The sequence below is a fragment of the Symphalangus syndactylus genome, chromosome 2 (genome assembly GCF_028878055.3).
Source record: "Symphalangus syndactylus isolate Jambi chromosome 2, NHGRI_mSymSyn1-v2.1_pri, whole genome shotgun sequence".
Classification (NCBI taxonomy): Eukaryota; Metazoa; Chordata; class Mammalia; order Primates; family Hylobatidae; genus Symphalangus; species Symphalangus syndactylus.
In genome coordinates this window covers 134,282,380-134,354,468 of record NC_072424.2, presented here as the reverse complement: position 1 = coordinate 134,354,468, position 72,089 = coordinate 134,282,380, and the positions used below count along the sequence as shown (strand labels likewise).

The 72,089-nt window shown below is 39.9% G+C and overlaps 1 long non-coding RNA gene across 2 annotated transcripts; it reads left to right on the top strand.

The window, feature by feature from the left end:
• Window positions 1–17,835: 17,835 nt before the first annotated feature.
• Window positions 17,836–29,692, top strand: LOC134735771 (uncharacterized). 2 transcript variants are annotated; one of them, XR_010119228.1, is made up of 6 exons: window positions 17,836–17,875; window positions 20,645–20,710; window positions 21,793–21,893; window positions 23,131–23,232; window positions 23,907–24,098; window positions 29,392–29,692. It is a non-coding gene; the product is annotated as an uncharacterized lncRNA (long non-coding RNA). The 2 variants fall into 2 exon arrangements; XR_010119229.1 differs by lacking the exon at window positions 29,392–29,692 and adding an exon at window positions 24,922–25,198.
• Window positions 29,693–72,089: the final 42,397 nt, after the last annotated feature.

Here is a 72,089-nt window from a genome sequence, read left to right as displayed (position 1 = left end):
ATTTATAAAGAGGTTTAATTGACTCACAGTTCTGCAGGGCTGAGGAAGCCTCAGGAAACTTACAATCATGGCAGATGGTGAAGGGGAAGCAAGGCATGTCTTACATGGTGGCAGGAGAGAGAGAGAGAGAGAAGAGGGAAATGCCACTCACTTTTAAATCACCAGATCTTGTGAGAGCTCACTCACTATCATGAGAACAGCATGGGGGAAACTGCCTCCATGATCCAATCACCTCACATCAGGTCCCTCCCCTGACATGTGGGGATTACAATTCAAGATGAGATTTGGGTGGGGACACAGAGCCAAAGCATATCAGAGAAGATCAAGAAAAATAACTCATGGATACTAGGCTTAATACCTGGGTGGTAAAATAATCTGTACAACAAATCTCCATGACACAAGTTTACCTATATAACAAAACTACACGTGTACCTCTGAACTTAAAAGTAAAAAGAAAAAAATCCAGTGAGGATGAGCATTCATTTAAACAAGCAGCAATGTAAACATGAATAAATATCATTGCATGGGACATTTTGATACATATTTTGTTACCTGTATTCCCTATAAATTGCCAGCTCAATTCAGAGACTGGATTAGACTCGGGTTTGATCATGTTGGTAAGATTATAGATGGCCTTGTGTTTTTCATCTGGAGGAACATAATGCCTGCTTCTGCTCTGTTTCGATGTTAGCAAATGTTGATCCTCAATGTCTAAGTCCATTAATTTATATGGTTGCAAAATGGTGATGTTCTAATTCTGTCTTTTTATTTTTATTTACTAGCTGGAATAATTTTGTAAGGTAATATTTATCCTCATCTACTATTGGTTACCCAGTGATGACATTCATACAGGAAAGGCAGGATAAGTTCTTGATTCTCTACTTTTATTTACCTATTTTTTGAAGAATTTCATTGGTTCTCTGTCAGCTTCAGAAGGTGGCCACTTTAAAAAAAAGGCACTTAAATAAATGATTACAAGCATATAAAATAAATCATTAAAATTACCATGGATATACATGCATATGTTGAGTTTCAGTCCATGGCAATTGTCATCTTGATTGAAGTTCAATCAGTTCAATGCCTGATGGCTTTCTTGCTATCTGGTGTGTCCAGGTGTACTGGGCTCATCTTCTTATGTTTACATCTCTTACCCCACATATTCTCCAAGAAGTGAATGATGGCCAGGCGCAGTGGCTCAGGACTGTAATCCCATAACTTTGGGAGGCTGAGGCGGGTGGATCACCTGAGGTCAGGGGTTTGAGACCAGCCTGGCCAACATGGGAAACCCCGTCTCTACTAAAAATACAAAAATTACCCGGGCATGGTGGTGGGCACCTGTAATTCCAGCTACTCAGGAGGCTGAGGCAGGAGAATTGCTTGAACCTGGGAGGTGAAGGTTGCAGTGAGCTGAGATTGTGCTATTGCACTCTAGCCTGGGCGACAAGATTGAAATTCTTGAAAAAATACAAATTAAAAAAAAAATTGGAAAATAACATTTCAAGACCACAACCTAGGAACCAAAAACACTCATTGTTCCTGGATTGCTCATTCTTTTTAGGCTTTTCAAGTGAACAGAGCTAGGCAGTAAACCTGTGTGTGGGTGCTTGTATTTTGATTTAAAATACCTCTTATGTTCGGACTAATACCTCTAATTCAAATTCAGTACTACAGGATTTGTTATGTTTTACGTAAACTCTTCTACCTTATCTCTGTATCTTTTTTCTTCCACATCAAGAAGGACACAGGAGATGATGGTATTAGATTATCATTTGTTTAACTTCAAATTACACATTAAAAAAGACCAAGGAATAGCAATACTGATAGTAGCACCACAAATTTTGATTATTGAAAACAGTTTAATAGAATTACTAAAAATAGTTACATATGGTTTTCATTAAAAAAGAATGAAAACCTGACATCATGTTGGTTATTGATGAAAGAACATAAAGGCAATTATAATCTTTTTAAAGGAATAAAATCTGAGTCTGATTAAGTCTCTGAATCCAGAGACTTGTAAGTTTTTGCTAATTTACAGGAAATATGTTATACTCATTGTTCTCCCCCTAAAAAAAATGGCTGTTCTGTATCTACAGTTCTATATCTACTGTGTCAGATCATTGAGCTACTACATATTACAATCACTCTCTGTTGGTTCCCATTTACTCTTGGTTCTGCAAGTAATTACATATTTAATGTTCATCACAAGTCTTTTTGTGAAAGCCCCTCTAGTCATTTTATTTTTCTAAATCTTGTTTTCTAATAGATTCCTTAGGAAGGGCTCATGGACAGAATATTTCCTGAGTTTTGCATGTCAGTAAGAGTTTGAACCTTCTTTACTTGAAGGTCAGGTTTGCTGGGTATAAAATCTCTCACTCATATTTTCTTTCCTTGAGTATTTTAAATATGTTTTTCTATTTTCTCTTGGCACAAGAGTTGATATTTAATTATCTGATGAAAACCTAATTTCATCATTTTATAAATCATAATCTCATTTTGTTGAATGTCCAGATGATTTTTTTTCTTTAAAGTCCAGCAATTTTATTAGAATATGTCTTAATATTAATCATTCTGGGTTGATTTTTCTCAAGTATACACAGAGGTATTTCAACATGTGATCTCATACCATTTTTTCTTTTAATTTGAGGAAAGCTTTTGTGAATTATTATTATTTGTTCTGCTCTCTTGCTTTGATTTTCTTTTTTTCAGGGACTTTTATTATTCACATTTAGATTTCTTTGGTTATCTCCAGTATTTGTCATGTCTTGAAACTTAAAAAAAATTTTTTTTTGAAAATTTCTTTTTCTTTTTTTTTATGTATTTATGTATGTATGTATTTATTTACTTTTGAGACAGAGTCTCACTCTGTTGCCCAGGCTGGAGTGCAGTGGCATGATCTCGGCTTACTGCAAGCTCCGCCTCCTGGGTTCATACCATTCTCCTGCCTCAGCTTCCTGAGTAGCTGGGAGTACAGGTGCCCACCACCTTGCCCAGCTAATTTTTTGTATTTTTAGTAGAGGAGGGGTTTCACCATGTTAGCCAGGATGGTCTCGATCCCTTGACCTCGTGATCCGCCCATCTTGGCCTCCCAAAGTTTTGGGATTACAGGTGTGAGCCACCGTGCCCGGCCTCTTTTTTTTTTTTAAATCCCCTCCTTTATACCTTGAGAAGGCCTTATTTGTTGTGTTTATTTGCCTGTGTTCCTAATGCTTTTGTCTTATTTCTAAAATTATTTTTTCTTTTATGTGTAATTTTTTCTTAAGTTTTATCCCCTTGTTTGAGTTTTTCTAATTCTGATAGACATTGGTCTTTCACATCATATCATTTTCTTAATGTCTTTAGCTTATTTTGAAAAAGTATATTATAGTTTTGATCTTCTTTTGTTTTTTAGTGTGTCTTTCTGGCATGCTTTCACTGTCTTTAGGGATGTCATTCTGATACTAATTTTATTTTTTCTTACAGTCAATTTGTATTGGAATTGACCTGTATGTTTTTCTGTTGCTCACTTTTATGTGGATTTTGTTTTCCCAATTTTTTAGAAGAATAAGCTCTTAGAGTTGCTAACTTTGTGCCTCTCCCTCTTAGGTTGTTTTTGTATAGTGATAGGAAACAAGGGGCAACTGGCTTGCTATTTCCTGACCGTTTTCCTTCCACCATGCCCTGCCTTGATCTGTGCCTTCTCTTTCCTTTGCCTCTATTGTCCCTCTGCTGCAAGATTGTGGTTGCATTCCTGACAGTGTCTCCTCGGCGTGGGCGCCTTCCTGGGAGGGAGACTTGGCTGGTCAATTTGGAGGGTTTAGAGGAGCTAGATGACTTGAGCCCCTCTGACCTGGTAGCCACAGGCCCCTGTGCTGGCCCATGATGCAGAAGAAAACCCTTTCTGGACTCAGTGGCTCCTCTCAGATCAGCCCAGCACACTTCCCCGGGAATCCCTGCTGTTCATTTGGGGTTCTGCTCACAAGCCTGTCCTGTTCCTTGTCTCTGTTTTCTTCCTCACAGATGCCAATGACATGTTGGCATTGGGCAGTCAGGACTTTAGGACACTCACTTGTGTTTTGGGATTTGCAGAGAAACCTTGTCATCTAGTTTCTTTTCTTTCTCTTTCTTTCTTTCCTTCTCTCTCTCTTTCTTTCCTTTCCTTTCCTTTCCTTTCCTTTCCTTTCCTTTCCTTTCCTTTCCTTTCCTTTCCTTTCCTTTCCTTTCCTTTCCTTTCCTTTCCTTTCCTTTCCTTTCCTTCCTTCCTTCCTTCCTTCCTTCCTTCCTTCCTTCCTTCCTTCCTTTCTTCCTTTCTTTCTCTCTCTTTCTTTCTTTCTTCCTTTCCTTCCTTCCTTCCTCCCTCCCTCCCTCCCTCCCTCCCTCCCTCCCTCCTTCCTTCCTTCCTTCCTTCCTTCCTTCCTTCCTTCCTTCCTTCCTTTCTTCCTTTCTTTCTCTCTCTCTCTCTCTCTCTTTCTTTCTTTCTTTCTTTTGTGAGACAGAGTTTCACTCTTGTTGTCTAGGCTGGAGTGCTGCACTGGCATGATCTTGTCTCACTGCAACCTCCACCTCCTGGGTTGAAGCGATTGTCCTGCCTCAGCTTCCCAAGTAGCCATGATTACAGGTGTCTGCCACCACGCCCGGCTAATTTTTGTATTTTTAGTAGAGATGGGGTTTCACCATGTTGGCCACACTGGTCTCAAACTCCTGACCTCAGGGGGTCCACCCACCTTGGCCTCCCAAAGTGCTGGGATTACAGGTGTGAGCCACTGTGCCCAGACAAAACCTTGTCATCTAGTTTTGTTACAGATGTTGTCCAGGTGTTTTGTTGGTTTTGCTATCTACCTGCTCTGTTTTACATGACAATTCTGGAAGTCAAAAATTGTGCTGTTAATACCACAGCCATCTTCCCAGAATTCCTCTGCTAACTTGTTTCATAGAGGTTTGCATTTGTGATGTTGTGCAAGACAGCCTGGGTCCATCCAGCTGCTCCCATGAGGCTGATGGGCGCTGGAGGACAGGGACCATGCATCCCTCTGCTTCTGCTGAAGCTCATTACTGGGCAGTGCTCTGCATGGTGACAATGGACCTGCTTCACCGTGGCTACTTGTATGGCAAATCACCACTGGCTCACATTTCTTTATTCAAACTCACGAGGCTACCGGTGTCTGCCATTTTCATTTTTATTAAATTCTTCAGAATTAGCAGCACCTTCTGTAACCAGATCCCCAGACGACACCTTCACGTGTCCACTCTTCCTGACCATCACTCTGAAAGACTGCGTGTGAGCCGAGATTAATACTGAACCTGACACCCCCCGCCCACTTTTTGGCCTATAAAACATTTGTTTGGTCTCTGTGTGAAATGTGTTGTTATAAAAGCACAGGGGCGTATGTGTCTGAAATAACCTTAAGTGAAAATAAGGAAATTAATTAGCATGCAGTAGATTTTTATTGTTAAGTGGGAATGCAGCCCTTCCTGCGGGGATTGGCATTAAACAAGATGATTGATAAATTGTTATATTCGCACAGTGTCACTCAGTGATATAATCATGCCTTTTGTAAATATTTAGTCAGAAGAGCAATCCAGCTGTTTCCAGTCAGGTTTCATCCAGTCAGCCAGTGTTCTGATTTATCTCTCGTGCTGTCTAAGCATTGAGGAATCTCACATTTTTATGAGCCTCTAAATACCCATAATAGTAAACAGCGAAAATGATGGCCGTAATAGCAATAGCCCAAGTAATTATAAAGAAGGATCTCTGTGATGGCCAGAAGTAACAATAAGGAAGAGGCTATATTTTTTTCTTTGTGTCGAAATATATGTCACTATCTCTACCTTTAAAACACTGTGAATACCAAGAAGCCAATCACCCCTTGTTATCAGGGTCATAAAAGACCCATGGATGAGACCAGAAAAGTTTGGTGAGCTCTGTTTTTAAACTTTAACCATATGTTGACCAAGGAATTAAAAAAACAATCTAGAATCTACTTTCTCATTCTCTCCTTCAGAGTTGTTCAGTATGAAAAAGTGCTCATTTGGGGTGTAGACTTGCAGTGTTTTGGGGAGGCAGGATCATTTTTCTGACCTCTCAGGCCACCTGGTGTGGGCAGGGGCAGGGTGGGGAAGGAGGCTGTTCCCCACTCAGAAGGAGGGGGAGCAGCTCTGTGGCCTCTGCCTCTAGAGAAGAGGGTGCGCGGGGTGGTGGAAGGCACCAAGGTGGGAGAGGGCCCTCGTGGGATGGCGCAGCATGTGTGTGTGGAGTACACAGACTGAAGGACCCATCCCAGGAGACAAGAAGAGAAAGAGAAGCGAGGAAGGTCAGTCTGTGGCTGCCAGTGGACCACTGGACAGGTGGCAGGTCTCCTATTTAAGAAACAGCAGTGGAACAGAAACAGATGTGAAGCATAGTTTTTGTTTTCTGCTCCGTTAGTCATTTTGTCAATTTGCTGTCATTAGTGATCTGGGCCTAGAGAACTCAAGAAACACTGGCATTGAGGGTGTTTGCATTCACTGCTGTAGTTTTTCTGGGTTACCCTACTCAATTCCTTTGCAATACACTAGGGCAGAGTTAAGATCTCAGGGTAAGTAACCATCAGGTTTTTATAGTAAAAAAATATGTACATTAACAAATACAAGTTGTTTCTCTTTAATTAAAAAGGATCTATATCTGAGTCTGAGCTCCAGTTAAAGCTGATGCGGTTCATCATTGCTTAGAAGTTGGTGTTATGTTTCCATTTCTGTAGTGAGCCCCTGGGCTTATTAAATATATATGTACTTTTTTATTTTTCGTGTGGAGAGCCTAACTGCTTTGTAAGACAGAAAAGGTGAGCTGAAGAGGAAGTTGGTGAAATTAATACACGGAGAGGCATACAAGAACACCAATAATGGTTTTTATTTATATTATGATATTAAACAAGTAGATGTTGCCAATATCTGACCACTTCAGAGGGAAACAGTGAGAAATGTGAGTGAGGCAAAGGTGGGTGGGAATTACGTGTCAAATGAAATCATAGTAGAGAGCTTTCCCCTGAGAATCCTGGCTAAGAGCTAGGCTGTGTTTCTTAGGCCTGGTTAGTACAATGTGAGGAGCGGGGAGTCTCACCTGGGCCCGTTATGGATCTTACCAAAATCATATACCATTAATTAAGGATCTTTCCTGAAGGTGGGGTGGCATTCTAAAGCAGAATCTTTAGAGAATCTTCCTAGATTTCGCTAAGCACTTCATTGCCTAATTACTACCTTAGTTCCATAAGTAACTAAAAACCACAGTGAAAACCCCATTATTTACATTATTCCAATTGATATTTCCTCATAAATTACACTTTTGTTTTCCAGACCGGTTACATTTCCTGTGTGGCTAATTATATTAGGCAGTTCCTTTAATTTATACACTGTTTCCTGCAATTTACACTCATTTCTCAGAAAATGCTTGCTCAGCATCCCCATCCTTTGCTTTTAAAGAGCAGACCAAGGTTACCGCAACATGCAACTTCTCGAAGGACTGACCACTTTGTTGCAACAGTCCTACAGACAGGTACTTTGATATGAGGTGCTAATAATAGGGACTGAGGCCTTGGGTAGAAATGAGAATTTAAAGGAACGAATTGGGGAAGTGGCATGAAACTGCACTGGTAAGATGTTGTTTAGCGCAGGGGAGTGGGCAGAGCAACCCATGAACTCACGGATTATTTGTAAGTGAGCAGTGTGCTCTAAAGGAGATTTAAATTCTGCATGTCGGATTGTGTATTTTCTATGATGCTCTGTCTTGATGGCTTCGTCTATTCAATCCGTACCTGATTTGATTTAGTAAGAACCTAGTTATGAGTGACACTGTGCTCTAAATTCTACAAAAAAATGCTTTCACTGAACGGCGTTTTTCAAACTTTATGTAATACTGGAAACCTTCCTTACAAGGATTCCAAGCAGAAGCCTCAAAGAGATACAAATGGGTTGCTTGCTTTAAGGAGGAGCATCCTCTTTCCCTTTAGTTCCCTTCTGCCTCTGGTCCTGGTCATTTGATTCACTGATTCATTAATAACATTTGTTCTATGCAAAGCATGGCCAAGGTATTACGGACAAGTTTCGTGGATATGCAACCTATGCAGTCACACAGGCACCCATGCCTTGTTTAAATGCTGCGCTGTCATTGTCTTGAAATTCTTCCTTTTTGAGCAAGGCATGCTGCATTTGTATTCTGCGGTGGGTTCTGCAAATTATGTAGCTGCTCCCAATTTTAGGAGCTAGGAGAGGTGAAAAATAGTAAACCAAACAGGGATCATGACCCTAAGGAACTTATAATATATATCGGTTCTAGTTACTTAGAACCTAAGCCCTGTTGTTGTCTCTTTCGGCATATTCTCAAGAACATTGTAGGGACATTGTCGTGGCTCCTGAGTCTGATGGTCTTCATGTTCATATTGCCTAGCGATGCACAAATCAGGCTGGAGGGAGAGTTTCTTCCTTCTGAACTGGAAGGCTGGTGACTCCCACGTGACATGGAGATTCCACGGGCAGAACTCAGACACGGTTGACCTCGAATGGATGAAGCTTTTCTTTTGAGATGGAGTTTTGCTCTTGTTGCCCAGGCTGGAGTGCAGCAGTGCGATCTCAGCTCACTGCAACCTCTGCCTCCTGGGTTCAAGCAATTCTCCTGCCTCAGCCTCCCTAGTAGCTGGGATTACAGGCATGCACCACCATGCCTGGGAAATTTTGTATTTTTAGTAGAGATGGGGTTTCTCCATGTTGATCAGTCTATCTCGAACTCCCAGCCTCAGATGATCCACCTGCCTTGGCCTCCCAAAGTGCTAGGATTACAGGCGTGAGCCACTGCACCTGGCCGAAGCCTTTCTATATCTAGCTGTTGTGTCTGTGTTTGTGAAGTTGACTGAATTTAGGACTGTGCAGAGTTCATTCATTTTTTTTTTTCCTTTCTTCCTCATAGAAGCTGTTTGGTTTTAACCAAGAGGTATAATAAAAAAAGAGACTGTTTCAGGTATTTACCAGCGGACCTGCCTGGGCTGTGAACAGGAGACTCATGAAACATTTGTGCTCTGCTCAGAAGGGCTATTCAACTGGAAATTCCCTTCACTGTTCAACTTGAAGTCACTAAAATAAGCAGATACTCTCAGCTGCCTCTGTCTCGCCAGGCTTTCTCTCCCTGTGGCCTATAATAGTCCACGATTTGGACTGTGGCCTGGTAGAGGGACTTTCCTGTGCTGTAAATAGGAGGCCATCAAGAAGGAAAAAGGAAAAGAAAGTAAACTGTGGAATAAACAGCATGATAAAAAGGAATTGTGCTGTTCAAGAATGTGAAAGAACGTAAGGCTTTGTTTATCTGTTGTTACCAATGGCCCTGAGAGGATGAAGTGAGATACATTTATTCAATGATATTTCTTTTCCTACAGCCCCAGACATCTTTGGGGTTAACTGTGTTTGGAGGACTCCACTGGTACAGTCCAGAAAGGTTGGAGCAGTGGGGTGGCCCTGGGGGTGGGGGTCGTGCTTATCACTATATCCCTCAGGACTCTTTGGTGGCAAATTACAGAAACTCAACTCAAGCTACTAAAATAAAAAGGGGTTTTGTTTTAAAAATATTGGGTGTCTCTTAGGACCCAAGGAGAAGAACGTGGTTCATGACTCAAAAAACAATAACCAGGCTCTGAGTTTTTAGGATTTGCGTGGTTGGCTGTCTCTGTGCCTCCCAACCCTTCCATGTCTGTCTTCTCTCCACTCACAGGTAGGGAACTTCTTCCTGGTGCACAGGACAGTAAACATGGCAGCCAATGGCTTCCAAGCACCACATTTTCAATCTGGTAACCCAGGAGAAATTAGCTTCTTTGCTTCAGTTTCAGCGTTGGTTTCTATAGAAGAAATGTAATTGGCTCAATTTGGGGCAGTTGGCCACCCGGACCAATCAACCGAGCCTGGGTGTGGGATCACACTGTGCTATGTGGAAACCATGTAGATGGCATGTGAAGGACAACAGAAGCTTCCAGGAGAAGGGGAGCCAAGGTCACACAGAGGTGAACTCCACACACACAAACTATGGTTCAGCAATCCATATAGAGGTGAACGTTTTTTTCCTGATAAGGTAACCAAACTTAATAGATAACTGAATGCTACTGTATGATATATTTGGATTTTTATCAGAGATTTTGACTTAGTTTCTTATAATGTTTGTGTAGACAAGATGAAGCTGTGTGAGCTGCAGGAATAAGGGATGCCATAAGAGACAAAAGGAGTGATGGAGTAAGGCCAGCTGGTTTCAAGGCAAAGCTTTCAGGTAGAAGCTGAAGTCTACACTGGGCAAGGTGGTTCGTTGGGATGGTGACATAGGAACATCAAAACCCCAAGGAAAGGTGATTACAGGAGCAGGAGCAGGGACATCAGGCTTGGGGAGAAGCTGGAGTGGCAATGGAGCCAGGGACAGAAAGCAAAGGGGGTAGCAACAGTGAATTCAGGGAGATTTTACACACTTCATCCCTCTTATTCTTAAAGTAGCTATTACCTGTAACTGACCCTAGAGCAGTGCCTAACAAGAAGTATGTGCAGGGAACACTAGTTGGGGAAGTTAATTGCTAGTTGGATAACCAGTGTGTGGATTCATGAGCTAATGCCAACCAATAAGGAACTCACTGATGCCTGTCATAGAGCTTGACTCTGGGCTCTCTTTCATTGAATTGATTTTTTACTAATTTGAAAGAAGTTGTAGAAGGGCTGATCCACAAATCTACATGGGACAGTGTGCTAGAAGATGGAATCAGGAGTTGCAAGAGCTCAACAGGCTGAACTAATGGGCATGAATAAGAAAGAGTTCAATACTTCTAAATGTAAAGTCCTCCACTGAGGTTTAGAGATTGAATGCAAAGATACAGGATGGGGTGTTAGTGGTTGGAAAATTTGGCAGTTCCTCTGAAAAGACCTTGGATTTTGAGTAGATCACTTGAATTCAACAGTGTGAATGAAGATTTCCCTCAAAGCATGTCTTGTAGTATCCAGAAAACTAGAGGAAATAATCTTACTTTCTCATGATGTCAGATGATATTTGGAATTTTTGTTGAGTTCTTAGCATAATATTTTAACGTGTAGTAGAGACAAATTGGAACTGTCCAGGGTAGGGGAGGGAAATATCTGAAAACCACAATATAGGAACAGTTCTTGAGGGAACCGAAGATGTTTGTCAAAGAGTGGACAGTGGTGCTCGTCTACCAGCCTTCCTCATCTGCAGGGTCCTTACATGGAAGTGAGACAGATTGCATAAGACTAGATGACAAAATTAGGTGAAATCAGGGGACAGCATACGGAGGTAGATTTCTGTGTTTTAATAATTAAAAATCAAATAATAATTTAAAGAGTGAATGCAATTCTTGCAAAGTCATGAATTCATCATTCCCAGATTTGCTGATTCTCAGGGGTGCTGTGGAAGGGATTCTTGTTTGGGGTAGAGAGTGGAGCTTCTTGATCTCTCGTCTTCTTTCTGGCTCTAGGAATCTTGGAGACCAGGTTTCATTCTGAGCTCTGCCAGTAAATAGCTGAATGAATTGGGGTAAGTCACCTACACTCTATGAGCCTCTGTAAAATGGGGTTAATGATTCCTGCCCTCTCTTTCTCAACGGATCATTACAAAGTTCAAATGAGAAAAAACAGGTGAGAGGAGCTTGGAAAGTTGAAATCACTCTGCCCTTACAGGATTTCATTCTGACTATTCCCTTTGTGAATTTTTCAGACAGCTGCCAACCTCGGAAGGCCCTGCTTGCTGTAGCCTCGTTCCTTTGACGTCTTATCCCCCTGAAAGTTTTGTTCAGTCGTTTACACTCGTGGCTTTGAATCCATCTATCAAAACTCCTCTGCCAGGAACTGCATTAAGATGTTGGCAGCAGGTGGCTGATTCTCCCCAAATGTGCTGCTTGTTCCAAGGAAGGAACGTTGGAGAAGGGTGGAGAGAGGTTTTTCTCTTTCTGCCAAACAACATATATTATGATGCCATCTAAATATCAAAAGAGGAGGTGTCTTCCTCATGAACTTTCTGCAAGATGAGGGTGTGCTGACCTCACTGCACTACTAATTATTCCTTTTTTTTTTTTCTTTTCTAAATAAATAGGATGCCAACTTAAAGTAATCCCCCTGTCGCTGCGGCATCATGTTGCTCTAATGCTTCCTGCACTCGCCCCTCTAGCGAGGGCTTCACAGGAGCAGAACAAAGTGATCTGTACGCAGAAAAGGGCGAAGGCACTTTGTAATTCCATAAAACACTTTGAGGCTTTCAGAAGGTGCTATATACATCAATAAATAATAATAATTTTCACTCTCTCTTCTTCGTAATACTCCCTTAGAAGGTTGAAAATAAAATTTCTTTCGTTATTGATTTTGTCCTTCTACATTTGGCAAACATTGATTTTTCCCTTTCTTAATGGGGCAGAAGCCAACATAGCTGTATTTCATTTACTTTGCTCTCTGAACCCAGAGTCACAGCTGATGTTAGCGGGACCACAAGCATCTCACAGGGACGCCAATATCAGTTGTTTAACTGGAGGGCACAGGGTCTTACAAGAATTGGCGCCAAAATGTCAAGCACATAGTAGGTTCCTGGTCAATCTTTGAGTTGAGAGCAAGTCCAAATATTCAGATGGGGCGATAACTGGGAGAAGGGAAATGTGGGGCTCAGAAAGGGTAAGGTGGGTGGAGCAACTCAGAGGGTGTTTCCCATAGTCTCCTCTGGCTGCCATAACAGAATCCCATAGATTAGGTGGCTTAAACAACAGAAATTTATTTCTTTCAGTGTGGAGGCTGGGGACTCCACTATCGGGGTGCCAGCTCTGACAAAGCATGACCTGGGAGCCAGCTGCAGGTAAGAGAAATACTCTGATGCCTGCATTTATTTTCATCTAACTGTGCTGGGCTAAGTAGACTGAGTAGGAGATGCCAACTTTGCAGGCATAGACTCAGCAGTGTTACCTAGAAATGGAGCTCGTCTTTTCCTGAGAGGAGGGAAGAGGGCTTTTTATTGAGGCCAGAGCAACTTAGGAAGGGGATGTGGTCCTGGCAAGGAGTGAGAGGAGAGGAAGGTGTGTACACTGAAGTCACACTTTCAGGTGAGATCATTGCTGAGGGTCCTCGTGGTGAGGGTGATGGTAATGATGATGTTGATGCCATAGTACCTTGTGCAGGGGACTCTGGCTCCGGTGGCTGCAGCTCAGGAGAATGCAGGTGCTGGGAGACACAGCCAGGACCATGGCCCAGGGCTGCAATACACATTTGCTTAATTGAAAAGGTGAGAGCTGGACTGATAAAAATGTACTATTAATCACTGAACATAAACACGTTTTGAGAATTGAAAGAGAAAGTATGTCACATGATAAGAATCCATACATTATTTTTTTATTCTCAGCTGCTATTCATCCAACCCTTCCCTATTCAATAAGAGGAGGTGGTGCTGGGCAAGGTGGTTCACATCTGTATTCCCAGCACTTTGGAAGGCCGAGCTGGGAGGATCACTTGAGGTCAGGAGTCCGAGACCAGCCTGGGCAACATAGTGAGAGACCCCATCTCTACAAAAAACTTGAAACATTAAAAAAATGAAGAAAGGGTAGGATTAACACATTTATCAGGAAGAAAAAGAATATGTTTTAGCGTGCATGGAAACATTGGGCCCTGGATTCCTAAAGTTGGCTTTCTCTGTTTCTGACAAAATCCAATGGGGTCTGACTCACTGCTGAGTGATGCCACATCCTGTGTCAACCGCTTTGCTAAAGAGCAGTTCCTCTTTGGAGGACACCTTTAAACAAAGCTGCAAGAATGCACATCCTCTTTGGAAGGTGTGCGCTTTGCATGTGTATGGTAAAACAGATTTGAGGTGACTGTTTGTCACAAGGATTAAAACTTTATGGTTTTGATTGCATGTACAAAGGGTGAGAGTTGAAGTAATTATCCTGATAATGAAGGTTAAAAGGCTTTCTCCTGGAAACCCAGATAATTGAAACTAATGTCTATTTTGGCTTGAGACAGCTAGGTAATAGCCTCAATTCTATACTTCGCTTTGCTCACATAGGCTGTCTAGCAGAAATGTACACTGTTTGCATGTTGGAACATCAGTAAATCTGAACTGCAGCATTAATAATAGACAGGCCAAGCAGCTGATTTGCCAACTAAGATGACAAGCATGGATCAACTGTAGTCTCATTCTTTTTCTTTTAAACGGTATTAACCCATACACTCAATGAAAATGTGAATGCATTTATGCGGAATTCCTGGAACGTACGGATTTTGACCAGCGTTTAACGTAGATACCCACTTTCATGGAGACAATCTGGGGAGAAATTAAAAAGCAAAATTTGCTCTGCTCTATAAACATAAAGAAATGGGCATGGGGGATGAATAGTTCTCATTTGCTAAATATACAGCTCATTCGTCTGAGACATAAATAAGAACACTGCCTAAGTAGGTCAGATTTGAGTTTGGGCTTTTCAGAAGACTTGAAAGCTGCACCGTGAATATCCACTTCAAAGCCAGAATCCATTTTTTGTGTGCACATTTTGTTCCTGAGAAGTTTTCCATCTGTTCTCATGTCATGGCTGTGCCACTGTGGCGTGTCCTCAGACTCGTGGAATTTCTGGCAACTCACGTACTTTACTTTCTAATGTGGCAGGTAGAGGAGATAATTGGGAGACCTTTGCAGCCAGTGCAGGGAGGGCGAGGAATGGGGGGAGACTTCCTCGGGAACAAATGGGAGGTGAAGAATGCCCCTCTTGCCGTGAGCTGCTGGGGTCTCGTTTTTAGCTGCAGGATGTCGAAAGAGAGGAAGGAGCAATCTGAGATGCTCCTCCAGGGGTTTGCATGAAATAAAAAACCGGTGCTGACAGAGGTTAGTGAGATTCGGTTCACTCCCTTCTCGATACCAGTGCTGTTCTGAATTCAGGATTCTGACAGATTTAAACCCTTTTTCCTCGGCGCCGAGGCTGCATGATCTGCCTGTCACTTTCTCAAATGATATCTCTCTGACTCCTTTTTCGAGGAGCTCTTCAAGGGGAGGGAACTTTCTCACTAACGTGTCACTCAATCCACCCACCCAGACACCCACTGCTCGTTGAGACTGGCAAAAAAGAAAAAAAAAAAAAACCTCCGGATTTTATCCACACTTGAGAAAATGCTTCAAGCCTTCCTCTATACGTGTGATTTATGGAATGTGACACAACTCCGGAGTGCAGTTATCAAAAAGCTGAGGTTTCAGGTGTGGCAGGGCATAACTGAACTTACTGTTATTTTCTCAAGCTACAGATCTCACTAATAAGAGATGATGTGCATTTTCTTGTCCTGGATTGGCTGGCATCAGTGGAATTCCGATGGTGCCATTAGGAACCACACATGAGCACTGCTTCCATCTGCTTTTTGAAATGAAACCATGTTTGGCTGCTCACTGATGCCCAGTGCTGGGTGGTATTGCAACCAAAATGTCTCAAGGTGGTGTCCAGTCTCTTACTGCAATGCAGGGAACTCCAGGACAATGTCTGATCAGCTCTCAAGGCAGGAGATCACAGCCACAAGGGCCTGGCAAATAGAGAGCCGCCAGATGAGGAGCCATATCTTCATGAGCCTCCAGTAGTCAGGCATTGCCAACGCTTTGCAGCACCCACCTCAGAGTGCCATGCAACCTACACCGAACGATGGAGGTTCTAGTCCCAGCTCTATAGGCTCTGTCTATTATCATAGATAACCAGTTCAGGCTCTCTGGCCCTCAGTTTCTTCATCTGTAAAAGGAGAGAATAGAGTTGATGATCTCTCACGTTGCACGAAGTGCTGAAATTCTTTTATGCCACAGGTAGACTTGGGGATAATTGGTATTCACAGACTCCCAGAGCTGGACACGCCTTAAAGGTTGTCTAGTTCAGTGGATATAAACTTGGGATGTATGAGTCAGTACCAAGTTCAAGGCCATGTGTGGTGGCTCATGCCTGTTAACTTAGCATGTTTGGAGGCCGAGATGAGAGGATTGCTTGGGTCCAGGAGTCCGAGACAAGCCTGGACAACATAGCAAGACCCTGTCTTTAAAAAAATCAATAAAGAAAATTAGCTGGGTGTGGTGACATGTGCCCATAGTCCTAGCTACTCGGGAGGCTGAGGAAGGGAGATGGCTTGAGCCCAGGAGTTGAGGGTGGAGTGAACTGTGATTGCACCACTGCACTCAAGCCTGGGCAACAGCGTAACAAACAAACAAACAAACAAATGAATAAACAAACCAAATTCAAAGACAGGCTTTAGGTGGTTAAATGAACCTCCTGAAATCATGCGTGACCCTTAAGGTGTGTGTGCGTTTCCCTGGGGAGAGGATTCATAGCATGCATCACATTTTTCAAAGGAGCATAAAATCTGGAAAGGCCAAGATCCACTGTTCTGTTCCAAATTCCCTGTTTTTCAGTGAGGAAAAGGATGAGAAGGTAAATGGTCTGTGGAAGGTAGTGGATCCCAGAGCTGGGAGCTGAACAAGAGTTTCTGCTTTCTGGTTCAGGCTCCCTTGGCCATATAGTGGTCATTCCTGTTGGTGTGGCCTGGGGAGTGAACAGGACTTTCTAGAGTAACCAGAGCTCCTGATGGTGTAGCCGGGCATGTCTGAAAAGAGAGATCACTGATTGCACACTGCACAATACCACACTCAGCTCCAAAAGCAACACTTTTTCCCACAACTAGTTTGCTCTACACCCAGGACTACAGCTCAGTTCTCCTAACCACAAGCTCAGTACCTTTCCCATTGACATGACTTTGCTTTTGAAGATAGCAAACCAAGCGCGCTCTCTCTCTCTCTATATATATATATATATATACACATACATATATATATATATATATATATATAGCTTTTGCTATCTGCATGGGTTCATTTAAGTTGTCTCTTATTTTACCTGTAAGATAAGACTGCCTTCTGGAAAGAGGAAGTCCAGGAAGAGTTAGGTCAAGAGAGAAATATGAATGAATGTGTTATACCTGGCTTCATTCACTAAGTAGGAGGAAATCTAGTCTGATGGGAGGGAGGAAATAGAAAGAGAACTGAAATCTGAATTTAAAATGGCACAGTTTGTTCCTTCCTTAACAATAACAGCAAATTGAAGTAGTTTAGATACTAGAGGATCAAATGTGAAAATCATGATTGGATTCTTCTAGGAGAGAAAGGTGATGTGAAGGCATTTTTCTCATCTCTTCAATTACTCACCCAGGTAAGGGCTCTGCTAAGGCCACTGAGATGTGGTTTTCATAGGATTATGGAGAAGGAAGCCCGGCGTTTCTGTTTTGATTATTCTTATTTGTTCTTGATGTTCTCTCTTTCTGTCTGTCTGTTTCTCTCTCTCTAACTGTGTTATGGATGTGGAATCAAAATGTAAGGTAACTGCTGCAATGGTTTCTTGATGCTTTACAGGCAGCCACTGTTAAGGCCACCGTTATAGAACCACCATTTCCTAAGTAATCCTAGCTGTAAACTCTGTTTTCCTTCAAGTGAAGGGTAATCCTTGGCCTGAAATTTAGAGCTGGCATAATATGGTAGGAAGGGTCCTGGATGCAGAGTTGGAAAATCTGGATATTGGTGTGGGCTCTACTACTATTTTGGGTGTCCGTTTATATCTTATTGTTTTGTTGGAACTCCCCCACCCCCAGTCCATGGTGAAGAGGGAGCCTAGGTGGTATATGCTCTCGGCTGCAATTAATTGCATCATCATGCCTGAACTTTAGTCCCAAGATGAGCCAATGAAACAATTTACAAAATTTAAAGAGACATGAGACCTGTGTGTTAGGCATTGAAGCTGGAAGATGGGATCAGATTTTGGTACCATGGCAACTCAGAGCCACATGCAATCTGGGAAGTCATGAGGGACAAGAATTAAGAGCTTGGGAGACACTCAGGAGGAAGCAGAGGGGAGAGGTTGGTGGCATTCCACTTCTCGCAAGGTCCCACTGAATCCTTTGAGAGTCCCCTGTACTCTTATAATGAATCTTCCTTTACTAAACTCAGTTAGCTTGAGTGGGTCTCTATCGCAACTTCAAATTCCCTTACTCAGACATTGTGTGACCTTAGTGGAGCCATTTTGTTTCTCTAGTCTCAGTTTCATCTTGTATAAAATGAGTCCTTTGAATTAGATAACTTCCAAGGTCCCTTTGGGTTTCAGGAATCTATACTTTTAATGTTCCCTGTTAGTGGTATATGAAGCCTTGGAAACCAGAGGATGCTGGGAAAACCTGCTCTTCTCTTTGTTCTGCTGGGGCTGCATCAGATGATGGGGTTAGAACAGAGGAACATCCAGCGCCAATCAAGGTTGTGCCTAAAAAGAAAGATGCTGGCTGGGAGAAGAGGCACTCCCTGCCAAACTAATCTGTGATAGGCTAGATTAAAACCTCCACAGGCTGGTCCTGCTTTGATTCTCCAGTGGACTCCGACGAGATCAGAGAAAGATGTTGGCAGCTCCCAGGGATTCTCACACTAAATGAGCAGTATAGAGTAAGTACAACCTTGTTGATTGTACATCAATTTGATGGACTAACTATGGTACAGTAATTAAGCCAAAGAGAACATTCAGAAGCACTTATTGCTATTTGCTGTCTGCTCAATCCCCAGAGTCCTACAATAAATAGAACCATAAGTTTAATTAATACCTGCAGGTCTGATTACTCATTTAGGATAGGCCGTAGTGGACCAGAGGTTAAACTTCCAAAGCCATCTTACTGTGAGTGATGTTGAAAATGTCTGCATTTGCCTGTAGCTGAAGTCTGCAAACTATGTCCTGCTAAGTCCTTGGGGGTCTACCAGAGGTGGCCCCCATAGAAGGTGGGTACAGTGACAGGGCAGTCCAGGCAAGCAGCAGCACCTGGTTAAGCCTCAATTACACTTGCATTTGCTTTGCTCTGTAAGTTTTGAGACTTTTGGTGATTTCCCCTGCTGCTCCTAGTGTGGTGCCACATTTCTTTCTTTCTTTTTTTTTTTTGATATTATAATTTCTTTCTTTCTTTCTTTCTTTCTTTCTTTCTTTCTTTCTTTCTTTCTTTCTTTCTTTCTTTCTTTCTTTCTTTCTTCTTTCTTTCCTTCCTTCCTTCCTTCCTTCCTTCCTTCCTTCCTTCCTTCCTTCCTTCCTCCTCCTCCTCCTCCTCCTTCTTCTTCTTCCTTCCCCTTCCTCTTCCTCTTCCTCTTCTTCTTCTTCTTTCTTCTTTCTTCTTTTGGCAGAGTCTCACTCTGTCACCCAGGCTGGAGTGCAATGGCATGATCTTGGCTCACTGCAACTTCCACCTCCCAGATTCAAGCAATTCTCCTACCTCAGCCTTCTGAGTAGCGGGGATTATGAGCGCCTGCCACCACACTTGGCTAATTTTTGTATTTTCAGTAGAGACAGGGTTTCACCATGTTGGCCAGGCTGGTCTCAAACTCCTGACTTCAAGTGATCCACCCGCCTTAGCCTCCCAAAGTGTTGGCATTACAGGTGTGAGCCACCGCACCCAACCTGGTGCCATGTTTCTGTCAGCACATGAGGAGGCTGTTGTGCCCCTCCTCATTGCACCCAAATCTAGTTTCCAAGGGTTGAAGCAGGTAGAGGAGTCTGTCAAGTAGCTGAGACAGACACTGCCCTGGGATGCAGATTAGTAACCATGAGGCTCACTTCTCCTCGATTACAAGTGGGCTTGGTCCAGAGCCATTGCTCACCAGGGGCCAGTGATTATGGTCGTAATTGTCATGGAGATCTTCAGTAGAACACTTACTTTGGTTTTCATCAATCTTATTGAGAGGATGTGGATAAGGAATACGTAACACACAGCATTGCTGTGAGATGACATAACTCCAGCGCTGAGCTTAGGCCACTGCCTGGCCTGTTGAAGTGTTCACCCAGCCTTAGCTTGCAGGTCAGGATCATGCTAAGTGCTCTCATTCATTGCTTCATTTAATCTTCACAGCAGCAATAATTGGGATTGCCCTATTTTATAGAGGAGGAAACTGAGGGCCTGGGAGTTTATGTAACTTGCCGACGATCACAAAGCTGGGGCCCCAGTGCAGGTCTGTCTCACTCTCAAGTCCATGCCCTTAACAATCCACATGACATGTAGGAAGACTGGGAGTGTGTGGGGCTGCTGCCCTCTGAGAGCTGAGGTGAGAGCCTAGAAGGTGAGAAAGGGCTTCCTCAGTTGGCAGGGAGAGATGAGTTTGGGTTGAAGGAGGAGCATTCCTGGCTAGATAAACTTTTCCAGTAGGAGACCAAGAGGCTGGAGAGCATTCCTGTGTGTACTGGGGTTGGGCCACGGGCAAAAAATGTTTTTACAACAAGAAAATTAAAGGAAAAAGAGTATATTGAGGATACAAAAAAGGTAAAGACTGAAAGAGAAAAAATATGTTTATAACAAACAAACGAAGGTGGAGAAGGGAAAGACAAGAAAAGAAAAAAAGAAATTGAATTATGGGAAAAACAGAGCTGGAGGGAGCAATAGACAATGGGAGGAAGGCAAAGGGTTCAATTCGAACCCAAGGACAGAGAATTGATTGTCACAGAGTAAACACACAAATGCCATGTGGACGTTAACAGTGGCGATATTTGATGACTCAGCTAGGCCAGGCTTGATTTTCATCCAGGGCTCATGCCACGTTTAATAAAGCCAGGGATGGGACATGAAGCCACACTCTGCATCTGGGAGAAACGTACTTGATTTTCTGCAGGAAATGCTACCTTTGGAGCCAACAACTATGGATGTGTGTCCAGAGGAAACCTGTGGATTAAGCAATGTTTGGTTTTATATCTTGTGAGCGCTTCATTAGTGAGAAAGGATTACTCAGAAACAATAAAATGGGAAAGTTCCCATGAACTGTATAGCAGCAAGAGTGAAAAAACATTAAAATATTTGTAAATGCATCGAACATGTTGAAACAGTTGAAATAATGAAAAAATATCTAAATAAACAGGATTCTATAAGTTTGTTAGGTCTGGCTTCAGAAAAATTACTGATATAAGCCAGGCTCACTAAATTGAGACACATGTCTGGTGGTGACCCAAAGCCATTTCTGAATTCAAAACCAAATTTCTGCTACAGAATCTACAATGGTTCTTATGACAGTCAACTTTCTGTTAGCTTTCAAAAGAAACCTGCAGATATTCTTACATCATCTCCTTTCCAGTTTCCCAGAATTAAAACTGAGATCCTACTTATTTACAAATGAACAGGTCAACCTTGTGAATAACATCATAACATATACTACTAGAAAGAATACTCCCCATTGCTTTGAAATCACCAACCACCTGGTGCAGGCACCTAGTGCTAAGGTGGGTGGGGCAGGCAAGGCCACAATGGCCAGGCTAATCCTTCTTTTTTTCTCTTAAGAAATCAGATCAATGTATGGTTGATACAGTTAAGTGTCACATAATCAATTGAAAAACTAAGGCAAAAGAAAAAATACCTTGTTGATTGTACTGTAGCAACAGAGTCTCATTATGTAGATATGGTCTGAGTCTACACAAGTAAATGTAGTGAAAAGTGAAGAGGAAAATTGAAGCAATTTCCTGAATTATTCAAGGAAGAAAACTCCTCTTGCCTCAATTATTCATATGGTACTTTTCTTTGAAAGTGAGGAGAGTGGGAGAGAACGGGAGGGAGAAAAGAAAGAAAGCTTGATTGCGTTAATTCTCCACTTCATTTTGTAGATTAAGGCACATCTATAGACGTTATTACTCATCCCTGGGTACCGTAGTTTACTTCTTGACAAAATATTACTTTGCCATTGTGTAGATGCAGATTTTACCCACCCTATGTTTTTCTCCAGTTAAATGGTGAGAACTTGAACTGACACTATCCTTTTTTCCCCATAAATAGGATGCCTACAAAAAGACTAATTTCCCAGTAATCCAACTTATTCCAAACACTCCACCCACAAGGCAGCAAGTGAGGGAAAAAATAGAATTCTGCTTGAAGATGTAAGTCATAATCACCATCCAAAGATCTATTCTACCTCCCTTTCATTGATAGGGAGGAATAATCAGTGTTTGAACCTAGAGTGGAAAATTTTCAACAAACAGTGAAAATGTCCCCAAAGCTCTCCAGGGCCACCCTGTGTGGTGTGCAGGCAGAGCATGGCCAACTGGAGGCATTTCCAGGGCCACCCTATGTGGAGTGCAGGCAGAGCATGGTAAACTAGAGGCATTTAATATTTGTATACTTATTAGGACAAACTTCTGGCAGAGAGCAGTTACCTGTCCTGACAAAATCAGAATTTATGACAAGAAGTAAAGTGTCTTGGGAAGGGGCACCATTTTCTAATTCACATACAGTTGCTGTATGGGCTAATGGTAGCTCTGGATGTCAGTTATCTTAAGATTTAGAGAATGTAGTCTGGATCCAGAGAGGAGCAGTGGAAATGATTTGGGAAATCACATGGGAAATCAATGGTTTGGGAAATAAACCAGTATTAGTCTGTTCTCATGCTGCAATAAAGACATACCTGAGACTGGGTAATTTATAAAAAAAAAAGAGGTTTAGTGGAGTCACAGCTCCACATGGCTGGGAAGGCCTCATAATCATGGCAGAAGATGAAGGAAGGGCAAAGGGATGTCTTACATGGCGGCAAGCAAGAGCACATGTACAGGGGAACTCCCTTTATAAAACCATCAGATCTCACAAGAGTTATTCACTATCACAAGAATGGCATGGGAAAAACCTGCCTCCATGACTCAATCACCTCCCACTGGGTTTTTCCCATGACATTTGGGGATTATTACAATTCAAGGTGAGATTTGGGTGGGGACACAGAGCCAAACCTTATAAAAACCTTAGAAGGAGATGCTAAAGGAATAGGGTTAGAGAGCTAGGAAAGAGAATGTCAGACAGAGAATTCACATTGGTCTTCCGGAATGTGAAGGTCTGTGTAGGCATTGGTTTGTGTCTCTTGTTGATGTCCACCAAAGGAGAGTGTGAAATGAAATGGGCTTTAATTAAATGGACTTAAAATATATCTACTCACGTTAGATAGAATTGCTGAACTGGAGCTTTGCTATGAGTAAGTCCTAATATGGCGTTCATTCCATAATCAAATAGGAGCTTCTTAGAAAGGGGTTTTTGCTGTTAGTGTCTATGACCTAGTGTTACTTTGCATGATGTAAGAGAACTCAGGGAAAAGCTCAAAGTACTAACAGTGATGTGTCTGTGTAACCCAAGGCTTTTCAGTCAACTCTCTCTAGCTCATAAATCAGTGCTTCTCCGAGTGTCATGAACCCTGCACCCTCCTTGTCAATGCTGATTTCTGCACCCATCTCCCAGGTAGCCTAAATCAGAACTTTTGGTGGGTAGGGCCATGGACTCTATATTTTCTCATGTATCGTTGTTTGAAAATAACTAAACTATAAGCTGTTTAATGACATGAATTAGATATTCATTTTCACATGAGACCCTCAAAAAAGTACTGTATATGTAGAATGAATCTCTTAATTAGTACTGCACCAAGCTAACAATAAGGTAAATTATAAGGTTATGATATTTAAATGATTTTATACTAGCAACTATAATTTTTAAGATTATTACATAAATGTCACTTTGTGGGTTTTTGAAATATCAGAAAATTAGGAAGCTTATTAAGAATATACTGTAAGACCTTGATGACTATTAAACATAAATAAAACTTACTCTAATTTCTATTCCTGAAGATTTGCTTCCTAGCATTTTTTATGTTGACAAATGCATTTTCTATATGGCAGGGAAAGGAAGAAATCAAGGGATTTGTGTATTTGTCAGTGAATAAGCTGTACTGAGTCCTGGCAGGTGGTGCCTGACTGATACAAATCCTGAATTTGTACTTGTGATAATATTCAAAAAGTGGGACAAAACAACCTTCCAAACTTAGAATAAAATAGTAGGAGCTATGTCAATCAATAGCCTAGAACCCGGCTACCTGCCCTCCTGCATGACGCCCTCCTTCTTCCTCTCCCTTCACTAAGTTACCATCTGGAATAGAATCCAATAGTGATCCACCAATGGACAGTTTTTGCTATGAAGGAAGAAAGAGAGGACAGATTTGATGACAACAAAAGCATCCCAGGAATGTGTCCTGCATGAGCTCTTCAGGCTGTGAAATCTTGAATTTCTACACCCATCCTTGGCTGGCTTTTTCCATGTGAGGCCATATAGAGGTACTACCACCCTTGCCCTGCTTCAGTCCTCCTCTTGCCCACCTGAGTTTCAAGTGCAATGGAAATGTGCTTAGTTGATGGTGCCAATCCCTACCTGCACAGCCACAAGGCAGAGGTGACCCATGCAATACATTCAATCAACACTGAGCCCTTATTAACCACTTCAACTTTCTATCTAACCAACAGTGTCATCTGTGGTAGCAAAACCAATTGCGTAAAGTCTTTTTGTTTTTTTTTTTTTTTTTTTGAGATGGAGTCTTGCTCTGTCGCCCAGAGTGCAGTGGTGTGATTTTGGCTCACTGCAAGCTCTGCCTCCCGGGTTCATGCCATTCTCCTGCCTCAGCCTGCCGAGTAGCTGGGACTACAGGCGCCCACCACAACACCCGGCTAATTTTTTGTATTTTTAGTAGAGACGAGGTTTCACCATGTTAACCAGGATGGTCTCGATATCCTGACCTCGTGATCTGCCTGCCTTGGCCTCCCAAAGTGATGAGATTACAGGTGTGAGCCAAGGCACCCGGCCGCATAAAGTCTTTTCTAGTGGATTCTTCAGCTTCCTGTTCTCTACTGATGGCCGTAGACTCTTGGGTGGGCAGAGGAGTGGGAAGGAGTTCTTTTTAAGGGTCCATGAACCTGTAACTCCTCATCATTCCACCCCACTAGGATTTAATTAATCCTTCCAATGTGTCAGACTGTGTGGAGTCTGGTATGTGTAATAGATTGAAGCATAGAAACTGCCATTCTTGTAGGTAAAAAATGGTTGTTTATGTAAGCAATTTTCCATGATTAACCTAATACATGCCACCTTACTTCATCTTTGAAGTAACTTATGAGGTATTACCACCCTCATTTTCCAGAAGAAGAAAGCTGAGGCTCAGAGTGATCAAGAATACCCAGCCAGAATGTGGAGTCTGGGACTTCTGTCTGCACTCTGTTATCCACCAGCACCCTTGGGTCCTATTGCTTGGCTAGATGGGCACTCTGCATGTATCAGGCATTGTCTGTCACCTGAGTCACTACATGATGACATCGTATGTCTATTACCAGTCTTAAATATACATTAAGAAAATAAGATTTCATTAAAGTATTTTCTAAATTCATGGTAGTGTTTTTGAAATTAGGCATCTTGTCAATCAAAGAGTGTGCAGAAAAATTGTCCCAATATTTCATGGGTACACAACACTGATTCTGCCTCAATCCCAATCCCACAAATCATGAAGCCCTGATACCTTTCTTGGGGGAAGGAGTCTGGAGCTTGTCCCATGGACCCCATTTACCAGGGTATGTCAGCTTATGCCTCTAAGCGTCCCTCTTCCCTCTGAACTGCTTTGAGCCTCTGAGCTGATGAAAAGCTTCCGAAGATTCAGTGGGATAATTTACACCAAAAGCTGAGGTGTGGTGCTTGACCCAGTGCCTGCAGCAGAGTAAACCCTTAGGAAATGAGCAATGTCATTATCTGGCACATTCTGATGACCTAAGAACTCAATCAGTACTTTTGAGTTGGCTTGTACTATAATTGAGCTTTTCGACCCATCTTTTAGCCTTGTGGCCCATCTGTTAATCCCATCTCAGTATGTTTCTACAGTGGGTCTAAACATATAGAGTGGAAAAATAGACACTGGAGACTCCAGAAAGTGTGAGGGTCAGAAGGGGGTGAGGGACAAAACATTACCTTCTGGGTACAAGGTACACTATTCAGGCGATGGGTATACTAGAAGCCTAGAATTCACCACTATGCAATATATCCATGTAGCACAGCTACACTTGTACCACTAACTCTATATAAATAAAAACGTTTCTGTATATTTTCTCTCTCTCTTTCATCATCTGCAATCGTGCAGGCCAAACTGCACGTCATTTTGAAGTTCTCTTATTCTAATTCACCTCCTCCACTTTTTTTCTAGACTGGGGCCATTCTATTTCTATAAAATGGCATACTTCCATATGTCAAAAATGGCAAGAGCTTATAAGTGTGCAGTAGATAGATGACAAGTGTATACTTCTGCTGTTTAACATATGTTGCTTCCGGCCGGGCGCAGTGGCTCACGCCTGTAATCCCAGCACTTTGGGAGGCCAAGGCGGGCAGATCATGAGGTCAGGAGATTGAGACCATCCCGGTAACATGGTGAAACCCCGTCTCTACTAAAAATACAAAAAAATTAGCCAGGCGTGGTGGCGGGTGCCTGTGCTCCCAGCGACTTGGGAGGCTGAGGCAAGAGAATGGCGTGAACCCGGGAGGCGGAGCTTGCAGTGAGCCGAGATAGCGCCACTGCACTCCAGCTTGGGGGAGAGCGAGACTGTCTCAAAACAAAACAAAACATATGTTGCTTCCAATTTTTTTTTTCTTGAAGGTTGAAGTTTGCTTTTATTCAACTGTTTTCACTGACGAAATATGCATCATGGCTTATCTGGTGACGATTCCTTCTTAGGCAGATCGTGGGCTTTCTGCAGGAAATACTTCTAGTTGTTTGAGGAGGGCATCAAGGTACTAATTCCGGGCCACCAAGACTGAATGCCTAAACGAGGCAACAGAGCTCATAAAATGATGGCAACTTCGTGACTGTTGGCTTGCAGGCTCAGAGTGGTTTTCCTTTAGGGTGGGTAGAAGGAAGTATTGATTATTAGGTTTCAGTTTCTTCCATTTAAGGAAAAATGGAAAGGGATGTGAAGTAACTCACAGGTATTGAGAGCGTACACGAATGATGGCCATCAGTTGGTTTTATAATACGATGGCATTTGAATTGGATATGCTGGCATTGAATCACCTGAAATATGTATTTATGCATTAGATTTGTTCAAAGTTCATGGTGCAGTTTTATTTTTAACAAGATTCAGGAAAAAATAAATAGTGATTCTGATTTTTGTCCTTAGGTTACATATGACAGTGATTCAGTGTGGCCCTGTACTAATGGAATTCATGTAAGATGTAAACACACTTGGAAACCAGTTTGAAAGAAGTCATTTATGGAGGCAAAAAAAAAAAAATCTCCTTGAATATACAGGAGTCATTACATTGCCATTATCTTCAACAAAGATTTATTGAGCACCTACTATGTGCATAGTTATGATTCAAGTAACCCTGATACCAGTTTAGCAATAGATTGATTTCATTAGAATGTTAAAATGAAGTTTCATTTGTGAAATACATTCATTATGTATACTTCAAGGTGTATTATTTGTACCTGCTTATAGGTTATTGGCCATTATATATGTATTTATGTGTTTGATTATGCTTCATATATTGAAAATGTTTCAAATAGCCATGTGAGAATAAATTTCTTGTCAAGCAAATTGGAATTTTTCTCAAGACTTCTCGCTGCTCTATGAGTTTTGTGCAGCACCTGCACACAAATACTCAATGTTTTCCTTCAGAAAGTTTACGTCCATGAGAGAATTGTCTCATGGCTTTAAATACAGTCAAAACTCAAGCATGATAATGCCTTAGACATCTGTAATTTACCTTTTAAAGGGCCTTGCCATACATTAATCAGTTAATCATGTAATGTCATTTATTGCACTTTTGCTAAACGACAGGCATTATACTAGCTACCTCATTTAATCTTTCCAACTATGCTGAAAGGAAGATACTATTGTTATCCCATTTTGCAGATGAGGAAACTGGAGGACCCAGTTACTAAGTGGCATTGTCAGGGTTTGAACTTGGGCATTTTGCCTCTACAGCTTGTGCTTTTAATCATTACATACAATTCCTCCAACTTGGGCTTGTTTTAAAAATTGGCACTGAATGTGGTTGACTCCTTCGACGGTGAAGGTAGAGTGCAGAGGAATATAGGAACAAAAAATAATTCAGCAAACAGTTGGCTTATCTGTTGAATGTGGTTGAGCTAATGGATCAGTGGAGCAATACAGCCATATCAGCCATGGCCATGATTCCTTGGATTTACTCCTCTCTCCTGGCTTCAGCCTGTTCCCAACCTTTGCCTGGTTAATTCCTCCTCATCCTACAATTTTTCCCTTGCACTGGCCATTTCTACATGCTCCCACATCACCCTGGCTTCTTGCCCAACACCCAGCCAATCTATGCAATTCATTTATTGTGTAGTCTGAACTTGGTACAGGGATGAACAAGACATGGTTTTGTTTTATTTATTTTAATTTTCACCTTAATCAATTTTTCTTAACTCTATCAGTTTCATCCCTTAATTACATCTCAGGAAGATTTCTTAGGTCTCTAATCCTTTTCAGTTATTAAAAATCCATACCAGTTCAGTTTAAAACATGTTTTCTACTCTCCTCCACCCAACACTCATCCCCAGCTGGGACCTGAGGTTTTCAGCAGGGGCCCCTCCTCTTTCACATCTCTTCCCCCCTCGTCTGGCCCTAGCTCCATTGGGTTGGGGAGGGAAAAAAGGGCCAGGAGAGCAGTGAGGGGGCCTCTTGAATTTCTGGCTCCAGCTGAAGTTCCTCTCTGGGCTAATGCTGGTTCCACTGGCTAATGCTAGCCCTAACTTCACACACACACACACACACACACACACACACACACACACACACACACACACAACTGTGGGCTCTCTCTAGTGCTGTGAATTCTTCAGTGGGCTCTGTCCCCACTGTGCAGTTTTCTTTATGGGAGATCATCTCTTTGTGACCTCTTAGAACCCTCTTTCACCTCCCTCCTCTGTGGAACGCCCCACTGCTGTGTGTGAAAGTGGCCTGGGTGGCCAGACCAGACCCTGGCATGGCACATGTGCAACATGGCTCAGGTGGGACCCCTTCTTTGATGCCATGCAAGGAAGAGTCATGCATCTTTGGTGCACATAATAGTGGGGAACAGATTGCTCCTCTGTGTGGCAATCTGCCTTGCTATTGTCTTCCCAGTTCTTTTCTCTCCTACCCCCACCCGACAGAGGGCAGATCAGCAGCCCTTTGCCTAAGCAGATGCCCAGCCAAGGTGTGGAGATGCCTGTTTCTCAACATCTAGGAGACATTCTCATGGAATCCCTGCTTACTTCTGGAGGGAGAAATCATGTTACTCACCCCTCCCTGCGTAAATTGCCAGTATATTTCTCAGCCTTCTCTGCTCTCAGTCATCTTTTCTTTTGTAAAACTAGATTGGATGATTCTTAATAAGCCCCGAGGACTTATCTGGTCCACTTTCAGCTGTATGTGTGTATGTGTGACTTATCTTTGTCCTTAGATTTGAGTCCCAGGAAAAAGGTCACTTTAAATATCCTGTTACTTTGATAATTACTTATTTAATATACATATTCCCACTAGATCAAGTGCAGTACCCTGTCTTAATCTCATTTACCCTCTGATTCTTCTTGAGTTGCTGCAGGTGATGAGCATCCTGATGGGACTGAGCTCCACTAACAGGAGGACCACACGGTTTGCAGTATCAGGGATGATAGAGTTTGAACCAGATTATAGAGCTCATCAACTGATCCACATCTCAAATGCTCCATCTCTGGCATAAGGTGTTTGTAAATAATATGCAGGGCATTTATAAATATGATGGGATACTTAATACCAAAATTAACTATAAGTTCATTGCTGGGATAGAATAAAATACAGAAAATGAATACATAAAATCAATGTTACCATAAAATTAAAATATTTAATAGCTTCAATTTCTACTCATGTCAAAATTCCTGTAATTATGTTTAATATCCTTTCCCTTTTTCTGCTCACATTCTGGGAACTGTCCTATTAATAATGAAATGAGAGCTAGATAAAAAGATAAGGAAGGGAATCAAAAGCGTTGCTTATTCTTTTCTTGATTAATCAAGGAATCATTAGTTATATTTGAAGAATATAATACTATCTCTTTAATAACAAAAAATTAGATATATGTGTGGCAAATCAATATATGCAAAAAACTTCTTAGGAAAGAGTTTAGACTTCACACTTAAGATTAAAGTTCACTGAATTTAAATTATAGTAGGAAAGAAGATTAATTCCTATTCATATTTTGTGGAAGTTTTCAGGGCTTAAACATAGCATGGCGGTTTTCCTACTATGCCATTGGGTCCTCATTCACAATGAGGCACCTTCTTCTCATCCCCGTTCCATCTCTCTCCCCTAGGATGCTTCTCTTTTTTTTCAAAGTCATCAATGTGAGTTAACCATGGTGAATTTCACTAATAAACAAGTAGGCTGTGGGCTGGGATCAATAATGGAACAGTGTCAATGTTGATAATCATCCCAGAGTATTTCTCTCTGGTTGTATAATGTTTCTGGTGATGTCAGGGAAATGCCTGTTCCTCTGCCTCAATCTCTGAAGAGAATCCTTTTATCAATATAATTTTTCTGTTTTTAAAATTTTAATTCTTCTCCACATCTAAATTTAAGGAACATCAATTTAATTATATTTTATGTTTATTAATGTGATTTTAAAAAACAGAGAAGACTCTTCATTTAAAAAATCATAAACCTAATTTGTTTTAGAAAATGTTTTTTAAATTATGAAAGATTTCAAGCATCCACACATGAATACTTGTTAATGTAAAGTATACATATATATCTACCACACATCTTTATTAAGTCTTAACATGATTCCATATTTGCTTCAGATATTTTTTGGTGATATAAAACATTGGGGCAATCAATTGCCCTTACAAACTTCTCCTTGATCTCAATTTTTTCCCCATTATTATGATGAATTCAATATTTATCCTTTCCAGGTATGTTTTTGTACTTTTACTATAATATGATTATAAAATATATGATAGTGTATCATATAGTTTTTTTTAAATTTTAAACTTTTTATTAGTGGCATAATACTATACTTATTCTTCAGCTGTTTTTGATTCAACATTATGGTGTTGAAAATTATTCATGTTGATGGATATAACTTTAGTGCATTCAGCCTTAAATGCTATTTAGTGTGCCCTTGAATAAATATACACTATTTTATTTATTCATTCTCCTGTTGATGGACATTTGGATTGTTTTCAATTTGTTCTTATACAAATAATACTGAATTGATTACACCTGCTTGTACAAAAGCATAAGAGGTTTAGTTGACTCACAGTTCTGCAGGGCTGGGGAGGCCTCAGGAAACTTACAATCATGGCAGAAGGGGAAGCAAACATGTCGTTCTTCACATGGTGGCAGGAAGGAGAAATGCACAGTGAAGGGGGAAAAGCCCCTTGTAAAATGATCAGATCTCGTGAGAATTCACTCACTATCAGCATGGAGTAAACCACCCCCATGATTCAATTACCTGCCACTGGGTCCCTTCCACCACGTGTGGGGATTACGGGAACTAAAATTCAAAATGAGGTGGAGCCAAGATGGCCGAATAGGAACAGCTCCTGTCTACAGCTCCCAGCCCCAGCGACACAGAAGACGGGTGATTTCTGCATTTCTGCTTGAGGTACTGGTTTCATCTCACTAGGGAGTGCCTAACAGTGGGTGCAGGACAGTCGTGAAGCGCACTGTGCGCGAGCCGAAGCAGGGCGAGGCATTGCCTCACTCGGGAAGTGCAAGGGGTCAGGGAGTTCCCTTTCCTAGTCAAAGAAAGGGGAAACAGACGGCACCTGGAATATCGGGTCAGTCCCATCCTAATACTGCGCTTTTCCAACGGGCCTGGAAAATGGCACACTAGGAGATTGTGTCCCGCACCTGGCTCGGAGGGTCCTATGCCCACGGAGTCTCGCTGATTGCTAGCACAGCAGTCTGAGGTCAAGCTGCAAGGTGGCAGCGAGGCTGGGGGAGGGGCGCCCACCATTGCCCAGGCTTGCTTAGGTAAACAAAGCAGCCAGGAAGCTCGAACTGGGTGGAGCCCACCACAGCTCAAGGAGGCCTGCCTGCCTCTGTAGGCTCCACCTCTGGGGGCAGGGCACAGACAAACAAAAACTCAGCAAGAACCTCCACAGACTTAAATGTCCCTGTCTGACTGACAGCTTTGAAGAGAGTAGTGGTTCTCCCGGCACACAGCTGGAGATCTGAGAATGGACAGACTGCCTCCTAAAGTGGGTCCCTCACCCCTGAGCAGCCTAACTGGGAGGCACCCCCCCAGTAGGGACAGACTGACACCTCATTCAGCCGGGTACTCCTCTGAGACAAAACTTTCAGAGGAACTATCAGACAGCTGAATTTGTGGTCTCACGAAAATCCGCTGTTCTGCAGCCACCAGTGCTGACACCCAGCCAAACAGGGTCTGGAGTGGACCTCTAGTAAACTCCAACAGACCTGCAGCTGAGGGTCCTGTCTGGTAGAATGAAAACTAACAAACAGAAAGGACATCCACACCAAAAACCCATCTGTACATCACCATCATCAAAGACAAAAAGTAGATAAAACCACAAAGATGGGGAAAAAACAAAGCAAAAAAACTGGAAACTCTAAAAAACAGAGCACTTCTCCTCCTCCAAAGGAACGCAGTTCCTCACCAGCAACGGAACAAAGCTGGATGGAGGATGACTTTGACGAGTTGAGAGAAGAAGGCTTCAGATGATCAAACTACTCTGAGCTACGAGAGGAAATTCAAAACAATAGCAAGGAAGTTAAAAACTTTGAAAAAAAATTAGAAGAATGGATAACTAGAATAATCAATGGAGAGAAGGGCTTAAAGGAGCTGATGGAGCTGAAAGCCAAGTTTCGAGAACTACGCGAAGATTGCAGAAGCCTCAGTAGCAGATGCGATCAACTGGAAGAAAGGGTATCGCTGATGGAAGATGAAATGAATGAAATGAAGAGAGAAGGGAAGTTTAGAGAAAAAATAATAAAAAGAAATGAACAAAGCCTCCAAGAAATTTGGGACTATGTGAAAAGACCAAACCTACGTCTGATTGGTGTATCTGAAAATGATGGGGAGAATGGAACCAAGTTGGAAAACACTCTGCAAGATATTATCCAGGAGAACTTCCCCAATCTAGCAAGGCAGGCCAGCATTCAGATACAGGAAATACAGAGAACGCCACAAAGATACTCCTTGAGAAGAGCAACTCCAAGACACATAATTGTCAGATTCACCAAAGTTGAAATGAAGGAAAAAATGTTAAGGGCAGCCAGAGAGAAAGGTCGGGTTACCCACAAAGGGAAGCCCATCAGACTAACAGCTGATCTCTCAGCAGAAACTCTACAAGCCAGAAGAGAGTGGGGGCCGATATTCAACATTCTTAAAGAAAAGAATTTTCAACCCAGAATTTCCTATCCCTCCAAATTAAGCTTCATAAGTGAAGGAGAAATAAAATACTTTACAGACAAGCAAATGCTGAGTGATTTTGTCACCACCAGGCCTGCCCTAAAAGAGCTCCTGAAGGAAGCACTAAACATGGAAAGGAACAACCGGTACCAGCCACTGCAAAAACACGCCAAATTGTAAAGACCATCGAGGCTAGGAAGAAACTATAGCAACTAACGAGCAAAATAACCAACTAACATCATAATGACAGGATCAGATTCACACATAACAATATTAACGTTAAATGTCAATGGGCTAAATGCTCCAATCAAAAGACACAGACTGGCAAACTGGATAAGGAGTCAGGACCCATCAGTGTGCTGTATTCAGGAAACCCATCTCACGTGCAGAGACACACATAGACTCAAAATAAAGAGATGGAGGAAGATCTATCAAGCAAATGGAAAACAAAAAAAGGCAGGGGTTGCAATCCTAGTCTCTGATAAAATAGACTTTAAACCAACAAAGATCAAAAGAGACAAAGAAGGCCATTACATAATGGTAAAGGGATCAATTCAACAAGAAGAGCTAACTATCCTAAATATATATGCACCCAACACAGGAGCACCCAGATTCATAAAGCAAGTCCTCAGTGACCTACAAAGGGACTTAAACTCCCACACAATAATAGTGGGAGATTTTAACACCCCACTGTCAACATTAGACAGATCAACGAGACAGAAAGTTAACAAGGATATCCAGGAGTTGAACTCAGCTCTACATAAAGTGGACCTAATAGACATCTACAGAACTCTCCACCCCAAGTCAACAGAATATACATTTTTTTCAGCACCACACCACACCTATTCCAAAATTGACCACATAGTTGGAAGTAAAGCTCTCCTCAGCAAATGTAAAAGAACAGAAATTATAACAAACTGTCTCTCAGACCACAGTGCAATCAAACTAGAACTCAGGATTAAGAAACTCACTCAAAACCACTCAACTACATGGAAACTGAACAACCTGCTCCTGAGTGACTATTGGGTACATAATGAAATGAAGGCAGAAATAAAGATGTTCTTTGAAACCAACGAGAACAAAGACACAACATACCAGAATCTCTGGGACACGTTCAAAGCAGTGTGTAGAGGGAAATTTATAGCACTAAATGCCCACAAGAGAAAGCAGGAAAGATCCAAAATTGACACCCTAACATCACAATCAGAGCAGAACTGAAGGAAATAGAGACACAAAAAACCCTTCAAAAAATTAATGAATCCAGGAACTGGTTTTTTGAAAAGATCAACAAAATTGATAGACCGCTAGCAAGACTAATAAAGAAGAAAAGAGAGAAGAATCAAATAGATGCAATAAAAAATGAAAAAGGGGATATCACCACCGATCCCACAGAAATACAATCTACCATCAGAGAATACTACAAACACCTCTATGCAAATAAACTAGAAAATCTAGAAGAAATGGATAAATTCCTCGACAAATACACCCTCCCAAGACTAAACCAGGAAGAAGTTGAATCTCTGAATAGACCAATAACAGGTTCTGAAATTGTGGCAATAATCAATAGCTTACCAACCAAAAAGAGTCCAGGACCTGATGGATTCACAGCTGAATTCTACCAGAGGTACAAGGAGGAACTGGTACCATTCCTTCTGAAACTATTCCAATCGATAGAAAAAGAGGGAATCCTCCCTAACACATTTTACGAAGCCAGCGTCGTCCTGATACCAAAACCTGGCAGAGACATAACCAAAAAAGAGAATTTCAGACCAATATCCTTGATGAACATTGATGCAAAAATCCTCAATAAAATACTGGCAAACCGAATCCAGCAGCACATCAAAAAGCTTATCCACCATAATCAAGTGGGCTTCATCCCTGGGATGCAAGGCTGGTTCAACATACGCAAATCAATAAATGTAATCCAGCATATAAACAGAACCAAACACAAAAACCACATGATTATCTCAATAGATGCAGAAAAGGCCTTTGACAAAATTCAACAACCCTTCATGCTAAAAACTCTCAATAAATTAGGTATTGATGGGACATATCTCAAAATAATAAGAGCTATCTACAACAAACCCACAGCCAATATCATACTGAATGGGCAAAAACTGGAAGCATTCCCTCTGAAAACTGGCACAAGACAGGGATGCCCTCTCTCACCGCTCCTATTCAACATAGTGCTGGCAGTTCTGGCCAGAGCAATCAGGCAGGAGAAGGAAATAAAGGGTATTCAATTAGGAAAAGAGGAAGTCAAATTGTCCCTGTTTGCAGATGACATGATTGTATATCTAGAAAATCCCATTGTCTCAGCCCCAAATCTCCTTAAGCTGATTAGCAACTTCAGCAAAGTCTCAGGATACAAAATTAATGTACAAAAATCACAAGCATTCTTGTACACCAATAACAGACAAACAGAGAGCCAAATCATGAGTGAACTCCCATTCACAATTGCTTCAAGGAGAATCAAATACCTAGGAATCCAACTTACAAGGGATGTGAAGGACCTCTTCAAGGAGAACTACAAACCACTGCTCAATGAAATGAAAGAGGATACAAACAAATGGAAGAACATTCCATGCTCATTGGTTGGAAGAATCAATATCGTGAAAATGGCCTTACTGCCCAAGGTAATTTATAGATTCAATGCCATCCCCATCAAGCTACCAATGACTTTCTTTACAGAATTGGAAAAAACTACTTTAAAGTTCATATGGAACCAAAAAAGAGCCCGCATCGCCAAGTCAATCCTAAGCCAAAAGAACAAAGCTGGAGGCATCACACTACCTGACTTTAAACTATACTACAAGGCTACAGTAACCAAAACAGCATGGTACTGGTACCACAACAGAGACATAGATCAATGGAACAGAACAGAGCCCTCAGAAATGATGCCGCATATCTACAACTATCTGATCTTTGACAAACCTGACAAAAACAAGAAATGGGGAAAGGATTCCCTATTTAATAAATGGTGCTGGGAAAACTGGCTAGCCATATGTAGAAAGCTGAAACTGGATCCCTTCCTTACACCTTATACAAAAATTAATTCAAGATGGATTAAAGACTTATATGTTAGACCTAAAACCATTAAAATCCTACAAGAAAACCTAGGCAATACCATTCAGGACATAGGCATGGGCAAGGACTTCATGTCTAAAACACCAAAAGCAATGGCAACAAAAGGCAAAATTGACAAATGGGATCTCATTAAACTAAAGAGCTTCTGCACAGCAAAAGAAACTACCATCAGAGTGAACAGGCAACCTACAGAATGGGAGAAAATTTTTGCAACCTACTCATCTGACAAAGGGCTAATATCCAGAATCTACAATGAACTCAAACAAATTTACAAGAAAAAAACAACCCCATCAAAAAGTGGGCAGAGGACATGAACAGACACTTCTCAAAAGAAGACATTTATGCAGCCAAAAAACACATGAAGAAATGCTCATCATCACTGGCCATCAGAGAAATGCAAATCAAAACCACAGTGAGATACCATCTCACACCAGTTAGAATGGCCATCATTAAAAAATCAGGAAACAACAGGCGCTGGAGAGGATGTGGAGAAATAGGAACACTTTTACACTGTTGGTGGGACTGTAAACTAGTTCAACCATTGTGGAAGTCAGTGTGGTGATTCCTCAGGGATCTCGAACTAGAAATACCATTTGACCCAGCCATCCCATTACTGGGTATATACCCAAAGGACTATAAATCATGCTGCTATAAAGACACATGCACATGTATGTTTATTGCGGCACTATTCACAATAGCAAAGAGTTGGAACCAACCCAAATGTCCAACAACAATAGACTGGATTAAGAAAATGTGGCACATATACACCATGGAATACTATGCAGCCATAAAAATGATGAGTTCGTGTCCTTTGTAGGGACATGGATGAAACTGGAAAACATCATTCTCAGTAAACTATCGCAAGGACAAAAAACCAAACACCGCATGTTCTCACTCATAGGTGGGAATTGAACAATGAGAACTCATGGACACAGGAAGGGGAACATCACACTCCGGGGACTGTTGTGGGGTGGGAGGAGTGGGGAGGGACAGCATTAGGAGATACACCTAATGCTAAATGACGAGTTGATGGGTGCAGGAAATCAACATGGCACATGGATACATATGTAACAAACCTGCACATTGTGCACATGTACCCTAAAACCCTAAAGTATAATAAAAAAATATATATATAATTAGATTGTTTGTCACATTCTCCATTCCATCTTGGAGCCCTGTGACCTCTCATTTTTTAATTTGCATATGTTAAGCTTCACTCATTGTGCTATAAAGTTCTTTTAGTTTTGAAAATTGCATTGTGTCATGTATCCATCATTACTGTATTATACAGAATAGGTTTGCTACCCAAAAATATCCCAAGTTTCCCCTATATAACCCTCTATCCCCAAACCCTGGTACAGTGAGCAGTGGGTCAGTTTTCTACCTTACATTTTTGTTTTTGCCAGATTGCCATATAGTTGGAATCACATAGTATGTAGCTTTTTCAGTCTGGCTTCTTTCACTTAGCAACACACATTTAAGATTAACCCATGTCTCTGTATGGCTTGACAGCACATTCCTTATCACTGGATAGTTGTCTTAGTATGTTAATACTGCTGTAATAAAATGCCATTAACTGGGTGACATACACAACAGAATTTTTTTTCTCAAAGTTCTGGTGTCTGGAAATTTTAAGATCAAGTTGCCAGCAGGTTCGATTTCTTGCAAGTGTCTGCTTCCTAGATGACCATCTTTTCATTACAACCTCACATGGCAGAAGGAGCAAGGAGCTCTCTCAGAACTCTTTTATAAGTGCATCGGTCCCATTCTTAAGAGCTTCATTTTCATGACCTAATTACCTTCCAAAGGCCCCATCTTCTAATACCATCACTTTGGGGTTAGGATTTCAACATATGACTTTTGTGCAAACACAGACATTTGAATGACAGCAATAGTATTCCATTGTAGGGATATATAAAAATTGTTTATCCATTCCCTTATTGAAGGTCCCCTATTGGTTGCTTCCAATTGGATAATTGTAAATAAGCTTGCTACAAATGTTTACATGCATATTTTTGTGTGAATGTAAGTTTTCAGATTAGTTGGATAAATACCTAGGGGCGTGATTGCTGGAACATGTGATAAAACTATAGTTAACTTTGTCAGAAACTGCCACTCTGTCTTCCAAAGTGGCTGTGCCACTTTGTCTCCCCACCAATAATGAATAAGAGTGCCTGTAGGTCTGCACCCTAAATATCAACTGCTATTTTCAGACCATTGGAGGTTAGCCATTCTACAAGGTATACAGTGATATCTCACGGTTGTTTTAATTTGCATTTTCCTAATGAGAAATCATGTTGAGCATCTTTTCATATGCTTCTTTGCCATCTGTATATCTCCTTTGGCAAGTATCTGTCCAGATATTTTGCTCATTTTTAATTGGGTTGTTTGTGTTCTTATTGTTGAGTTTTAAGGGTTCTTTAATATTTTGGATACAATTCCTTCATTAGATAAGTATTTTACAAATAGTTTCTCCCAGCCATGGCTTGCTTTATATTCCTCTTAACACTGTCTTTGTAGAGTAGAAGATTTTCATTTAATTAAGTCGAATTTATCAATATTTTTCCTTCATGGGTCATGATTTTGGCATAGTGGCTATGAACTTATCACCAAACTAAAGGTCACATAAAGTTTCTCCTATGCTTTCTTCTTGTAGGTTTTTGGTTGTTTGTCTTTCACTTTGCATTTAGCTGTAAAATCCATTTTGAGTTAGCTTTAGTGTAAGGTCTGTGTCTGAATTCATTTTTTTGCATATGGATGTCTAATTCTTTTAGTATAATTTGTTGAAATGTCTATCATTTCTTCATTGGACTGTTGCTGAACTTTTATAAAAAACAATTGACTATATTTGGGGGTCTACTTCTATGTCCTACATTCTATTATATTGCTCTATGTTTATAATTTTGCCAATACCATGTTGTGTTGATTACTTTGCTTTACAGTAAATATTGAAATTGGTAAAAAATAAAAAATAAAATTCAAAATGAAATTTGGGTGGGGACATAGCCAAACCATATCATTTCCACCCTTTACCCCTCCCAAATCTCATGTCCCACACTTCAAAACACAATCATGCCATCCCAACAGTCCCCCAAAGTCTAACTCATTCCAGCAAAAGTCCAAGTCCAAAGAGTCGTCTGAGAAAAGGCAAGCCCCTTCCACCTATGAGCCTGTAAAATCAAAAGCAAGTTAGTTACTTCCTAGATACAATGAAGGTACAAGCATTGGGTAAATACAACCATTCCAGATAGGAAAAATTGGCCAAAACAAAGGGGCAATAGGCCCCATGCAAGTCCAAAATGCAACAGTGCAGTCATTAAACTTTAAAGTTCCAAAATGATCTCCTTTGACTCCATGTCTCATATCCAGGTCAAGCTACTGTGAGAGGTGGGCTCCCATGGCCTTGGGAAGCTCTGCCCCTGTGGCTGTGCAGGGTATACCCCCCTCCTGGCTGCTTTCATGGCTGGTGTTGAGTGTCTGTGGCTTTTCCAGGTACATGGTACAAGCTGTTGGTGAGTCTACCATTCTGGGGTCTGGAGGACAGTGACCCTCTTCTCATAGCTCCACCTGGCAGTGCCCCAGTAGGGACACTGTGTGGGGGCACTGAACCCACATTTCCCTTTTGCACTGCTGTAGCAGAGTTTCTCTGTAAGAGCTCTGCCCCTGCAGCAAACTTCTGCCTGGACATACAGGCATTTCCTTACTTCCTCTTAAATTTAGGTGGAGGTTCCTAAATATTAATTCTTGACTTCTGTGTACCCACAGGCTCAACACCATGTGGAAGCTGCCAAGGCTTGGGGCTTGCATCCTCTGAAGCCATGGGCCGAGCTGTACCTTGGCACCTTTTAGCCGTGGCTGGAGCATCTGGGACTCAGGGCACCAAGTTCCTAGGCTGCACGTAGCCTGGAGGCCCTGGGCCCAGCCCATGAAACCATTATTTTCCTCCTAGTCCTCTGGGCCTGTGATGGGAGGGGCTGCCATGAGGGTCTCTGACATGTCCTAGAGACATTTTCCCCATTGTCTTGGTGATTAACATTGGGATCCTCATTATTTATGCAAATTTTTGAAGCTGGCTTAAACTTCTCTCCAGAAAATGTTTTTTTTCTTTTCTATTGCATTGTCAGATTGTAAATTTTCCGAACTTTTATGCTCTGTTTTTTCCTGAACGCTTTGCTGCTTAGAAATTTCTTCTGCCAGATACCCTAAATCATCTCTCTCAAGTTCAGAGTTCCACAGATCTCTACGGCAGGGGCAAAATGCCACCAGTCTCTTTGCTAAAGCATAACACAAGTCACCTTTACTCCAGTTCCTAACAAGTTCCTCATCTCCATCTGAGACCACCTCAGCCTGGACTTTATTGCCCACATCAGTATCAGCATTTTGGTCAAAGCCATTTAACAACTCTCTAGGAAAGTCCAAACTTTCCCACATTTTCCTGTCTTCTTCTGATCCCTTCAAACTGTTCCAACCTCTGCCTGTTACCCAGTTCCAAAGTATCTTCCACATTTTCAGGTATCTTTATAGAAGCACCCCACTCTCTGCAGCATTAGCCTGTTCTCATGCTGCTAATAAAGACATACACAAGACTGGGTAATTTATAAAGGAAAGAGTTTTAATTGATTCATGGTTCAACATAGCTGGGGAGACCTCGGGAAACTTACAGTCATGGCGGAAGGCAAAGAAAACACGTCATTCTTCACATGATGGCAGGAAGGAGAATGAGAGCTGAGCAAAGGGGGAAGCTCCTTATAAAACCATCAGATCTCATGAGAACTTACTATCACAAGAAGAGCATTAAGGAAAGAAATGGGATTTTCAAACATTAAGCCATGCCAGATTTTTTAGGATTCCACCTGGCTGCATATTATGGTCTGTTCTTGTGCATATTTTTAAACTGATGGGCAAAATCACATCAATAAAAATTCAGAGCTCAGTGGTCATCATTCAAGCTCTCAAAAAACTCTGCAACTGTAGACTTAATATGTAGAGCCTTCTAAGTTCTTTGTCTACCTCTCTATTTTACCTGTCTACTTTGAATATGTTGACTTTTCTAATGGTGAGATAAAACTCACTGCTTATGGTACTCCAGCCAAGATAAAATAAAAATCTTAAAGGGCTTCCAAATTAATTGCTTTACAAATTACAAAAGTTCCATGGTAACCAACAACTTAGACACCTTTAAGAAATATAAATTTAGGTTTGCTTGACTAAGAATTGCCTCGGATGATGGCTAATAAAAAAGAACTAGATAAATGTTTATAAAAGTTAGGGTCTCAGATCAAATTGGTCAAAATATTGAAGTCAGAGCAATAATATAAAGTATGTCTAATGGCATAAAAATTTCACTATATGTGTCATGCAGGAAGCAAAAGGAAAAAGCTAGAAAACAAAAACTGCTACAAATTTTTTTCCCACCTGCCACAGAAACAGCGTTACCCAAAATCTTGGTCCACAGCCTTCATTAGATTACCTGTCAGGACAAATAAAGTTTAGCCATGTGATGCACAGTGGCTCATGCCTGTAATCCCACACTTTGGGAGGCTGAAGTGGGTGGATCACTTGAGGTCAGGAATTCAAGACCAGCCTGGCCAACATGGTGAAATCTCATCTCTACTAAAAAGAAAAAAATTGTGGTGGCATGTGCCTGTAATCCTGCTACTTGGGAGGCTGTCAGGAGAATCGCTTGAACCTGGGAGGTGGAGGTTGCAGTGAGCCGGGATCAGGCCACTGCACTGCAGCCTAGGTGACAGAGCCAGACTCTGTTTCAATAAAATAAAATAAAATAAAAAAGTTAAACATGTGAACAAGTCCCAATTTTATGAGAAATATAATTTGGATCCAATTGTCTTTTGTAAACTGGTGAGTTTATATGACTATATTATGACAAAAATTCTGAAAGGAAAGCCATAAGGTCTTTGTGTGTGTATATATGTTTAGGTGTGTTTATGCATATGTACATGTGTTGTATGTTGTTTCTCATGATAAAATCTGGTATAGTCAGCCAAAAAGGCCTTAAAAAATTGTATTCAGATTGGCTTAAATAAATGAACACTCATATAAAACATAAAATATATTAACCCAAATGCTTTTTGGTTCATGTGACTTAAGTAAATCTATGATAACTAACTGGTTTAAAAGTTACTGGTAAAATAAAAATAGGTCTGTGGGTTTGATGGAGAACCTCACATGGCTATCAAACATCACTTGAGTCATGTGTCTAGAACACTATTTGGCACAGAGTAGACACCTTAGAAATCTTTGCTAAGACAGAGTCCTCACATAGCCGCAAGAAGCTTAGCCAACCTCATTTCTAAACAAAAAATGCCAGCCGAGAGGCACTTGAGGAACAGGCACGGGTGCTCAGCTCTGGGCTAATAGCATTGAATGTCCTGATTTTGACAATGTTCTGTGTTTACCTAAGTTCTCAGGCAACACAGGCTGAAGTATGGAAGTTGAAGGGGTCCAGAATAAGCCATTGTGTCATTAATTATTTGGGCCTGAAGGCATTTGAGTTCCTGAAATCTCTTATCTGTCTAAAAGCAGAAGCTACCAACAAAAAACTCAGTTGCCATAAATCCCCTCCCTGAGAGTGACTTAGATGGAGATGAGAAATTGTCACCACACCCAAGTAGACATTGTCACCAAATTATCATATCTCCCATCTACTCTCCTAAGGGCCCATTTATTTTTCAAAAAAATCATTTATTTTTCCGTAAGTGCCCTTTCCCCAAACCCTTTCTAAGAAGTTATTGGTTCTCCCAGAAGTGTCCTCTGATCCTCCCCATCCCCAGTTAAGATGGTATATAAGGGCTGGGCATGGTGGCTCACATCTGAATCCTAGGACTTTGGGAGGCTGAGATGGGTGGGTTGGTTGAGCTAAGGAGTTTGAGACCAGCTTAGGCAACATAGTGAAACTTTGTCGCTGCAAAAAAATACAAAAATTAGCTGGCTGTGGTGGTGTGCACTTGTAGTCCCAGCTACTTGGGAGGCTGAGGTGGATGAATCACTTGAGCCCAAGATTGCACCACTGCACTCCAACCTGGGTGACGGAGTGAGACCCTGCCTCAAAAATAAATAAAAGGTGTTATATTAGTCCAAAATTCTAATCATCTCCTTGAGTCACATTTCCTTATGAATTCCCATGCCTACCAACATCATTAAATGTTTATTTTTCTTGCTAATCTGTCCTTTATCAGTTTAATTTGTAGGCCTCCAAGGAAAAAACCTAAGAGGGTAGAGGAGCCATTTTTCGTCTCTGACAAAATAAAGGGGCTTGATGTTTGAAGCTTACTTTCAAATGATTCAGAGAGAAAGATAATAGAGCAAATGTGGCAAAACATTAACAATTGTTGAATCTGGGCAAAGGCTGTAAGAAAGTTCTTTGTACTCTTCTTGAAACTTTTGTTTGAAATTATTTCAAAATAAAATTATTTTTAAAATAAAAAAAGAGAAATGCCTTCAGAATTGTCAGCATACATTTTTGCCTGAGTTTAATGGTCAGTCAATTTTATGTTTGTCTCTGTTAGATATTTTAAGATGTCAGGGTTTGACACAAAGGTAATAAAACTATGAACCTAGCCTAAAACAGAATGATCTTTGTTTGTGTAATTCTTTAATATGTAAGACTAATTTAATATTGTTGGTGTAAAGAAAACAACTGTATCTTATAAATTATTGACAAAATACCCACATATTTAAGGTTCTTAGGTGAACAATAGATATTCATAGGCTATAAAAATGGTTAATGGGAAATGAAATGATGACTAGCTTGTCTAATATCTCAGTTTTCATATGTAATCTAGGTAAGCTGTTAAAAATTAAATAAATTAGATAAATGTAAATGGGATGAATACCTATAGCTTTTCATATAATTTAAAATATTAAAGTTATGTTAAATTAAATAATAGATACTAATTAACTGCCTGGGTCATTTCCAAATCAGATAAAAATAACTAAAATGAATTACTGAACATAAATATGTTTGTTCTTGGCTTCTTACATTTTATAAAAAGATTAAATATCATTGTTGGACATTTGGGTTGGTTCCAACTCTTTGCTATTGTGAATAGTGCTGCAATAAACATACGTGTGCCTGTGTCTTTGTAGCAGCATGATTTATAATCCTCTGGGTATATACCCAGTAATGGGACGGCTGGGTCAAATGGTATTTCTAGTTCTAGAACCCTGAGGAATTGCCACACTGATTTCCACAATGGTTGAACTAGTTTACAGTCCCACCAACAGTGTAAAAGTGTTCCTATTTCTCCACATCCTCTCCAGCACCTGTTGTTTCCTGACTTTTTAATGATAGCCATTCTAACTGGTGTGAGATGGTATCTCACTGATACACCAGGGCCTGTTGTAGGGTAGGGGGAGGGGGAAGGGATAGCATTAGGACATATACCTAATGTTAAATGACGAGTTAATGGGTGCAGCACACCAACATGGCACATATACATATGTAGCAAACCTGCAAGTTGTGCACATGTACACTAAAACTTAAAGTATAATAAAAAAAGATTATATTTGCATCTATTAATATGCATACAAATTATGCTATGGGAAAACATGTTTTTAAAATTTATGAAATGGTTCTCATCTATAAAATACTACTATGTGACAAATAGTTCTAAATTGCTTGCTAAAAATTAAGGTTCCTAAGTGTTAAAGTTCTAATTAATATATATAACTCTCTATATAAAGTATATCCCAAAAGATGTTTTTGATAACAAACACTATAAGAAGGGCATGAAATATGTTCTTTATTGAAAAAAATAATTATTTTTCAAATCTGGAGGTTATGTAAAAGTTGTTTCAAAATATGGATTTTTTTAAAAAAGAAACAAAATAGGAACCAGTAAGTAGGAAAGATGTGAAGAAAGTTACGGGTATAAAGATGTATTTTTGGTGTGGAAGGTAAAAAAGAAAAGAAAATAAATTTATGATAAATTTTTGTTCTAATGTCAAATGACTGGTTATTTTAAAAAAGAGGAAGTATAGGACAAAGCAGAAAGTCCAAGCATGTTGTTGAGGTCTGAGTGTCATAAAAAGGTTCATGAAGTAAACTTTGTGTAAGGAATTGTGTGTGTGATTAAGTTGGCTATAATTATAAAGGAATTATTTATGTCTTTCTAAAGACAGTTTTGATATTAAAAATACACTAATACAAAAATAAAAATTTGGTGCCTTATGTTAGAACAAGTTTTTTATTAAAGTATTGATGTGCTGTTAGTAAGATTGCAAGAGGTTTTTAAATTCTAAAATGCGTTTTTTTTTTTGAGATGGAGTCTTACTCATTGCCACCCAGGCTGGAGTGCAGTGGCATAATCTCAGCTCACTGCAACCTCTACCTCCTGGGTTCAAGTGATTCTCCTGCCTCAGCATCCTGAGTAGCTGGGATTACAAGCACCTATCACCACACCCGGCTCATTTTTATATTTTTAATAGAGATGGGTTTCACAATGTTGGCCAGGCTGGTCTTGAACTCCTGACTTCAAGTGATCTGCCTGCCTTGGCCTCCCAAAGTGCTGGGATTACAAGCGTGAGCCACTGTGCCTGGCCACTGAAATGTGTTTCTTTAACAGCCGTCTTCTAAACTGCAGTTTCTATTTCTGCCACATTTCCTGAGATCTTATTTGATTTCTCTAGTTTCAGGTTGGAAATGCTATCTTTTCCATTCAGAATGGTAATTTAGTTTTTCAAGGTAAATTTTTTCTTTTAGAGACTTCTCGCATTCGTATCTCAGGGGTTCACCACTTGCTGTACCTTGCTGCACATGATTTGCAGGGTATGCATTATTGCCTTCAGCTCTGCTTTCTCCCCTTAAAAGGCATATCTTTTTGATTGGCTAGGGTGATAACTCTCACTTTCAACCTTTTTGTCAGTTTTTGTATCCTTTTCTCTGGTTCTAACTCTGCTATTATGGCCTGATGCTACATTTTTTTAAAAAATAGAGACAGAGTCTCTCTCTGTTGCCCAGGCTAGAGTGCAGCTCACTGTAACCTCAAACTCCTGAGCTCAAGCAATCCTCCCACCTCACCTTCCTCAGTAGCTAGGACTAGAGTGCTTTCCACCATGCCCAACTCATGTTTTAAAAATATGTTGTGCCGGGCGCGGTGGCTCATGCCTGTAATCCCAGCACTTTGGGAGGCCAAGGTGGGCGGATCATGAGGTCAGGAGATCGAGACCATTGTGGCTAACACGGTGAAACCTCGTCTCCACTAAAAATATAAAAAATTAGCCAGGCATGGTGGCGGGCACCTGTAGTCCCAGCTACTCGGGAGGCTGAGGCAGGAGAATGGCGTGAACCTGGGAGTTGGAGCTTGCAGTGAGCTGAGGTTGTGCCACTGCACTCCAGCCTGGGCGACAGAGCAAGACTCCGTCTCAAAAAAAAAAAAAAAAATATGTTGTAGAGATGGAGTCTCACTCCGTATTGTCCAGGCTGGTTTCAAACTCCTGGCCTCAAGTGATCCTTCTGCTTTGGCCTCCCAAAACATTGGGATTATAGGCATGAGCCACTGTGCCCAGCCCTGAAATGTTTATATTGAAGGCCTAGAAAAACAATGTCTTCCTCCCATATAACTTGCTCTGTACTGTTGGCTTTTCTTGCTGTGACTGAATTGTAATAATGAAAATCCCATGTTGTTACTAAGCCATATATTCCCCTACTCAAGGTAAGTTTTCTTATTTACATTCCTGCACCCTAATTACTTAATCACCTTATAAAGGGCCTACCCCTTAATACTATCACATTGGCATTAAGTTTTAATTTATGTATTTTGGGAGACACATTCAGACTGTATCACAGACACTTTCTCAAAAATGAGGGAAGTGAGAGTTTCACTTTAAGGAAAATTGGCAATGTTTGTTTCCAATGATAAAATCTGAGCTCTTCAGAAAAAAATTAGAGTTTTGGTAAAACCTGCCACCATAGCCTGATGGCTTCCTAGTACTTAAGGACTTTTTCAGATGAGATCAGTGATAATATTAACAAAGAACATTACTTTCTGATATCATATGATAAAGTATGTCCACACTTGGAGGATTTGTGTAACTCGATAAACCAATTATTTCCTAAATGATCAATCCATGATGTTACAAAATTATGCATGGGTAAAAGATCGATTCCAAATACAAGACTAAATTTTCTTCATTTACTTCAACCAAAACAACATGATGTAATAGACTAAATGCAGGAGCAGATCTGATAATTCAGCTATATTTAATTAAGCCAGATTTAAAGAGGTTGGCAAAAATCTCACTAAATTTTTTGGTTTTGAAAAATATAATTATTTTTCATAAAAATGTTATTTATCTTAACATGTAATAGGTATATTACTGGTATTTTCAAACTCATTAATATTTAAAAATTTCTCATTTCTATTTTCTAATAGAATATTTGCAATATTAGATATAACCCACATAAATAAAAGCTCTTTAGGACTCTCAATAATTTTTAAGAATGTAAAAGATTCTTGAGATACAAAAGATTTGGAACTACTGCTGTAGGGAATAGCCGTAGGAGTGGAATTGCTGGGCCATGAGTGTAGATATGTTCAAATTGCTCTTTGAATGTTGATAATTTACATTCCCACTTATAGAATAGGAGGGCTTTATTTTTCCATTTTCTCACCAGAATTTTGTTTGTCCGACTATAAAATGTTTGCCAATTGTATGTGTGTGAAATAATACCTTGTTTTAATATATGTCTCCCTGATTGCTAGTGAGGTTAGCATCATTACACATATTTATTGAACTTTTGGTTGTCTTCTTCTATGAATTAACTATTCATATTCTTGCTTATTCACTGTTCCTCACATTCCATTAGGTTGCCTTTTTTTTTCTTTCTAGAAAAGACTTTCTTAGGAGTTCTTTATATTTTTTTCATTTATAATGATTTGTCAATTATATGTTGCAAATATTTTCTCTCAGATGGCAGCTCGTCTTTTAATTTATTATGTTTTTTTGTTGAACTGACATTTTTATTTCAATATGATCTGATAGGAATCTTTTCTTTTTGATTTTATGTTTTTTATCTTGTCTAAGAAATTCTTTTCTACTCCAAGTCCACATATGTTTATTTCTATATTTTCTTCTAAAACTTTTAGGAGTTTTGCTTTTCCCATTTAGATCTGTAATCGTCTTGAATTGAACTTAGTATTTAGTGTGAGCTGTGGATTGACTTGTTATCTTTCCAGTTGTAATCAATTATCCCTGTACCTTTTAGTAACTAGTTTATCCTTCCCTCATTGAGTTGTGCTGCCACCTCTGCAATAATCCGGTTTCTACATAGGCATGTTTCTCTACCTAGGTAGGCTCTTTATTCTTTTCCATAAGATCACTTGTCTGTTCTTACACAAATATCCAAGTTTCCTAATCATTATGATTTTGTGATAATTCTTGATATATGGTAAGGAAGTCTCCCAACTTTGTTAGCCTTCAACACTTTCTTGCCTATTTTAGGCCTTTCAGTTTTCTCCAGAAACAAATGTAAGCATCTTCTATAGTGTTCCATGATAAACCTTGCTTGGGACTTTAATTTTGAATTTATAGATCTATTTGGGGGAAAATAGAAATAACTGATGTCTTTAATCTTGAAATCCTTCAGGTTTTTTTTTTTGAGATGGAATTTCGCTCTGTTGCCCTTGCTGGAGTGCAGTGGTGAGATCTCGGCTCATTGCAACCTCTGCCTCCCAGGTTCAAGCAATTCTCCTGCCTCAGCCTCCCCAGTAGATGAGATTACAGTTGCCCGCCACCACGCCAGGCTAATTTTTGTGTTTTTTAGTAGAGATGGGGTTTCACCATGTTGGCCAAGCTGGCCTTGAACTCCCAACCTCAGGGGATCCAGCCACCTTTGCCTCCCAAAGTGCTGGGATTACTGGTGTGAGCCACCGAGCCTGGCTGATAATCATATCACCTGTGAATAAACTTGATACAGTTTATTGCTTTACTAAAATTCTGCGACCTTTGGTATAATGGTGGATGGAAGTGGTGATAACCACTTTTGTATCATTTTTGATTTTGGTAGAAATGTGTATTAAAGTCTTACCATTTGGTATAATGCTTGTGCAACTTCCCAGTAAAGTGTATCTGCTAGAAAGACAACTTACTTATTTTTAGCTTGCTAAGCATGTTTGTCAACAATTATTGACAATTGGTTGAATTGTGTTACTTTTCTTTGTTTGCATCTATTGAAATGATGAGTTTGAAAAAACTCTTAATATGGTGTATATTTAAAAGTTAATAATTATTTTATATACTGCTGGAATTAATTTTTCTGATATTTTGTTGGGGTTTTTATGTTTATGCTTACTAAAGTGATTGCTGCATAACTTTCTTTTCTTATACTGACTTACCCAGTTTTGATATTCTGATTTTATTAACTTCATAAAATAAATTGGATAATTTCTCTCTTTTTCTGTTTTCAGAATCTACTGGATGATAAAAATTTTGTTTCTTTGTTTCTTAAAGGTTAGGGAAATTCTCTTACATTTAGGCTCCAGAATCTTGATTTGAGGAATTTTTTATTACCAATGCAATTTCTTCCATCATTATTTGTTTTTTCACCTTTTCCATTTCTTCTGGGGTCAACTTTAGAAATTTAAAATTTTCTAGAAATGTGTCTATTTCTTTTAAGTATCAAATTTATTTCATAATGTTCATAGTGCTCTGTATAATATTTAACATCTACACTGTATTTTTGTCTCCTTTTTGTATTACCTTCATTTTCTATTTTTGATAGACTTGCTAGCAATCTGTCTGCTTATTACCTTTTCAAAGAATCAGCTTTGGAATTTATGTTATCCTTTGTATATCTTGTTTCTGTTTCTTTAATTGTTACAGTCTTATTATTTTCTAGCTTTTATATCTTTAGGTTTACTTTTCAGTTATTTTTCTAGCTTCTTAGGTTTAGTTTAATCTTTCTGTTTTCTAGTAAATGAATTTAATGCTATTGAATTTATTTTTAAATAGTAAATTAGCTTTGTCCATGTTTTAATATGTAGTAATTTTTTTATTAATTCAGACTTTATATAAGAGTTCATTTTAAGGTATACAAACACATACTTTAGTTATGTTTTTGTTACTTTGCAACATTGACTTCTAATTTAATTATATCACTATCAGTGGGGATTATATATATGACTTAATTTCTTTCAAATCCCGGTATCATGTTAATATTGGTAAATGTTCTACATGTTTATAAAAAGATAACATAGTCTTTGGGTGTAGAAATCTCTTTATAGTTATGAGATCAAGCTCGTTAATTCTGCTGTGCCAAACTTCTTCATTCTAACTGGTACTGATTCCCCCCTATGATTATACATTCCTCAGTATTTCCATGTAATTTCACCAATTTTTCTTTATATATTTTAAAGCTATGATAAGTACAATAATTTCATGTTTATTATATTTGTGTTGAATTATGTCTTTTGTTATTATACATGATCCCTATGTATTTGTATGAATGCTTTTTGGACTTTAGGTCTATTTGTGTGATATTAACATTGCTCTGTCAACTTTATTTTGTCTAGTATTTGAGGGGTATATATATATTTTTATTATTATACTTTAAGTTCTGGGATACATGTACAGAATGTGCAGGTTTGTTATATAAGTATACAGGTGCCATGGTGGTTTGCTGCATCCATCAACCCATCATCTAGGTTTTAAGTCCCGCATACCTATTAGGTATTTGTCCTAATGCTCTCCCTCCCGTTGCCTCCTACTCCCAACAGGCCCTGGTGTGTGATGCTCCCCTCCCTGTGTTCTCATTGTCCAACTCCCACTTATGAGTGAGAACATGTAGTGTTTTATAGTCCCTCATTTTTATTTTTCTGTGTGGTTTTGCTCTAGATATATCTCATAGAAGCAGTATATGATCAGAGCTTTAAAAAAATCTATAGAATATCGTCTTTGATTGATGAGCTTAATTCATGTACAACCTTTATGATTACATGTATATTCAAATTTATTTATACCATCTTATTTTGTGTTTCCTGTTCACTATCTTTTTTCTTTGCCTCCCTTCTCCTTTTCCTACTTTTTTTGTATTAATACAGTTTTTAATATTTCTTTTGCTTCAGATGATTTGAAAAGTTGCAAAGTACATTTCTGGTGTTTAGTGATTACTCTTAATCTTACAGGTACTTACTTAACCTTAGGCTGCAGTTATTTTTTATTTCCTTCTGCCAATTACAATAACAGGCTTAACACATGTAGAGTTATTAGTTGTTATTTATATGGCCACTATTGAATTGAATTATTAACTTTTTAGCAAAGTTTTATACTACGTTTTCAACATTTGCTTTTTTTCTTGCTGAATGCCTTCCTTCCTTCCTTCCTTCCTTCCTTCCTTCCTTCCTTCCTTCCTTCCTTCCTTCCTTCCTCCTTTCCTTCCTTTCCTTTCTTTCTTTATTTTCTTTCTTTCCTTTCACAGGGCCTCAAGCACTCCTCCCACCTCAGCCTCCCAAAGTGCTAGAATTACAGGCATGAGCCACTATGCCCAGCTTCTTTCTTTCTTTCTTTCTTTTTTTTAAACAAAGTTCTTGGATGGTACATTGCCCTAGTCTTCATATGTCTAAAAATGTCTTTGTGTTGTTTTTACTCTTTTTTGTAATTAATATTAATTTTCTTATGTTTGTGGAGATGGAGGTCTTACTATTTTGCCTAGGCTGGTTTTGAACTCCTGGCCTCAAGCAATCCTCCTGTTCTGTCCTCTCAAAGTGCTGGGATTACAGGTGTGGGCCACCACACCCAGCTGTCTTTACTTTTAAATGATAATTTGGATGATGTCTTGGTCCATTTGTACTGTTATAATAGAATAGTACAGGGTGGGTAATTTATACAGAACAGAAATTTGTTTCTTACAGTTCTGGAAGCTGGGAATTCCAAGATAAAAGTACCAGCAGGTTCAGTTGCCTGGTGAGGGCTGCATCCTGAGGCGGGGAGAAACAGGGTCTCACAGGGCTAAAGGTGAAAGGGCAAGGGAGCTGAACGTTGCCTGAAGTCTCTTTGATTAGGACCTTAATAACATTCAGGAGGGAAGAATCCTCATGGCCTAATCACCTCTTAAAGGCCCCCCTCTTATTACCATGACAGTGGCAACACCTGGATTTTGGAGGCAACACATTTACCATAGCAGCTGAGTATCAGTTCTCTTGGTTGTCAGTTATTTTTCCCTCAGCATATTGAAGATATTAATCCACTGTCTTTACACTTTTAGAAAAAAATGTTAATTTATTTCTTTAGCCAAGTAAGTAAGTTTGACCATTTTGGACACTAAAATAGGTTGGATTTGCAAGGTAAGCCCTGCCAAGGTCCACAGTGTCTCCTCACCACCGTGTCTGTGGCACCTCGTCAATGGAATTTTCCGTGAAGTATCAAGGTGAGTTGTCACAGAAATGTTTGTGACTCAAAGAATTTGTCATGTGTTTGCTGAATATTTCTCAAAATAAGCTTCCATATTAAAATATTGAAAATATTGCCCATATATGAATTGGATACCTCTACATGTGGATAAGAAGAGGAAATAGAAACTGAAACAAGACATGAAGAAATACCTTTGTTAGCAGAATTGTGTTATAGGGAAAAACACTCAGCTAGGGCTTAGTTACTAACTTCCAACTCTGGTTCTACCTGTGTCGGCCTGGGTACGGCACTGAACATGTCTTTCTCTGTGTCTCTCTGACTTTTCTTCATTCATAAAATGAAAGTGCTGGACCAGATTAGTGGTTTTCAAACTGTGTTCCGTGGAGTCAAGTTGGGTACTGTTGAACTAGTTGGGGCCAAGTGGATGAGCTCTGGGTCTTCCATTCATTAATTAATTAAGACAAAGTCTCGCTCTGTTGCCCAGGCCGGAGTGCAGGGGTGTTATCTTGGCTCACTGCAACTTTTGCCCCCTGGGTTCAAGTGATTCTCCTGCCTCAGTCTCCTGAGTAGCCGGGATTACAGGCACCAGCCACCATGCCGGGCTAATTTTTGTATTTTTAGTAAAGACAGGGTATCGCCATGTTGCCCAGGCTGGTTTTAAACTCCTGGCTTCAAGTGATCCGCCCACCTTGGCCTCCCAAAATGCTGGGATTACAGTCATGAGCCTCCACACCCAGCTTGGGCCTTCCGTTCTAGACTGGGCCGTTTTCTTTTTCATTAATGAACCTATCATGGTTTTCTGCATAAGATTTCTTCTGAAAAACGTATGTTTGTAGCTAAAATAATGAAAACACTAAACTATGTAATCTGAAAGCCCAGTTTGAGCACCACGACAGTTGTTAGGCAGGTGCCTAAGCACTCACTAATCATCCATGTTATCAATTACTGCTTGTCTTAGTCAAAGAAAAACTCCAGTTTTTAACTTTAATTCACCTGCAGAGTTTCCGAGCTCTGTAAAGCAATTATTGTGTCAGTATTTCTAGCATTTCACACTCTGCAGCAGGCTCAGCGTGGCAGGCTTCAAGACACTTTGGTCAGGTGTTATTAGAGCTACAGTCACAGCCCTTACTTTCTGGCTCCCACCTCCACACAGAGCTCAGTGGCACCCACTCATTTCAGAAGTCTTTCCTTTTCCAGCACGTTGTCCCCAGGGCCTTGACGTTCTATCCCTTTTTAAAACTATGTGGTCAGAAATAGAGGCACTAAAATATGATCTCAGGGAGACCATGGCTTTTCCTTTCCCTTCATCCCTTTCTTGTCCTCGCCTTTTTTTTTTTTTTTTTTTTTTGTTAAGACAGTTTTACCTGAATGACTGTTATAGACACAGGGGATTTATCTACATCCATTATGACTCATAGAGTTTAAGCATCCAGTTAAATCTCTCTAGGCTTCAGTTCCTAGGGTTTTCCAAATTTCTGCTGACAACTCTTTCATATACAGAGCTTTTTTCTTAAAAAAGGATTCAACGTTTTAATCATTCTTAACACACAGTTTTTAAACACAATGCTTTTTCATACCCAGAAAGCAGATCTTTATTCTATTCTGGATGATTTAACCTGCACCTTCTATTTGTACAACTCACTTGCGAGTTGCTGCCACCTGGACGGAGGAGTTGAACGAGAAGTCCTAATATAAGTCAAGGGGTGCTAGGGAGCTTCTTTTGCTGGTGTGCACATTTAAAATAAAATCTTTCTACTTCTAAGAATTCAGAAACTGTCTAAATACCAAGATTTCATTGATTAGAAACCCTACAAAGTCTATATAGATAGAATCCATGTGTATTATAAATAATGTATTTCTTCGTCATATAAATGGATTGGTATTTATAACCTAGCCATTGAAAATTCCAAATAATAAAATTCCGTTTGTGCAACTAACTTTTATTTAAATAAGTAACATGTTATGTAACAGGTATGCCATTTTTCATGGTGTTCCATTTTTCTGGTTTGTTTTATGTTTAAATAGTCAAGTTCTTAACTTTTCTGGGTTAATTCTTTCCTTCCTCACTAATTGATTATGTTCCAATTTGCTCCATTTGTCATTTGTGTGTGTGTGTGTGTGTTTGTTTTTTTTTGAGACAGAGTCTTGCTCTGTCGCCCAGGCTGGAGTGTAGTGTGTGATCTCTGCTCACTGCAACCTTTGCCTCCTGGGTTCAAGTGATTCTCGTGCTACAGCCTCCCCAGTAGCTAGGATTATAAGTGCACACCACCATGTCTGGCTAATTTTTGTATTTTTAGTAGAGATGGGGTTTCACCATGTTGGCCCAGCTGGTCTCGAACTCCTGACCTCAAGTGATCTGTCCACCTCAGCCTCCCAAAGTGCTGGGATTACAGGCGTGAGTCACGGTACCCAGCCCATTTGTGGTTTTTATATTGTCTCTTACTATGGGATATATTGAATTTAGGTGACTTTCTTAAAACTTAGTTTATCATAATCTGATGCTGGGATAAGCTATCTGTCTTGTCAGATCCAAGATGTCACTGCAGTCCATCAGGAATGCAATGCAATAAAAAGGTGCAGTTTCTTAAATGCAATCAAGGAACATTCCTCATGTTGTTTGCAGAAGCAAAGAAATACAGGAGAAAAGCAAGTAGACCCTCTAAATGTAGTCTAATAATACCTTCCTATTAGCATTATTGCTGTGGTCTAGCCTACATACACAGCTTGTTTTTTTTTGTTTGGGTCTCTATTTTGGAAATTCTTTTTAAATAATGCTTAATTTTAGAGAGAGTATAGAACTAGCAGCAGGTGGTAAAAATGTATATTTGGTTTTTTACATGAAAAAGGAAAGAATAACAGATCAGATTTTGGATTATAATTTTAAACTTGAATGTTAGTTTAAGTCTAAGTTGATAACCCTCCCCAAAGGTGGCAGCTAGAATCATTAATAGCATAAGCACTATTCAAGTACTAGTGTAGAGTCAGTTCTTTAGTTATCTGTGTAAACTCGTATGTTGTCATGTCCTTAAACCAGTTAATCAAGGAATGTACATTAATTTTGATATTATTCAAATCAGAACCTAAATTTGGAGAAACCCCAAATATGCTGTAAATACTTTCTGCCCACATGTGTTTTGGGGAACACTCATGCTTCTGCTGGCCTCATTTGTCCTAACTGTGGGGAAATGGGTCTCCTGCAAATGGGCCTTTGGGAAGGCAATTAGTTAATACACCTCAAAAATCCTTGAAATTCATATATTTTGAACTACTTCATGGAATTTATCAAAAGGCATTGAACAGTATTTATGTTTAAGAATGTCAGTACAGAGTCATTTAACATAGCAATAAAATAGAAATAAATTGAAAAAGTACCCTCTGCTCAAAAAAATAAGGTAATGATGAAAGAAATTTAGATTAGTATCATGGAATAATATGTCTCCATTAAAATCCTGATACTTATATAGTATTAATTAAAAGTAGTGGAAGTCTAAGTTGTACAGAATGTGATCCCTATGAGGAAAAAAAACACCATCTCTCTCTCTGTGTATGCATGGGAAGAAGACTGGAATAACAGTAGTTCCTTAGGGTGACAGGATTTATTGAAAAAAAATATTGAGCATGAGGAGCAGTACAGTGTAATGATAAAGAGCATGGAGTTTGCAGCCAAACTGTGTGGCTTCAACTCCAGGCTCCACCATTCATTATGAATAAGACCTTGGACAAATTATTTAATTCTCTGTGCCTCAGTTTTCTCACCTGTAAGATGGGAATTAATGTCATTTACACTATGGGGTTGTTTTGAGGGTTAAGTGAGTTACTGTGTTTGAAGTCTTTAAAGTCTGCTTGGTGCGTAAGAAATGCTATGTAAATTTTATCACTATTATTATTTTTATGTGTTCAGCATGGTGCTAAGTGCTGGGTATACATTGATAATGGAAAAGGCAAGGCCTCGTCTGCAGAAAACTCATAGTCTGGAGGGGGAGACAAATATTCCCCAAATAATCACATAGATCAATAATAAAAAAGCATGATCAGCGCTGTAAAGAAAAACAATACAGTGTTTTTAGACAGAATAATTAGGGGAGAACCTAGTTAGACTGTAGAGTCAAAGCATGCCTCCAGGCAGAAGTGGCATTCAATCTAGGATTTGAAATATGAATCACGTTGGATGTGGAGAGGAGCAGCACGTCTGTGAAAGCCCTGAGAAGCTAAGAGCTGGGTGCAGGCGAGGTGGAGTGGGGCTAGGGTGCTGGAGTCCAGACAACCAAGGGCTCAGAGAAAGGGGAACTGTAGGACAGGCCTGAGGGAAGGGCGGGGGTGTCTGGTGGCATTTATCCCAGGGCCACGAGGAGCCTCTGGAGGGATCTCAGCGAGGGAGGGATGTGGCCTGATTTCCTTTTGAGGATCACTCCAGTTCTGGAGTGCATGTGGCCTTGGAGATGAGGGTGAGGGGATGTGGAGTCGGAAGGAGGCATTGGGCTGGGAAGGGCGGGAGGTAGAGGCAATGGAGGTGAGGTGGCTCAGGGTGGTGACAGTGGTGATGCCAGAAGAGAACAGATGCCAGACATTTCGCAGGAAGAAGCAGTAAGACTTGGAGATGTGATATCAGGGGGAGGAGAGGGCTCAGGCTGGTGTCCACGCTTTTCTCTTGAGTCGGTGGGTAGCTGGAGGCCCCATTCACGGGCCTTGGGAGGAGAGGAGTGGGTCAGGAGGCACATTTTCTCCCCTTCATTTGTCTATTATATTCCATATTTTCTTCAATAAACAAGACAGTATTTAGTTTTAAAAGTATTTAGATGTAGGCCAACTTAAAATTATTTGCTGACAAAAGTACAGGTAACAGAGCAGGAAACAGAAAACGCAGCAAGGAAAGAGGTATCAAAGAATGCATGTAATTTGCTGGGATTGCACTTTTTGGTGTTTATGGAATAGACTATTTTTTGAAAAAAAAATCAGATCATATAATGTAGTCTGATGGGTAGACTGTTTTTAAATCCCTGTAAAATATATCAAGGACATTTTCTCACATCACTATTATCCTTAAAAATGTATTTAAAATGTTTGTGATTGTTACATAATATTTTTACATATTTACAGGATAGAAGTGATATTTTGATACATGCATACAATGTGTAATGACCAAATAAGGGTATTGAAAATATCTGTAACCTCAAACATTTATTATTTATTTGTGTTGGAAACTTTTCAAATCTTCTAGCTACGATGAAGTATACAATACATTGTTGTCATCTGTAGCCACTATTGTGCTACTGAACACTAGAACTTACTCCTACTGTCTTACTGTATGCTTGTACCCATTAAGCAACCCCTCTTCATCCCTTCCCCACAACATTTTCTAGCCTCTGGTGTCTATCTTTGGACTCTCTACTCCATAAGATACACTTTTTTAGCTCCCATATATGAATGAGAATGTGTGACATTTGTTTTTTGGTGCCTGGCTTATTTCACTTAACATAATGACCTCCAATTCCATCCATGTTGCAGGAAATGACAGGATTTTATTTTTTTTATGGTTGAATAATATTTCATTGTCTATATAGACCCCTTTTGTTTATCCATTCATCTATTTATGAACACTCGGTTTATTCCATATCTCGGCTATGGTGAATAATGCTGCAATAAACATAGGGGTGCAAGTAGCATTTTGATATACTGATTTTCTTTCCTTTGGATAAATACCCAGTAGTGGGATTGTTAGACTGTATGGTATTTCTATTTTTAGTTTGTGGAGAAATCTCCACATTACTTTCCATAATGGCGGTACTAATTTATATTCCTACCAATAGTGTATGAGTTCTCTTTTCTCTGCATCCTCACTAGCATTTATTATTTTTTGTCTCTTTGATACTAGACATTCTAACTGGAATGAGATGATATTTCATTGTGGGTTTGATTTGTATTTCCCTGATGATTAGTGATGCTGAGCATTTTCCTATATACCTGTTGGCCATTTGTATGTCTTGTTTTGAGAAATGTCTATTCATGTCCTTTGCCCACTTTTTAATGGGATTGCTTGTTTATTTTACTGTTAACTTGTTTGAGTTCCTTATATATTCTGGATATTAGGCCCTTGTTGGGTGAATAGTTTGCAAATATTTTCTCCCATTCTGTAGGTTGTCTCTTCATTCTGTAGATTGCTTCCTTTGCTGTGCAGAAGCTTTTTAGTTTAATATAGTCCCATTTGTCTATTTTTGTTTTTGTTGTCTGTGTTTTTGAGGTTTTATTCAAAAAATCTTTGCCTAGGCCAAGGTCCTGAAGACTTTCCCCTGTTCTCTCCTACTAGTTTTATAGTTTTAGGTCTTAATATTTAAGTCTTTGAATCCATTTTGCATTGATTTTTATATATGGTCAGAGATAGGGGTTTAGTTTTATTCTTCTGCATATGGATATGCAGTTTTCCCAGCACCATTTATTAAAGAGGGTACCCTTTCCCCAGTGTATGTTCTTGGCACCTTTGTTGATGATCAGTTGGCTGTAAACACGTGGATTTACTTCTGGGTTCTCTGTTCCATTTCATTGGTCTACATGGTCTTATACCAATACCATTCTATTTTGGTGTAAAACATAGTTTTAATAGCTGTATAGTATCTTGTTTTGTGGATATGCAATATTTAATTAATTATTAGTCACTTAGATTATTTTCATTTTCCCTCTATTATAGAGACTAATGACTTCTATTAGAGTTTTTTCTTTGAATGCATAAATAATAACTTACTTAAGGTGGATTCTTGGAAATGGAATTGTTCCTCTGAAAGTTCTTAGTATTTTTTTTGTTCCTGCTACCTCTTGGCCTATTCTTTAACTTCTTTGAGGGACACTTTGCTTTGTGTTACCTTCCCTTCCTCCTTTCTTTCTTTCTTTCTTTCTCCTTTTCTTTTTTCTTCTCCTCATTTTTCTTAACCTGTCGATTCTTAGGCCATTGGGGAGTTTAATCCATTTAAATTATTATTATATGTAATGCATTTGGTTTCCTATTATGCTTCTTTGACTTTTATACTTTGGACACAGGCTATATTTTCTTTCTTCCAAAGTTTGTGAGTGTTCCTGTTTTTCCAGCCTGGCATCATGCTATGCATGCAGCAAACATCATGGAAAAACAAATGCGTTCTGTTGTTCATGATTCTACTAGTATTTGCTGTTTTCATTCAGTTTTTCAGAAGCATTATCCAGCAGGTTTCTGTAAGTATGATGGTCAATGCTGAAATATCCTCTTTTCTCTTACCTCTATTAGCTTTTGTTCCATTTATTTTATTATACTGTAAACATTAAGATTCCTCTTACTGGTATTATTCTCTACTGTACATAGAAGACTGTTTTATTTGTACTCTGTTAGTGCAAAAATAATTTTCTAAAATTTTTCATGAGCCTGCAATAGATCATTTGCAAAGTATTGCTCTTCTGCTGAGTGTCTCGGGTGTGGGTTCTTCTCCTTTGTTCTGCATGTTGATGTTTTTCCCTCTTTATTCATCCCCAGACTGTGTCCAGACCCTGTTTTTGTCCACAGATAGGGCCTGGGTGGTCCTTCATCTCTTCTCTGCTTTCATGAGATATTTAATATTTGAATCCTCCTTTCAGGACTGCAGCAAGGGGATGCCTGTGCACGTCCCTGTCTGATGTATATGGACAGCAGTCTTCTGCCCAGGCACCTCTGCTCTACACAGGGCGATTGCTCTCTTCCATTTTATTCCTGCTCTTAGGTATACCAAAAAAACCTAGCAGATAACAGCAGTAATTGTCAGTGTGCACAATCAAGCCATATTTTGTTATATGCCCTTACCTATAGGATTTGACAGTTGAGATATCACCTACCAGACAACAGTGTATCACAGTATACTCCCTTCTACTCAGTGGTTTTCTGTGAATATCAGTAATTGATTATAGGATCACAGAAAGAATGGAGTATGTGTGTGTGTATGCGTGTGTGTGTGTGTGGGGTGTATAAGATGGTGGGATGGGGGAAGAAAGAGCAGGAAAGAGAGGTGCTGTGGTTCAACCACCTTCAAAGGTATCAGTGTGAATTACTAGAGTTTAGAAACCTGGGACAGTGAGATAATGGGGGAAAGGAAGGACCATTTACCATATAAAAATCTGTTACCTCTCTTGCCACATCCATAGCATATCACAGCAACAAATATTTACTTTAAATTTATTCAATTTTTTTCATTAAGAAAGGTTTAATTATATTTTATTTAATCTTTAATTAGCAGGCAAATTTAAGGTTCATTTTGGAAGGATCTCTTGAACAGTGTTAAAATGAAATACTTTAGCATTTAATGAGTTAGTTCTCAGGTCTCCTTAATGACTAATTTCTCAGTCTTCTGATGGCTGAGATTGAAGGGCATTACAATGGTTTCTTTCTTAGGCTTTCTGCAGCATCATTCCTTTGCCAGAACATGAATAATTGTTTGGATGCTAGGGTGTATGGTTTTGAGGACCAAGTTTAGATGTCCACTGGCAGGAAGAGCCATTCCATAAAGCACCTCATCCGTAAGAAATCACCGTAGATATCTTAGGTGCTTCCTTTAAACATAATGTGTTAGTTTCTGTGGCTGCTGTAAAAGAAGACCACAGACTGGGTGGCCTAAAAGGAGAGAAGTTTATTCTTTCACAGTTCTAGAGGCCAGAAGTCTGAAATCGAGGTGTTGGCAGGGCCACACTCGCCCCAGGAGCATGAAGGGAGAATCAACTCTTGGCCTCATCTAGCATCTGTGGCTGCTGACATGCCTTGGCTTGGGGCTGCAGCCCTCCCACCGGTGCTCCATGGTCACACAGCCTCTGCGTCTTCTGTCTCTGGGTAATCTCCCTCTGCCTCACTCTGCTAAGGATGTCTGTTATTGGATTTTGGGTCCACTCAGATTACACAGGATGATATTGTAAGATCTGTTACTTAATTATACCTGCAAAGACTTTTTCCAAATAAGGTCATATCTATAGTTTCCAAATATTAGGATGTGGGTATATATTTTTTGAGGATATCATTTCATGCACTACTTACAATTTTTGAAGACATTTTATGAAGAACAATTAACTTTGTATAATGAAATCCCACAATAGTCTTTTATTGAGCAATTTTTTTTTTTTTTTTTTAAGATGGAGTCTTGCTCTTGTCGCCCAGGCTGGAGTGCAATGGCATGATCTCGGCTCACTACAACCTCTGCCTCCTGGGTTCAAGTGATTCTCCTGCCTCAGCCTCCTGGGTAGTTGGGATTACAGGTGCCCACCACCACGCCCAGCTAATTTTTATATTTTTAGTAGAGATGGGATTTCGCCATGTTGGCCAGGCTCTTCTCAAACTCCTGACCTCGTGATCTACCAGCCTTGGCCTCCCAAAGTGCTGGGATTAAGGTGTGAGCCACTGCGCCTGGTCTGAGCAAATTTTAAAGCAAAACCAAGTCTTGGGTGTTCATGAGAATGGAGATAAAGATTATATGTAAATTGACTCTTTTTTTTTTTTTTTCTTGCCAATGTTTAAATAAAGCCAGCAAGCATTTTGATCCACTAATCCCTTGTGACAGTGAATGAGTTAGTTATTAATCATTTTTTTTCCAGCCTCTTCTTCAGCAGGGGTGCCTGGCTAAAATGCAGGCAGCAAGACAGCATGGGGCTGCAAACTTTGACAGTCTGTCCCTTGAGTGAGAGCTCCTTATACGTGTAGGAGGAGATGAAATTGCAAGGCATTGGCCATGGAGAAAAGGCGATGTCTCTATTTTTGACAGGAGAAGTTAAAAGCAGAGGCGATGGAAGCCATGGGGCCAGAGCTAGACTTCTAAGGATGTCAGAAATACAGAGAGATGATAGGGAGGTGGCTAGAAAGAAAAGAGGTTCTTAAAGATCTTAAGATCCTACTTAGATGGCCATCCCAGGTAGCTCGGTGAGGGAAGTTGACAAGTCAGGAATATTTCATATTTCTTGGCATCTCTGTCCCCCAGGCCCTAGGAGGCAGGGTATAGGTGGTGCTCAAGTGAAAGAACCTGCATTTGAAAGTACCCTTCTCTAAGGACCTCACAGTAATTGTTGATTTTTAAAAGCATTTATCTTGCAGAGTTAGCTATTGTTTTATTTTCATCTAATGAGACCTCAGCTCACATATACCAGGATGACATAGGAAATTAATTTGAAAGTCTCCTGGCTTGAAGGGGGATATTTTTCACCATCACATGGTCTGATCCATCTCAGCAACCGTGACTCTCACCCTTGGGGTTCCTGAAAGTCAGGCTCACTGAAGGTCAGCCCCAGAAATGAGAGCTGCATGGAAGAAGATCTAACATATTTAGACCAGAAAAGGTGCCTTATTTTTTTTAAACTTGCACAACCCACATTGTCTTCCTTGGTTGCTATTAAAAAAGAGGAGAGGCAGAACCCCACATTTCTTAGGTACTTCCTATGTGCCAGTCACTTTGCCTACTTGATCTCACTTACTCTTCTCAAGTGATAAAAATATTACAACTGCAGTTTTGAGAAGGAAAGAAAAGTTCCTGAGAGGTCGAGTCACATGACTGAGGTCCCCCAGTGAGGGCTGAGACTGGGGTTTGAGGCTGAGGCAGGGGGCACTTCCTCCTTCCTCTCCACGTGTGTCTCCATGGCCTGCTGGCTTTACTTTTCCCCTTTAGCTTCTTTCACCCACCCCGCTACTGACTCTGCTCCAGCCACACTGGTTGTTTTTGTCTGTTTCTTGAACCTACCAGGCTAGTTCCAGTCTTCATTTCCCTGCTGTCCTTCTTTCTGGAATGTTTTCTTCCTTCAATCGTGGCTGCTTCTTTTTTTTTTTTTTTTTTTTTCTCATTTTCTGGCTCTCAGTCCAATGTCATCTACTCAGTGGATCCTTCTCTGACCACCCTGTCTGAAGCTGCCATCACCTTCAGTTATCTCGCCCCATTTCATTTCTTCACAGCTCAAAACACTTGTCTGGGGTCTGTTCACCCACTAGAATATAAACCCCATAACAGCCTCCCTTGTTCACTATGGCATTTCTTGGCCTGGCTTGTGGCAAGCCCTCGTTATATATTTGTTGAAGGAACGAATGAACAAATCGATGAATGAATATATTACCTTCCCAGTGATATTTGCTAGACATTTTGGCACTATTTCCCTCTGTGGTCAACGTAGGCCAATTTTAAGTTGAATTGTGAGGCTGTTTTTTGGACCTGACAAGTTGTCTCAGACCATAGCCTATGCAGTGTCAAGGCAAAACAGAAGAATAAGTATATTAAATTAAAAAAAGTGAGATTGGACGATATAGATAACCAATCCTTGGTTTTTGGATTTTTTTTTCTGTCTGAATTGGTGCACCCTTTAGCACTAGGCTAAAGAAACCACACAGAATACAGAGACCTGTCTCAGGTAATAGAGGTGTGAGAGAGAATAATCTGTTGGTCTTAGCTGACTGTTAGCTCAGCAGCAATTAACCATGGAACCCAGGCGTTGGTATTAAGGGTTATAACCCATTCGTGACTCTCAGCATGAAAGTGAGAGAAATGTCCAAAACTGAGCTCATTATCTTGCCCCTGAAAGTGTTTCTTGTCCAATATTCCCAATCTTAGCGATGGCACCTGGCTAGTATTTTGCCTAAGCCATATTCTATGAGAGGCGGGTCATGTTAGATTCCTCCCTTTCCCTTCAAATAGAAAAGTATTGAAGTGCTGTTGAGGCCACTTCTCTGCTTATCTTTTCAGCTCTATCTCTTGTTAGAAACCACATTATCCTCCTCTCACCTGTCAGTCTCATGGTTGCACTAAACAACGTTGCAGATTTCATAGTGCATTGCACTATTTCAGAATTCTATGCCTTTAATTATGCTGCACTGAGAATGTCTTCTCTTTCTGTCTGCCCCTCAACACACTCACAGTTTTCAATACTCAAATCAAGTGTCATCTTCCCGTTGAAAACTTTCCTGTTTCTTTTCACTGATAGAATTAGCCACTCTTATCTATGGGTATCTAGTACACCTTATACACACTTAATCCATCTGTTTCTGAAGTGCTTAGCATAGCACCTTATTTGAAGTACCCCATGCCTGCCTACTAAATGAAAATTTCGATAGATAGGAGGTTGAGGCAGTTGGCTTTCTTTGCTCTGTAACTAAATCTATAGTGTGGTGAGGTGATTCACATGGCAACGCCTAAGTCTGTGTAGTTGAGAGGTGGAAAAGCCTGGGATTTAGAAATTCACGATGGGTGCTCTACACGGTGTGTCATGGATAATCTTTACATGAATAATTGACAGTTGACTGTGGCATCATCAATTAGTAATGGAGGTCAGTCTTGTTTCATTAGAATGTAACTTCCTGGAGGTACAGCTTTTGCTCATTTATGTCTGAAATTTTTTAAAAGTACAGTGTCAAAAATAGTGTGGGTGCTCAAAAAGTTGAAAATAAATTAATCAAGTATATCAGGTTCCAGAGTGACCAAAGGAGAGGCTGATATTCAGGAAACCCATTTGCTCTCATTAATAAAACAATCTTATCCATATTAAAGTAACAGTAGATGAGGATAGGAAAAGGATCTATTAGTGTGGTCCAGCTGCGGACCTCTAAGATCATTCCTTCCTTCACGGAGCTCATGAATAATAAAATAAATCGGTGTGACACCAGGGAATAAGCTGTAAAGTGTCACAAAATGCCAGGAACAAAATCCATCCAAAGTGCTCTTTTTCTTCCTGAGGAAAAACCTAAAAGAACTTTTCTGATTACCTGACAGTCCATTTAATCCCCAGGAAACATTCCTTTGTTATAGTTTCAAGGAGAATTACTTGAAATAATCCTTTGTACAATGTGCCTGGTTCTATTTTAGTTTTAAATCGTGTCCCCTTTCTTTTTGAATTTGTTAAAAAAAAAAAAAAAAAGACATCTAATCAATGCCCAAGTGGAAGTGGTATGGCCAAGTCTGAGTTTCTGTCTCTCTAGGATGAAGTTACCTTTTGTGTAGAGGCCCTTTTAAGAGAGACTTAAAAGACTTCAGGAGCTGAGAAAGAATAAAAAAAAATCCTGAATGTTATAATTAAACTGTACGGACTTAACCATCTCTCTTGAATATTATTGAAGAGGAGCATGCTTTTGACCAACTCCATGAACAGATGCTCATGGTGACCCAGATTTTAGGGTACATGGGCATTTCTCAGATAAATGCCTATGAGAATTCAGAGCACCTGGTCAAGGGAGGAGACACAGCCCTACCAGCGGTCAAGGTTTGGTCAACTCCTTATTAGTTGAAAAGTGGTGTTAAAGAAGAAAAGGAAAGGGAAGGAAAAAAGTCCAGTATCCTTTATGCCATTTAGACTTTCCCACATTTTGGCCTGGAAATACATCAAAGCAACACTAATAGAGAAAAAATTCAGGGGGATTTTAATCGAGAAAATCAGACATACTTAATTTTACACGTATGGACTCTGTCTAGGAGATAAAGATAAGTGCCTTTAGGGTGAGCTTGCTGGTGGCCACCCCTTCCTCATTCTGGAGTATCATTGATAGGGATTTTTTCATCATAAAATCATCAGCCAGGGTTCCTGTAGAAGTTGTGGTGTGCTTTTCTGACTTAAATATTTTCTTATCTCCTTCAGATTTTTCTTTTCTCTTTCCACTCTCCGAGATGGGTAAGGAGGTGGGAGTGAGAAACAAATGTGATTCCTGATGCAGTTGTAATGTTTCCCAAACTCATTCCTCCCTATGGCTCAATCCAAAATCCAAGTGCAACACGAATTAATAGTGAACATGGATGCAATAATTCAGTTCATTGCTGAGGCACTTTTTTTTGTCTTTCAAAAATATGTTGCTTTTTTTCTTCTTCTAGAGATAGAATTTCTGTTTGACTTACATAATAACGTAAGATTAAACCACAGAGTATTTTTTTTTTTAAGAATGAAAACTGTTCTAGTAATTTTGGGCTAGCTAGTTGCAAGGAAGATTCATGAAAACTTAAGATGGCAGCTTTGTTCACTCAACTGTTTAAGGGATTTCAAATTTTTCTTAGAACTTTTTTCTCCCTTTTACTTTAATTTAGAGAAGAATGGTAGATTCCATGACTACGTTTTAAAACAAACGTTTAGATAAAAATAATATCCAATTTGGCCTTAACTAGAGCATGGCAGAAATAACAAAAGGCAGTTAATGTGGTATAAACTAAATGCTTGTGTCAAGTGGCTGGCACATTATCTTCGTGTCTTTAACAAGGAGGACTTCACTTGCAGAAATGGCTCTTGACAAAGTTAAGTGGTCCTATATATTGTTTGGGAAATTGCCCTTATTTTGTGTGCTTCTTGTTCCAGTAATGGAACCCATGAGCAGTAGATAATTGTAGGAGCCTCATCTATCAAATAATATTAGAAGTCAACAGCTATAATCTGAGCCACTTGCTTTACACAGCTTTTCTCTGTATTTTCTGTTCAAACTGTCAGTTGTTACCTGTAAGTGTCCCCATTCCCTGTGGCTGATAGAAGCAAAAAGATTTAAGTAAATCAGGAGGTGACCAGTGTGCAGGCTTGGGCACAGACCTCATAGCCAGCACACCACAGCAGATGATAACAGCTCCCTGAATAGGGAAAATCATGGTTCTTTGTACTGCATTCTATGTTACTATTACTGGTGCAGAGGCTGGGTGAAAGGGTGTTTTTAGAGATACTCTGGGCAGTTAAAAACTGAGTTTAAGAGGGTCAGAAATAAACCTCTCATTACTGGCGTAAACACGTGGAGCATTTCAGCATTCTGACCTACTTTGGTTTGTCTTGCGTGCCCCTGCATTAAAAGCAAAGTTGTCCAAAAATAGGGTTGTGCAAGCTTGGTGGTCGGTACTTAGGTATTTACTAGCTCTCATAAACTTATTTGTAGGAATAAAATATTTCATAATAAAAAGGAGAATGCTAGTTTTGTTGGAATAGTTATGATATGTATCTTTGGGTTGCTTTCTCTATCAAAGAAAAATCGGAAAAATACAAAAAGCAATAATGTAAAAACAGGAAAGCACCTCAGCTGATGGTAGATAGTTTTTATGCATAGAAGCATTATATATAGATCACATAGTTATATAAATATATAAATTATATATGTATCTATACATATTTATAATAAATTATACATATTATGTGTATAAATTATAGGATCATGTTGTGAAGTATCCTGCTTTTCTCCAGTTAACATATGTTAAACATTTTTCTATGTTCATAAATATTCATTTACTATACCATTTGATGGCTGCATTATATTCCATTCCTTGCATTCCCTATTGGTGGATATTTAGAGTACTTTCAAATTGTCACCATATAAACACAGCTGCGACGAATATCCTTGTAGCTAAGACCTTATCAGCATTCATGGTACCGTCTTTAAAATTATTAGAAGGATTAATGGTTTAAAGGGTTTGTGCAAAAGAGGGCAAACCAATTTCTGCTATTACAAGGAGTATGTGAAAGATTCAGAATTGCTTTCTTCCCTTGGCATCAACTATGTCCAAATGCTTGTTAGATATTTATAGCCATGGAGAGATGGTTGAGGGAGGCATGGGGGGTGGGTGTTGCCAGTTGTTGAGCACCTGTGGATGGTGGCGGCCTGGGACAGCTTCAGCAGGAAAGAGGGGGTATTCTGAGCAGGGGGCATTTCCTGTGGTCAGGGAACTGCACAGTCTCAGGCACAACGATGGATACAAAGGCACAGAAATAAGCAGCCTGGCTGACTGTAGCCCGGCAAAGGTGGCTGTGTGGCAGGTGGGATTGGCTTTGTCTTTCCCAATGATCTCTCTTTTCTTTGAACTTCTACAGAATTTACATTATATCATATACTTTAACACAGCAAAACTATTCTCTCACAGTGCTCGGCCATTGCATACTTGTTGGTGTTGCTTTCCCCATGGGATTATGGATTCTTCAGGGGTAAGGAACACCACAGTAAGTGCCCAGAGGACCCAGTGTGGTCAGGGAAGAGACAGGGTGATTAGCAGAGGTTGGAAAACTCACTTCCTGGGCTCAGCTGCCTTTCCCTCTTTTTGAACACCAACAGTTTTGCTCATGAGATTTTTTTCTTTTATCCATGACTTTGTTTAGGAGAGACATCTGGGGTTATTAAACATCACTTGCACTTCCACTTTTTTTTTTTTTTTTTTGAGATGGAGTCTCGCTTTGTTGCCCAGGCTGGAGTGCAGCAGTGCGATCTCAGCTCACTGCAACCGCTGCCTCCTGGGTTCAAGCGATTCTCCTGCGTCAGCCTCCCAAGTAGCTGGGATGACAGGCACCCACCACCACGCCCAGCTAATTTTGGTATTTTCAGTAGAGACGGGGTTTCACCATCTTGGCCAGGCTGGTCTTGAACTTCTGACCTCGTGATCCACCCTCCTCGGCCTCCCAAAGTGCTGGGATTACAGGCATAAGCCACCGCGCCCGGCTACTTCCACATTTTTTAAACCACTGATTTAAAGATTCAACCCCAATGATCAAACCAGTGCTTCTGTTTTCTATTTTTAGTGATACAGTTTTTGGGCATTTCAGTGACCATCAGTTTCCCAACTTGACTATTGTTCCTCCCAATCAGAAAGTGTTCTGGGGCTGGTTTGTCATTGTAGGCCATGGCTGCTCAGAAAATAGAAATATAAATTGGCATCTTTTTGTAGCCTTTTTCTAGTGGGGTAGTAGATAATAATTTATTCTCAAGAGCTGGTGCTTCTATGGCTTCTTGTGCTGGGCTGTACCAAATGAAGCATGAGGTCAGCTGAAAAGGCCACAAATGGCTCTTCGTGGGGCTCAATGGAAAGGCATTTAATTCAACTGGAATTTCCCATACCAGGGACTCTGGGCCCAGCAACAGCTGTGCTTTTAAGGCTTTGATTGCCACAGAATCACCTTCCCAGCTAATGGAGAGTCTGCGTTTCTATTTCTCTTGTTCAATAATGGGCACAGGGCTAGAGCCATGGATGCTTTTCCATCCAGAGCCGATATTTCAGCCTCGATGCCCTGGGACATAGCCATTTGCATTTCTACATTTTGAAAAATGTTCTCATATGGTATTTCAGCAAAATATTTATATAGTTCAATAGTTGTTCAAGACACCAATGAAGAAAGAAAGGCAATAATTTTTACAGTTGTGTGATAAAAATTACCAATTGCTGTTAGAGATGTGCCATGTGACTCTCCTCTAATGTATGCTGCCTACCAAAAAAAAATAGTGAGTAGAAATACAAAATGATGAAGCTGTGTTTGAAGTTTCAGCAATTCTAATGGAAAATGGGATGTACTCCTGAGATGCAAAACTGTGGATAGCAGACATGATACTTGGAAGGATCTTCCGATACTTAGAGTTGTTTTAAGATTAGATGGAAAATCAAAGCTAGGATTATACGAATACTTCTTTACCTGGATAATTATAAAGTAAGGTAAGGTGAGCACTAATCTGTGCATACAAGTGTCACTGCTAGTGCATTGTTCTCCAGAATTAATTTAAATTGCTGCAGACCAAGTTGACCATTCGCTCAACTGCTATAAATTTGAACATTATAATTTTCACAGTTAATAAATAATTATGAAGGACTGACTTTGTTTTGAAATGCGTATGTTAATTTACTGGTCCATAATTTACTAGTCCCTAAACAAGTCTGCTCTAAGGACAAACAAAATCATACATCTATTGATGATAAAGAGTTTATTCAGGAAATGCTATGTACCCAGGCCTCCAGCCGGTATTATTACATTTCTACAATAATACTGCAAGGTACTTTGAATTAATTTCAAGGTACAGTTGAATAAATAAAGGCCCAGAGAGGTTAAGTGATAAAGATAATAAGTGGTTAAGGTGTAAATCAACACAGGTCATCATGATCCCCAAGGCCCAACCACTCTGTTACACTGACTACTTTACTAGAATGCTTTATATTTCTGAGACAGACCTGTAGGGTTTAAAAATGACTATGTTGATCACAAGATAGCAATATTTAATTCTGTTCAATTCCATTCCTTTAAAGGAAAAAAACACTCATCCATGTGAAGCCAATTGCTTTGCCTTCTGTATATCTGTTTTGTGTGTGAAGGTTTATAGCTATGTATTGACTTTCTTCATTATCTAAGTTTATGCACCTAATGATTCTTATTAGTACACTTAGTGACCTTCTCTAAAAATTTTGCAATAAGAATACACCTCAAACAACTCATCTAAGTAGCTTTTAGTTGGTAAAATGCCTTCAGTGGCCAAGCTAAAGCCATATATACTCATTTATGTGAATGCTATTCTTGCAATTACTGTTGGAGTGACAGTTTCTCTGAGGTATTTGAATGATGCAACTTGTTCAAGTTTAATGCTATCTATTATGAACTCTGCTGCATGCTGTTAATAGCTGGAAGGCATTGATTTTGTTTTCTGCTCTCTTATCTCAAGCCCATACATTTTGCTTGCATTATTGACTGTTCTGATCATTTCATGCACCATCTCTTTAGAAGATGTATAAATCAATGTCAGCCATGAAACTTAAGTTGTTTATTAGGCTGCCATGTAGGTTTACACCTTCATGAAAATCATCTAATGTGGTCGGTGTCAGATATTTCAAACAATTGTTGACCAGGTCTGATGAAAGAGGACAGCTTTGGAACAAATCACCACTGGAGTAGGAAAGTTCATTCAATTATTTATTTGGGTCACATGTTATACTTGACTGGATGCACTTTTTAATGATGTTAATTAACTTCTTCAGGGTGTTAAATTAGTTTAGAACTACTATGATTATAGCATGACATAAATTGGACTCCCTATTCTAAGAGATGCATTTGAGTTTTGCCCACCAAAAGGATATTTTGTACTGAATTAGTGCAAATGAATCCGCATTGCTTATATTTGAGCATACTTGATAGAGGACCCATGCAGACTTCAGATCAATTTCACACTTGAATCACAGAGTCAAAAAACAAGTGCAGGAGCCTGAAAGCCTGTCCATCATTTGATACAATTACCAAGTTCTTTATCCAGTATTCAAAGAGTATCAGATTGCACCTCTAATCCAATAAAAAGTGTTTTTCATAATTAAGGCAATTATGAAATGTCCTGCAAAATCCATTCTTAAGGTTCAGCTTCTAAACGCTTCCTGTGCATAAAGCAAATTTTGGATTAGTTTAGACTTTATTTTTTCCCTAATTTTTATAACGTTTTTGATTCATCTCTTCTGCTTAGGATTTTGCAGGGCATTTTTCAAATATGGAGATATTTTCTTCTCTTGGTACCAAAGGTGAAGGGTTGCACAGGGCTGCATTACTTACAGCCAATTTCTGGGGCAGCTGTGGCTCCAGTAATATTAAGTGCCTCATTTTCCCCCACATGTTGTGGGAGGTGGGTTTGGAAAGCCCTCCCTCAGCAATCAGTCGGCTATGATCTCAAAAAGCTGCTCACTAGTTAAAAATTAAGTTCAGAAGGAAAAAATGGTAATGAAATTGTCCTTAAGTAT